Source organism: Cinclus cinclus, chromosome Z (assembly GCF_963662255.1).
Source record: "Cinclus cinclus chromosome Z, bCinCin1.1, whole genome shotgun sequence".
NCBI classification, from domain to species: domain Eukaryota; kingdom Metazoa; phylum Chordata; class Aves; order Passeriformes; family Cinclidae; genus Cinclus; species Cinclus cinclus.
In genome coordinates this window covers 48,020,361-48,092,449 of record NC_085084.1, presented here as the reverse complement: position 1 = coordinate 48,092,449, position 72,089 = coordinate 48,020,361, and the positions used below count along the sequence as shown (strand labels likewise).

At 38.3% G+C, this 72,089-nt stretch overlaps 1 protein-coding gene across 1 annotated transcript; it reads right to left on the bottom strand.

Moving 5' to 3' along the window:
* Nucleotides 1-29,954: 29,954 nt before the first annotated feature.
* SLC28A3 (solute carrier family 28 member 3) lies at nt 29,955-67,748 on the bottom strand. The gene is made up of 18 exons (XM_062513311.1): nt 67,692-67,748; nt 60,133-60,237; nt 56,138-56,220; nt 53,513-53,604; nt 51,936-52,125; nt 49,931-50,075; nt 48,525-48,638; nt 47,068-47,145; nt 42,450-42,530; nt 41,390-41,470; nt 40,294-40,419; nt 39,853-39,983; nt 38,918-39,086; nt 37,116-37,313; nt 34,420-34,501; nt 33,493-33,591; nt 31,680-31,803; nt 29,955-30,057 (listed from the first exon to the last, which is right to left on the bottom strand). Exons 1-18 carry the CDS (start codon nt 67,746-67,748, stop codon nt 29,955-29,957), a joined length of 2,058 nt encoding a protein of 685 aa, XP_062369295.1.
* Nucleotides 67,749-72,089: the final 4,341 nt, after the last annotated feature.

Below are 72,089 nucleotides of genomic sequence, written 5' to 3'. Positions count from 1 at the left end.
CCTCCAACTAAAGGTCTTACTTTAGGAGAGAAGTTGTATTTGTCACCTTCCAAATCAATCTTTTATATTAAAAATATCTGGGAATAGTAAATGTCAAAATTATATATAATTAGTTACAGCTGAAACACAGTGCAGCAACTTTGGATGTCTGAAAGTTCTGAATTTCTTTCTTTTTTTTTAGGCCATGAGCTGTAATCCTGCCAGGTCCAACAGTCCCTATACAAAGGGTGATTTTCAGGGACACCATAGGCATGTCCTGTGAGTGAAGGTAGGGATGGAGAAGGCTGGCTGGTCTCTATGGACAAAGAGGGCTGTGGGTCCTTGTGAAGAGTAGGGAGGAGAGGAAGAATGTAAGTTACACCAATATAATCTGGTGAAGTTCTGCATGGCCTCAGTTTTCAGCCGTTCCACAGAAGCCACTTTAAACTGGCATTAGGCCACTCTCTGCTGGGCACAGCAAATTTAGTAGGTCACTCATGCCACAGAGGTGCATAGGATAATTCACTAGAATAATACTAGATTTCCTGCCAGGGTTTTGGGCAAGAAATATGTGGTTTGTGGCAGAACTGACACCTCAGAATTTTTCTTACACCTCTGCAGTGATCGAGAGACACGGACCATGCTATGCAAGGAAAAGTCCCTTTATTGCACTAATCACCAGTTCTAAGTTCTGTACAAAATTTTCCACTAGGACCCCTTTGCTTCTGTTCTCATAGCAAAATATTTTTGGTTATCAAGTCCCTATCACATTCATTTGCACCAGCAATGTCCTCATTACATCTTCTCTTGTTAGAACGATCAGAGTGACCAGACATGATATCTTCACTTCTGTTCTTGCCTTGAGTTTGTCTCTCCCACAGGTTCCACTGTATCAGAGCCAAGAGGTCGGCAATGCTACCCAGCTCAACTTCTGTGGCTGGCTGATCTTCCACACATCTCTTAATTCTTAGTGGTCCCTTCTGTGAAAGAATCTGTTTCCTTCTTGTACAAGGAAAATTGTAAGATTTGTAACAGTTAAAAGAAATATGATGACAGCTCCTTCTGTGAGCGTGCCCCTCACTCTGGGGCAAAGTGTAGGTTCTCACCCTTGAAAAGTCTCCCTGTCTCCACTTAGTTGCTGTGATTACACTGGTCTTCATCCTCCATCCTACCCTCAGTTTCTATTCTTCCATGACGGGTTGCAGCTCGGAGATGAGCTCTTGTTCTTTGGGATCCACCACTGCATCCTGCTTCAACGTCACCAAGAGTTCCTGATGATGACGCTGCTAGCCACAGACTTGTGTGGCTAATGCCCTTTTTGTCTCACCCCAGAAGGAATGGCCCAGCAGGGTTAGAGGTCAGTCACTGAGGCCTGCTAATGCTCCAGCTTTCTCTCCATGTGATGCCGTCTGTGGTGGCTGTTAAGCAACTTTGGATCATTTTCATAATAAAATCACATGGCATCTTCTCACAGCTATTATCTTAAAAGGCTCAGTCCCAAGCATCTTTAAAGCCACTATCATTTGTTCCCATGCTAATCTGAAAGAGCTACAAGGAGATACCAGAGTCTTCTTGATTACCAGCAAAAGCCTTCCCAGGCTTTTTGGAGAAGAAAGGGTCTGAGCTGCCAAAGGTTGCTGAGCTACACAGTATAACAGTCTTTGTAAAAACTAGCTTTGAGGTCACAGACAGAAGGAGAAAACACGGAGAAATGTATACCCTAGAAACTCTTTCAAGAGCCAGCTGGCAGCATTTGTTGAGTTGTGCTTCAATGCACTTGGTTGCCATTGTATTTTTGACATTTCTTTTTGCACTGAAATAAGGTAGGCTGCAAACAAAACTGCTTTGTTAGAAATAATTTCCTCATTTTTCCTGTGTTACAGTCCTGGTACAGACTGTACAGAGGAAGTATATTGTTAGCGTAACATAAGACGAGTTAAAAATATTGAGAGTTAGTTATCTTTTAAAATCTTTGAAAATGCGCGCTTTGCTAGAATTTTCAGAACTTTCCTAAATATTGTGACCTATACAACCAACAAGAATCCCACTTAAAGAATAGCCAACAGTGATTCAGTGAAAAACTTCAGCAAGATGCAGACATGTTATTCCAAAAATTATTAATTAATTATTAATTAGCTGCTGGAGCACTAAAAGGCTCTTTCAAAAGCTGTTATAAGTCCTGCCCAAACTCAATATTATTTGAGAAATCATGAAGTTTTGCTTTAGTTTTACCAGAAGAATAATTTAGTAAGCATTATTTCAGTGATCCATGAAGAACAGTGTTGTGCTAAAAAATTTAAACATTTTAAAAGAAAATATTTTTTTTCTTATTTTTGCACAGACTACATAAATTGCAGGATTGGACTTGAACATATTAGAAGCTAAACAGCTATGAAGTAGTTTGTCATTGCAGTTTACTTATCTATGTCGACAAGAAATATGAAACAAATCTATATTTCATAATATGGAAACAGGAACACTGTGCCTCCTGGCAACAGTCCATGCAAATTATAAGAACATGCTGCCAATGTACAGTGATTACCTCTGCAGGCAATTTTTGTCTTCCTTTATAAATAAGAGAAATTAAGAGTTTATGAATGATTGCACCTTCAGATCACATGCACTTTCTGTGGTTAGAATGTGCAATAAAAAATTAAGATTAATTCACACTTGGGTGATCATACTGTATATAGGTAACTACTAAGATATGTACTTTCAAATCAGGTTGACTGTCTTCAACACTTTCTACTTTTAATGGTAGCCTGACTATTAGGCCAATCAATACTAATCAATAATCAATACCTTTAGAGAGTGACAACTCTCTTGGATTTTGGCTTTTGCTAGTGTATGCCACACTCAGCCTGTCTTGAAACACCAAATATGTACATAAATACAAAAAAACCTGATGCTGATACACCGTGCCCCTGGGCACTACTCCTTCAGGTCAAAAGGAGTTTCCAAAGCATGGTTTGCTCCTCTTGAAGCCCTGACATCATTACACTCTAATATCAGGCAGTCAAACACACAGCAGAACTTCTACCCACACTCTAGCTTTTGTATTTTAATCTTTTCAGTGGTCATGACAGAACCCTCAGTTCAAATAAATTAATTTCCTTTCCATGAGCAGACCCAGCACCTCCAGCGTGGAAAGCATCTCATCAGGTTACAGAACTTGCCCCACTAGTAGCTTGGTTTAATTTCATTAAGCCTGGATCTCATATTTCTGGTCTTGATTTCCTCGGACTCTCATTCAGTTGGGTGGACACATAATAAGGTTAAACATCATGCAGCTACTAGGTTTGCATTAAGTTCAAGTTGCAAAACACAGTGTTTTAGTAAGTATAGTGCTGAGAAAAATAATATGAGGATTTTGATTGTAGTATAGATGCAAACTAACCCATTACTGAAGATAAAGAGTATTGGCCAAAGGAAGGCAAGATGAACAATTGTATAAGAGCACTTTATAGTCCCCGAGTTACATTAAAGTGCACTTCAGAAAATAACAGAGAATGTGTAATTACCGAGATACGAGGGTTTTTTCTTCTCTCTGCCTCATTTATCTAGAAAACAAATTCGTATACATTTTGTTTGAGAGGTTTACTTTATTTCACACAGTTCAGCTATTTATATATATATATATATAAAAACTTTAAAACAAGAGATAGACACATTAGTTCTCTCTGGTGAAGTTTAACAAATTCTGAGGTATGGGTCAGCTTGGAAGCTGAAACAGCTAATGGTCAGAAGAAATGCACAATCCCAAACAGCTACAGTGTGGCAACCTCACTTTAGCATTTGGCACTGGTCTTCAGTTTATTTGTCTTTTGGAGAACAAACATTTGACCGTGTACTACTGACACAATCCTTACAAACAAAAGGTCTTTTGAGCAAATTACACAAGCTTTGCCTTCAGGAAACTTGGGAGCTGCAGACCTGAAACAAACTCTCTTTTGTATCAATTTCTTTTATTTCATGGCAAGTATTTTTTAATACAGCAAAATTCATAAATGTACCTTTGCCTTGCCCATTTGCATTATATTTCCATCAATACCTGCCACCTGTACAGATTGCATAATTAATAGTTTAGAACCCTAGACCAGTCAATATTAATTAGTCACTTAAATTATTCTTTTGAAACAGCTTTTGTGATACAGAGGACAAGTTTTTCTGTCATCTGCTCAATATTTATTTTAAGCATTTCAAACCACCTCAGGAATATTCAGTGCATGAAAACCTCTTTGTGTTTGAATGGATTGAATTTTCAAGTCCAAATTAAAGCTACAAATTGCATTTACATAGTTCACTCTCCACAAAAGGAAATTTGTTTTGCATGTGTAGCGTTTAATAGATGCAAATGAAGATGAAAATACAACACACATTGCTTATTTGGACTAAGCAGAGTTTTTAGACCATTTCAAATCCAGGTTGATAATCTTTCTTTTGGTAGCTGTGTTTCACAATTATGTAGCATTTGTATGTGTTCTCAAATAAAAAGGGTTGTGTTAAGTAAACTCAGACCTCACTTTGGCTCGTAGGAATATAATAATGCTTCAAAAGCTACTGTTAGTATTTTGTTTTTTAGTATAAATAGGAAAAGGCAACTGGGGATAAGAAATGTCATTGAACAGAAGGTTAGACACTACTGTTTTTCCTTGTGAGTTTGAAACATCTGCAAGAAAACAAAGCCAAGATCAAATACTAATTAACATTAAGCTTTGATTTAGAAAAAACAAAAAGCTTCCTAGAGTTAAATAAAGAACTTAACCATTTTTGCCATGTTTGAAATTGGTAGAATTTATGTGGAGAAATCCACCTGTCATTTTGAAGTCTCAAATCCCACTATAATTTTGAAACTATGACAGAACTTGTACATTTCGAATGGCTAATGTTAGCAACTTGTTTTGCTATAGAATAAAAATAGAAAAGTCTTAATATACTCTACAGTTTAGCTTTAGAAAACCTGCCTTGCATCATACTAACAAAAATAGTGTTCATAAGTATAAAGTATGGGCACTTGCTAAGGTGTTTGATGGCCCAATCTTAAGAAATTTATATTCATTTAGATATCCTTAAGAAATCAGACTCCCATTTTTTTCTCTTGTCAGCCAGTGCTAACTTCTTAGGTCAATGCAAACACTGAAATTATTTTCTTTCTTCTGCCTTTAGCATGTTTTTTCATGATTAAGGAGAGAATCTAAATCCAAAAGTGCCTATGAGTAGATACCTGGCAGTCGCATAAAATAATTGACATCTAGGCATTATTTAAGTGAATTTGAAAGCAATATTTGAGCCTGCTTATATTTTTTTTAAGTTTGTTGCCTCTGTCTCTTTCAGCACAACATATGTACACAAATTTAATAATTAGAAAAGAAAATTATGTCATCCCCTTACTGATTTGTGTCTTATTAACTCACACAGACACATAAATAAAACTTAGGATGTATGTGGTCAAAAGTTCTTGAACTATAGTTATAATTAGTATTATTATTTGTTACCTGAGGAGATATTTCTAGAGCCTGAATACTCCTGCATTGCCTTGCTTCAGTTATGGGTCAGCTTGCATTTACAACTCATTATATGTAATTTCAGCTTTCATTCCAAAAACTCCCTAAATGATCATGTCCTGTTAAAATTTATGCAAATTCCTACCAAATATATAAAAGAAAACAAAATTAGACTAACAGTACAGTGAAGATACAGGCTAGTACTTTGGCACAAAATTTTGTGTCCTTGAATGCCCTTACACAACACTTTAATGGTCCATGTTACTGGGACCCTTCTTGCAATGATGCTTACCCATTGGTCCTCATGGGGAACAGCTCTCTTGTTTAAACACATGTTGGCACCCATGACAGTGTAGGACCTCTAGTCAGCAACCATGTTCTCTTCTGGGTTTTTGTCTTGTTTGGAAAACAGCCGTGGGGATTACACTTGTAAAGTGTGCAGCCATGGCAGCTGGGGTCATCTCAGAAAATACACTGTGTTGAACAGGAAGTAAATGTGCTTACTGCCTATTAGAAACTGTTCAGCAATGTCTGCCTTACGTCAGAGCCTACCTCCTCCATGGAATGACAATGGTGCTTTCTGAATCTGGGGGCACTATTATCATCAGAAAGCACATTGCAGTTTAATTTTTTTTGAGCTGATAGGGACCAGCTGAGGGTTCATTCACTGCACTCCAATCCCTCTCCCTCTGTGGAACTGTTAGTAACTCTGAGTATGATATGGAATTTACTGTTCATGGGCTTGGTCTTCTGGCTACTGCAGAACTTGTGCCATACTTCTGGAGGGATCAAAGCAGTTTTGCACTGCAATCCCCTTAGTCAGAGAAAACATGATGGTGTCTTCCTTTTCAGCTATGGAAAATCAGTCAAGGAAATTTGCAGTGGGGATAATAAAAAAACCCAAGATTACTTAGTCTGGTTGGGATACAGTTAATTCTCTCGTAGCAGCTTACACAGTGCTGTGTTCTTGATTTGTGGCCAATGCAACACTGATAACACAGCTGTCCTGCTGAACAGTGTTTTCCCAGCACCCAGGGTTTCTCTGTGTCTCCCGCTGCCATCCCAGTGACAGGGGCTGGGGGTGGGCAGGATGTTGAGAAAGAACAAGGCAGATGAGCCAAGTTACCAAGGAGATATTCCACATCGTATCATGCCACAGGCAGCAATGAAACAAAGAGGAGGGAGGTTAGAGATGGTGGCCATGTTTTACTTCAGTGTGCCTCTGAGAGGCGGTGAGTGGTTTTGCACCTCTTGTTTTGTTTCAATGTAATTCTTTCTTCTTCCACTCCTCCTTCACTTACTAAAAAAAATTGAGCTGGATCTGAAAGGCTTTTTGCCAATATACTTCCTTTGTTTGCCCCACTTCCATGGGGGGGGGGGGGGCGGGGATGACAAAGTGAGAAAACAGCTGTGTGGTACTTTGCTGCCTACCAGGGTTAATTCACAATTGATGTTTTAAGGGCTGAAGTTTCTGTTATTACTGAGTATAGATCACTGCTAACAGCAGGAGCTAGGAGAAATGAAAATGTTAAACCAATTACTCACATTGAGTAATGTTATTGAATTCTGTTTTTTTCTGCTAATTATATATAAATTATATCAATATTAATTTTTTCTTCATAAATACTTGCAATGTGAAGTGTATGAAAGTTATTTCAAATAGTTTAATGATTTTGATTACAAAAATTTTAAAATAATGACTGCAGAAAAGTCAAGGTATTTCCCCCACCCCACTTCTGAAAATATTTTCCCTGGGTAATGGAAAAGACTGAGGTCTCACTGATGTTGCACAGAACAGTGTAGAGTCCTAGCTTGACAGATTGTTATGTGGAGTGTCCTCACTGCACAGTCAAGCAAGAGCTTTTTCTAATTCAACTGACCAGGCAGGTCACCCTTGTGTGAGAAGCAAGCCAGTGCCTGTGCCAGTATTGGTGGCCACTGGCATTTGTAAATCAGATTTTCTGACGCTTTGATAAACTCAGATGTTCTGTGATTCCTCCATGCTTACTCATAAAAGGACATGCTTCTTCTTTGGATGTGATACGGGAGGCACCAGAAGCCTACCCACAACTGACTGACATCAGCTACAGCCTCACTAGAGCATGGAAGGCTTACAAAGCTGAGCCCAAAACCTGGTCCAGGGTTTAATATCTAGCCTAGAAAGCAAGCTAGCTTTTAGCACATCTAGAGCATCACCATGAAGGTGGAGAAGGTTTTAGCCGGTGAAGAGGAACCAGTTTTAGCTGGTGAAGAGGAAGATTTATGTCACCCATGCAGTACATGGTCAATTCAAACCTATAGTAAATATATATGCACTATACTAACTGGTGGGAAGTTTTACTACTGTTCAGACAGAGAGAAGTGGACTTGGAAGTAAATCTTGGTCAGAAAATGTGAAGTGCTGTGAGCACATTGTGCTGAAGTCTGGCTCTGAGGAATGTGCAACACGGGTCTAACACACAGCACAGGATATTCCAGCATGTCATAGGTCCTCATCAGAAAGACGTGTCAGGTCTCTCTACGGCTGCCTGAAAGGAAGGTGCAGCCAGGTGGGAGTCAGTCTATTCTCTCAGGGAACCACTGACAGGACAAGAGGACACAGTCTTTAGCTGCATCAGGAGAACTTTAGGTTGGACATTATGAAAAGGTTCTTCACGGAAAGGGTGACTGGGCATTGGAATGAGCTGCCCAGGGAGGAGGTGGAATCACCATCCCTGGAGATGTTTAAGGAAAAGACCGATGTGACACTCAGTGCCATGGTCTAAGTGATAAGGTGATGTTGAATCATAGGTTGGATGCAGTGATCCCAGATATCTTTTCCAACCTAGTTAATTCTGTGATTCTGTCTTCCTCTTTCACTCCTGTGTTGAAGGACCATTTAACTGAGACTGGAGCTGTTCAAACCCTTTTTTTAACAAGTTGTAACTAATAAGCACATCTTTTACATTTTTAGATCTTAAAAATAGCCCATCAGATAAAAGATGGTTACCAACAAAATCATGCTTTCATTAACTTGTGCTGTCTCTCAAACTGCACAGAAAGCACAGGCTGTGCTCTGAATTCTATTTAGTTCTCTGATCCGCTATGTCCTGCTGATGCACTTGCTCTCTTTCTCTGTGCTATAATATCAGATGCCTCCCACTCTCAGCAAAGCTGCTGGCAGTCAGCCATTTGGAATAGACAGCTACAGCATGCAGAGAGAGTCTTGCTCTGTTTAGTAAATGGATTTTACTGGACAAAGAGTCATCAGAAGCTGGAATCTTCCTGGGAAGTGGTGTATTTTAAAGTGGTAATTTCCTCCTTTTTTTTTCTTTAATTTTATTTTTGCAAGGTGCTATTTGTTTAGTATTATATATTACTCAGTCCCTCCTCAGTATGCAACTTCACTAAATAGAACCTCACCTGCACCATGTTTGTTACAAAATACTTATATTTCGGAGAGAATAATGCCCCTGTTTGACAAATAAATAAATACAACAAGGATAAGCTTTCAGTCTTACTTACAGTTCTCATAACAGGAAATGAACAATGTCTGTGTTAGTACTGGATGCAGCTTAGAGTAGTATTTGAAAGAGAAGAAAATCAGTAAATTTATAAACACTGGACCCTCAGGAAATAGTTGGAGATTTGCTCTTTGTTCTGTGATTTACATCCTGCAGCAAAGTTGCAGGAGCACAAGTACCAAAATCAAGTTAATTCACCAGGCAAAACTCCATTCAGAATAAGGGCTGACAGAAATTATTGGCATAGAAACCTCAGCAACAGATATTAAAGGGTAGTTTGTATTAGGGTAAAGCAAATATATTTGTGTGCAAAAGTGTGAATTTCCTGAATGTAATCATGAAGTTCAGTTTAGCAAACATCCTAATTTCTTTCATTTGCCATATCTAGGGCTGACATTGCTCATCAATGGCTTTCTATTCCAGATATGCTAAATCATTCAAAGTAAAGAAATATGACCATGAACTAAATTATTTAAGCTGGATCTTCCAAGTGTCTCAGACTTCAAGAAAGGACTTTCGGTTTTGGAGTCTCTGAGACTGGAGTCTCAGTTTCTCATATTTTCAGCAGCTGTTTACAAATCAAGGATTTTAACTAAAAAAAATAAAATTTTTTCCTCCCTCCACCTTTCATTTTTGTTTTTGGTGTTTTTTCAGCCGTTTTTTTCTTTCTTCTTTTTTTAATTTTTTTTTTAATTTTAATTTTTATTTTTGTTTTTATTTTGTCAGTGGATCAGCTTTCATTTGAAAGCTTCCAATGAAACTTCTGGAGCTTAAATAAGTAAGTAGAAATGCCAAGTAACTTAAAACTGCATAGTGAAAGGATGCGAGCATCAGAAAACAGCATACATATTGCATTGGTGTACTATAGACATAATGAGAAACGTCTAATTAAAAGATTTTGGCTGAAATAATATTGTTCAAACAAATAACAAGCTTTTTTTCCCCCTAAAACTGCTTTTCCTTACTCTGCTACTGTTGTATAATAACCCTGATCCAAAAACCTCTGCTCCCCATCTGACCCAGGTAAATCCCTTCTCCACTTAAATCCCATAAATTAACCTCTTGAGTCTACTTCTTGGGTGCTGTGCATGGACTGTGGACAGCCACATATGCATTTTCTGTTCCAGTCCTAGTACTGCAGCCTAGGCACTATGTGTGGCTTGTGCTGCTTTCAATTTGAAAGTATGTTCATGTAGCCCTGCATGTGGGATAAAATAACACACCACAATACTACTAACATTTTCAGGGCATTCTCAGGCCTCTGGTCTGAGACACCCTCTGGTCACAGAGATTTTTTAAGTGCTTTAAGTTCCTGAACTGCAGATTATTATAGAAATGCCAACAATTATTGGTCCATCTCAAATGTTCCATTTTACATCTTTTACAGAAAAAATTGTCTCCAGTCCCAAAGTATAATATGCTATACAACAGCATTTAAGAGAGCAGCACTAGAAAATAGAAAGCAGGCAATGAAAAATATCTGGAATATATGCTTAGAAAATTAAGCAACAACATTAAAGCAAGGTCCATTTAAATTAAAATTAAAAGAAATAACTTGAAGTAAATAAGAAGATAAAGCTTTTAGGCAGGTCTCTGATGATATATACTTGAAAAATTACTACTCAGATGCCATCAAAATAAATTGAATACATTCATTAATGGCCTCCAAGTGCCCCATATGTCAACATACACAAAGGCCTGACATAGAAAAAGCAGTAGTTGAGGAGATCATTAATTTGCTGAATTATGGGAAAACAGCTGGATTGGATGTTTTCCCATATAAATTCTATAAAATCTTTAAAGAAACTCTGAGTTCCATTTACTGTGCAACATTCACCATGGTCTTGAACACAGTGACAAGCCAAGACATTTGGCATGATCCTGCTTGAGACTGTACATATTCAACATCAATCTGTAATGGCATTTCCAGGGGACTTAAATCTGTATTTCCCCATTACTGAAAACCACAAGTAGATAAACATTTTAAACATACATTATTTGTTTAATAATAAACATATTTATGGCTTTCCTGTATTAATTAGAGTGAGCAACAAGATTCATTACTCATGAAGTCTATAAAGTGTTTGGTTACAAAATCTTGAAACACTGGTAAAAGGCTTCTATATCCATATTAGCAAATTGCACTAGATTTTTCAAACAAAATATTGCTCCTTAAGTACATAGTCTGGAAGTATTCAAAGCACCCTTTTCCTCCCATAAAATACTAAGTTCTCAAACCAAAAAGTGTTTCTGAGGAAACAATAATTTCAACAAATTCTTGAGATTGAAAAATGTTTGGAGACATTTCAGAACTATGAAAAAAAATCTGTTCAAAATGCAAAATTGAGTGTTTTTCTCGAGTATGTAAAATACTAGCTGTAGTGGCAGTTTTAATAGACTGTTGGAAGTATGGCAAATAAATGCTTTAATGGACTTTAAGCAATGTCTCCAAGTTGAGGGGCAGGGCTTCCAGACTGAGCCCTTTCACTATATTTCCTACTTAACAGTTTAGAAGGATACCCCTGTTACTTTTGAGCCAAGCAGCTCCTTCTGGCCTTCTTGCTTGGCAGATCTATGGGTTGCTCATAGCAGGGGACTGAACATTTTCATGCACTTTGTGTAGGCTGGAACTGGCCCAAGATTTTCTTAATCTGGATCATCTACTATCCTTTTGTCATTCTTTTTCCTCACAAGGAAATATACTACAGAAAGGTTTAATGCACAGGGGGAAAATCGGTATGTGTAATCTCAGTTTGCATTTGTTCTCCTGGGGTTTTGAATTATTTAATGTCCTAATAGTTTCTTCTCTGGTTTTTATTTCCACTTTATCATCCTGGTCTGACAAATTTAATGCTCCTACTCAATTCTGCAACTTTTCTTTCACTCCATCCACTTTGTTTCTTCCACTCATCTTTTTCTTTCTAAACCCTGCCTAAATGACAGCAGATTGTTCAGTTTCTTTGGCAATCAGAATTAAAAATTAGAGCAAAAGCAAATTAACACAAATGAATCAACTGGTGGGAATTAATCTACAGCTCATATTCTCATATTAGAGGGAAAAGGGGTGATGTGGTTTTAAGACCAACTGAAAATTAAGCACCACACAGACACTTGCTCAACCTCCACTGTCTCCTCCTCACCCTTCCCCTGTGAAATGGAGAGGTGAATCAAGGTCGGATTTGTAGATTGAGATAGGAAGAATTTAATAATTGAAAAGGAATTTAATAAATTTAAAATAAAATACAGCAATAATGCAAATAATAATAGTAGTAGCAAAAAGGAAAAAATACAGGTGATGCCTACTGAAGGATGCCAGACCCTGTTCCCACACCTAGATCGGCTACCCTTCCAGGTAACTCCCCCCAGTTTATACACTGGACATGTTGTTCTATAGTGTGGAATATGCCTTTGGCCAGCTTAAGTCACCTGTGCCAGCTGTGCTCCCTCCCAGTTTCTTTTATGTTCCTCCTGACTGTCAGAGCATGAGATACTGAACATGTCCTTGACTCAGGATGAGCACAACTTAGTAGAAAACCAAAATATCAGTGTGTTATCTACACCATTCTCATTCTGAATCCAAAACAGCATTGTAACAGCTGCTGAGAATAAATTACCTCTATCCCAGCTCAAACCAAAAGAGAAAAGTATTTATTTTTAAAAGATGACAAAACCCATCAATCTGTGAGCTGCACTGCCACTGAGGGTAGTAACAAGCATTCAGCCCCTCAGGGTTCCAGTGTGGCAAGCCACTTGAGAGTCACTTATGATTGCCATGTCATCAACTCCTCAATATAAAAATTTCACATTACTACAGCTCCCAGCAATGATTTTTCTCTTTCAATAAAATATAACTAACCCTCTGAAAAAGGGAAGCTTTAAAAGCTTCATTATTCAGATATTGATGCCATTCTTCCAGTTTCTTCAGGGATAAAGAGGCAAAACTGAAAGGTTTTATTCATTAATTCAGATGTAAATCAAATAAGAGAATATGTTAGTTGCTTAGTCCTATATATTTACTGTGGATATTTTCAATCCCACTTCAGAGTGACCTTGGAAAGGTCAAACGTCTAAACCTACACAGTATCTGTTACATGCAATCTTCTTCCCATCAGTTTTCACTGACAGTGGCATCTCAAAAACTCACATACATTATGTTTTTCCCATTCATGTGCTTGCAGTTACAAAATGGGCAGTAACTTAATCAGTTTTACATATGCAGATCTATTACTTCATCATTTTACAATAACCCATCACACCTTAGCTACTGTCAAACTCAAAAGTTCTCTGAAATTATTGTGACTTCCTCTGACTCTGCTTGCATTTGAAACAGGTCCTACATTGCTGTGACTCTCTCACAGAGCAGTAGACAGGAAAACTTCCTAATGCTTTGCATGGCCTTCTCCCCCTTATATGGCCAGATATTAGTTACATGGACATTTAACTACATACATTTACAGCTGTTCCCTATTCAAAAATAGACTGGAAAAACAGGAAAAGGATGAAATTCAGCAGTGAGTGAGGGAAGCCAAGAACCCAGAAACAACAGTGACTGGGTGGTTCTAATGTGCTTAATTGTCAGATAGGCTGAACTGTTCAACAGATTTGTAAGCAGGGACTAAAAAATAGAATGCAATGTATCTGATGGGCTCAGAAAAGCATTTTAAAATGTGGGGAACTACAGAAACAGCACACAGCTGAATCAGTAGGACATGAGTGGAACCAAGTTATCTTAAAACCAGGGAAGAGAAGCAAGGAAGCAATTGCTCAAAAAAAGAGAAATTTTAGAAGGTGTCAGAAGTTTATAAAGTAGAAGAATTTCTCATTATTCTCAGAGAATGAAGAGGTTAGAGATAAGTTTTCAATCAGCCACAGATGATGAGGTGACAAAAGAGCAAAAGTGCTGCTGTGAAAGTCTACATGAAATTTGGAGTGTTGGAATATTCCATTTTTTCACTGAAGCTTAAAGTTTTCCAGAGATGGGTGTTTTAAGTAATAGGCTTCTTTGGGCTCAAGAATATTGCTGCAGAAAGCTCACTTGATGAAAAGTGAGTGCACTTACTAATTTATCATCTTCTCTCAAATGTTGTACTTGTCACTTCTCTGATGCTTTGCAAACCCAAGCTTGGAAAACTTACAATTAAGTAACAGGAAGCTCAAAGTGAGAGGAGTCGTTCCCACAAAGTGGTTGGCCCGTGGATACAAACCAGTTTCATGCATTTCTTTCTAGAGTGTTTCTCATCACAGTAAGTATATTCTAGCTGTGTGAAGAGATGTTGTGGTAGACAAAACAAACAAGTAAACACCCATCCAGGAAGTAAAAAAGTTGACAAAGTTAAAATTAATTCCAACTCTGAAAAACATTTCCAGTCACCTTGCTGTCCTTAATTATTTAATTTTTTTTTTTTTTTTTTTTTTTGGAAACCAAATAACAAGAACTGGGGAAAATATCAGACAACAAAATTAAATATATACATCTATGAGAGATTCACAATGAGAGATGGGGGAGTCAGATTTTCAACACTGATGGGATTTTTCTGGACATTTGTTAAAATGTCTGAAAGTTAATTTTAAATTTAAGCCTTTGCCACTTTCTGTGTCAGGGAAAAATATAGCTTTAAAGAAATTCACTGATTAGTGGCAATGAACCTATCATATGTCACTTGTGTAACACATAATAAGTTTGGCATGTTGGGAAGTCCAAACACATAATGGTAAAAAAAATGAGTGACGATCTCAGCCATCAAATGGAAAACCAAAGTGTGTTCTGAAGAATCTATCTCAGAAAATAATAATTGCATGGAAAATGTACAGAGGTTTTAATTTCTCACTATTTCAAATTTTGTATTTCAAGTCCACTTTCCAGGCTTTCTTAACTGTTGTCATATTTTACCTTTGGGCTGGTGAGAAATTTCCAATATTTCTGCATATTCCCAGAGGTCACAGTACTGAAAATCCTGTTGGGGTATGACAGTCCTCAGCTCATGAACAGTGTTTAGGTTCTTGTTTTGCAAAGACAGCTTTGAAATTGGGTCATTTGACATGTGATCAAATCCCTCACTCCCATCCCTCCCCACACTGTGTCTCACAGCTCCTTGCCCTACACCCCTTCCTCCTTGTGTCACCCCTTTGCCCTCCTTCTTGTCCCCTAGAGGGAAAGCAGACAACTGGGAGGCAGCAACACACTCTGAAAAGGGAGACAAGGAAACACAGAGAGGCACAAGGAGAGAACAGAAAAGAGACAGAAAAGTATCAGAGGGAGAATGGAGAGAGGAACAGGGAAGTCCCCATTCCATGGATGCTGGGGGAAGGAGAGAGCCCACTGACCATTGGCAAGCTCCTTCACAAAAGAGTCAGAGAAGACATGGAGGACAGAAAAGAGGTTTGAAAATCTTAAACAGATGCCACAGACTTAAAGGAATATCTTCCAAAACCACAAATGCTAAAGTAGGAGAAGAGATCCATCGTGCTTGGAGATGCACATTCTTCCCTGCCTCTCCACCTTCTTGGTCCTCAGGGGAAGACTAAGGCTCAGAAGCTTTCACAACATATGCTGCAACATATGTCAGTGTGTCACCAATGCCATATGGATCATTACAATCTCACAGTGCAAACAGCATGGAAGGGATTTTTCAGATCTTAGTGGTAAATGATGGCTAGAAAAAGCTTAACACCATACATATGATGGACTAGTGGTTAGGATCCTTCAATATGGAGATTTCAAACTTCTTTTCAATTGTAGCATTTATCTCTTGAGAACATATCATTACAATAAATTCCATAGCATAAAGCTTTACATTACCTCCAGAAATCATGTGAATTGATGCTTTGTCCTTAACTAAAGTTGAAATCTAGAGGAATACGCAGTACTCTCTGCCTGGAGTAGTAGGCATACTTCAGGATACTTTAGGATACTTTATTACTGATGGATGAGAGGTACAAAACTGTCACGCCGACCTCTCAATCCTGGGGAATATTTCTCATTCAATCCTGCATGCCCCATGCCATCATTGTTGGTTGTTTGCTGATCTCTAAAAGTATTTTCTTTCCTGACATATGTTTGTGGAAGAATCACAGGATTCCAGTGCTCTGGCAGACTGAAACAACCTTAAAGCCATTTTTAAGTAGAAAACTGCTGATGAGGAAGGTACATTTGAAAAAAAACCTTGGCTTATGGCAGAGACCACCACAGCTCACAAGATTAAACTCATGGAAAGTCTTTTTCTGAAAAACTTACCCAGGGAACAATGTTGGTACATAGCCAGTTTGGAAGGGGTGCAAATCTCATCTCAGCATCAGATGTACAAGAATCTGGATTCTGACCACTCTGGCCATTCTAGCCATGTGTGCCAGGATGCAAAGTGCTTGATGATGAGCACGTAAAAGTTGCCTGTAAATGAGACATACTTGAAAAGCTGTCCCCAAACCCAGATCTTCTAACATGTTCACAGCAGCATGACAGCTCTGAGGTTGGTCACTTCTGTTGTTGCATCCAAACTTCTTGGGAGTGCAACCACAGGACAGCCCTGGTACCAGCATGTTTGAAATGTCTAGGCAGGAGTGCTGAAGTGGGTGATCTTCAGAGGTCTATTGCAATCCTAACAATTCAGTGATTCTCTGAGCTCTGTAGAAATGTGTACAGGAATAGAAACAAAGTCTGTCTCTGTAGATGTAATTTTCCTCCTTCAGACTTTACCAGGAAGGTTTTAGCTATTCAAGAACACATTGCAACTTAAGTAGGTGAAAAAAATAAATACTTTATCCTTAAAGATTCTGAGAATTTATATGAGGAAAAAAAATAGGATAGATCATGATCACAACTAAATAGAAGGGTCAGATTGTTTCATGTAGTCCCTTTTCTAAAATAATGTTGTTAAAATGGCTTGTTTTCTATTCTGATGAGACAGAGGGCTAGTACAAATAGTAATATTTACATTAGTAATTTTATGTTATTTATAACTCTTTATTAATAAACAGCACTTGGAATTTGTTTACTGTTTTCTTTTTCATGTCCAGACTACTGGGGCATTCAGACCAGCTTCATAACCTGTATGTTTTCCATAGCTGCACATAGACAGTCTATGGAGGTACTTTCATATACAAAATATGTGGATTTCAGTGGTGGGTCCATTTTCGAGCTTGCTGTGTCTGACATGGGGACAGCCCTTGACTCTTCTCACAGAGGTCAAAGATGCAGCTCCCCACCTTGCCACATAAAAACACTATACCACTTCCTGTGTGCTTGTGTGCTGAAGTGCTCCAGCAAGGGCAGCTCCATTAATTCTGACATTGTTTTCAGAAGAGCTCTAATGGCAACACCTATGTTGGTTTACAGTAGGAGTCTAGCACAGAGCCTTCTATAGCTCATGGGCCAGTCCTAGACCCACCATAGCACAGAGCTGAACAAGATAGTGCAAAATCAATATATTCTTTCACTTTTGATCATTATCAAGCTGACTAGTTATAAACAAACAAAACTAGTTATAAGCAAGCAAAACCTCCAAATGAAATTTCCTCCCATCCTCTCTCTTTACAAACACTTACGAAGAGTTTGTTTACAGTTTTTTCAACCCTGCAGGTGTTGCCACCAGCACCACAAGAGGCATATATATTCAGTCCTGGTCAATCTAGACTTGTGGTGACGAGACCAGGGCTAAGACTGGTTAAAACAAAATACTCACCTGAATAATCTGACTGATTCTAGAGCAAGAGATGAGTCTCTTCAGAAGACATATGTATATGTCCACCAACAGGCAGTGTTTTTCTGTGGTGTGAAAAAAGCCCTGTGGGCCCACCCCGATAATAAAAGAGACCTTTGTCTCTTATCCATTGCCAGCAATGGAAGTCACCAGTAGAGACCTAGTAGTGGGCCACTAAATGTTGTCAAAAGCAGATTATCTGATGGCAGCATATGATTTTGCCAGCAGTTAAGGACTACACTGCACAAATAATATACAAGTATAAGACATTCATACCCTTGCTTAGGAAAAGAGGCCTGGCCATATTTGTATTGTGCTTTGTATTGTATCACTAGTGGCTACTTAATTTGTACTGCCTTTATGGTAGTGCTACTGTGATTACCACTCCATGCTCCAGTGTCTGCTGTTGCCTTGATCGCTACACATGCTCTTCTGTTTCCTCCATAAAAATTGGATCAAAAGCTCTCTGTAGTTTGGTCTATTTGTTTCCATAATGCAGACTAAAAAGTAGGTTAATGCCTGGTCATTGTCCCTGATAAAGTAATATACTTAGAATTATACCTATTGTTTTAGAATATGTGTTTTGCCAGAAACAGTGCCAACAGACAGAACAGGTACTGTCAACATAGTCTAATTTTGTCACAATCAGAAAAAAGACACTTAGTAGCAGGTGTTTCGGTGTTTTGATTTCCCCCCCTTTTTTTCTGTGGTATTGTTGTACTTTAAGTCCAGATGGAAATTAAGCATGACAGAGCTGCTAGCTTGCTCAACCACTAATCTCTCCCTCTGTCATCCTGGTGGAATGGGGAGGACAATCAAAGTACAGCTGTAGGTTGAGATGAGAACAGCTTAATTACTGCAAATAAAGTAAAATGCAATCATAATGGTAAATAATAATCAGAATAAAAAAGAGGGAAAAAAAGTGATGGACAATACAATCACTCACCACCTATTGATGAATGCCAGACCCTGTTCCCATACCCAGATCAGCTGCCCTTCTTGGTAACTTGCCCAGATTTTATAGTGACCATGATGTTCTGTGGTGTGGAATGTCCCTTTGGTGAATTCAGGCCACTTGTCCCAGCTGTGCTCCCTCCCAGTTTCTTTTGTGTATGTCCTAACTGTCAGAGCATGAGACAAGAAAAAAAGACATCTGACTCAGGATGAGCATGTCTTAGGAGAAACCCAAAGCATCAGTGTGTTGTCTACACCATTCTCATTCTGAATCCAAAACACAGCATTGTAACAGCTGCTGAAAAGAAATAAGTTCTACCCTAGTTGAAACCGCATCAGGCATTCAATCTTGTCTCTCTGAAATATCTATATTTGCAAAGATAATTTGTAAGTGGAAGATTTTTTGTATTTTGAAAAGTGGTTTCTTGCATCTCTCCAAAATAAACCAGGAGGAGAATTACCATTCTCTTCTGCTCTGGACAACATTATCAAGTTTGGCTCAATAGAAGCTTCCTTTGGTAGATTCATGCTTGCCAGATAATGTGTTTGTTGTTTGTTTTTTTTTCCTAACTCCTAGTGGAACTAAGTCAAATAGTTTTCAGGTATTAGGTTAACACTCTCTTTGATGACTAATTAATAAACTACCTGACTGGATTTGTGTAGAATATAACAAGCATATCTGAGAAAGAATAAAGCATGAATCTAATGCAGTTCACCAACTGCGGCCACCTCATGCAGTTTTAGTTGGGAGTCAAAGACATTGAAAAATACTTTTTTGCCTAAGCATATGCAAGTGAGCCTAGTGCAGAAGCCATTTTTGCCTGATGTCTGTGCTGTAGCATTTTAGGAGATGTTTGCACAGACCAAAGACCTTGTCTCAGAGAAAAAAATCTAGATGCAGCTGAAAGAACCTATTACTATTTTAGGAATTATTTAAAGACCAAGGAGGGGGTGAAGGTAACTTCTAATGCAGAAACAAATTTGGTACATTTTAAACATCCTATTGAATCCTTAAAGATCTGCAGAGGACAAGGCCTGTTTAGATTAGAATAGCAATGGTTAGATAAAAACCTATATTTTTATAGTTTTTACAATATACTCAGATGTGGAAAAGAAAGTTCTTCCCCTTTGCAAAAATATTTTGAAGGAACTTTAGGGAGCAAACTTTATGGAATATAAAGCTACTTCTATTTAAAGTCCAGCTTCTCCCTGTTTTAAAAAATAGAGAAAATACTATGGTGGATAAGACCAACATTTTAGTTTTTTCCTGTTGACAATTATTTGGCAAAGTCTTCTTTGGAAACAGTCAGGTTGAGGTGTCCAGGGCAGAAATACACTTTTTGAAATTAGCTGAAATTATCTTTGGAGCATATGTTCTCTTCCGTGTCCAAGTGAAAACGCTTTTATGAACAATTTTCCAGAAGAGGGAGCATTTTCAAAGCTGGGTACGGCTAGTAAGAGCAAACACACCACCCGTCCTGTACTGCTCCCAAGGGCTTCAGTTCATACTGTTGACAAACATACACAGCAGGCTTTATAGAATTACATAAGGAAATACAAAGAAAAGTTAATGCAAGAAAGCCAAATCTATCTACGCTCTCAACAGTGTATTGCTGTTGAAGTGCATTGACAAGTTTTTTGACAATATTTTGTGGATGGTTCCTGAAGGATAGGTGCTCTTATCTTTTGTATGCCTTTCCTGAAGTTCCCATTAACACAATCATAGATCTGACATATGAAGAACAGCCCAAAGTCAGTAGCTGCTGTCTCATGTTTTTAGATGAAACTTTTCTCAGTTGGAGTGAAAGCAATGGTGAGATCTTGTTATTTAGGTGTTGAGAATACTATACCCATCCAACCTCTTTTAAGTTAAGGAGATTTTAACTTCTGTTGAAGCTCTTGCAACTCACTCTGAGCAGATTACTGCTCTGCAAAGTGGATTACTTTGCTGTATTTAGAAGTAAGCATTTAGTGCTTGAATAGTGGCTGTAGTACCTATGGAAGGCAAGGAAGGCTCATTGTTCTTCCCTCTTCCTTGTAAGTAAAGAGTTTGCCAGACAGTTAAGACAATCAAAACTCCAGAAACAAACCATTTACTTGACTAAATGAGTACATCTCATAAGGATGTATTGTCATTGTTTTCTCCACAATGACTTTCCCTCTCCTTTCCAAGGGTACTGTTTTCTAGGACTTCTAATCAAGGTTGTATCTTTATTAGCATGTTTGTTTTAATCCTCTCTCACACAGTGAGATGATTCCTCCTGTTCCCCCTTACCTCTACAAGGCAACTAAGGAAAACTATACTGTTGCCTGGAATAAAACACGTATCTTTCCCAAAGAGCATTAAAGTTATAATATATAAGAAAATTTTAATTGAAAAGCTTTCACGGTGCACAGTATGGTGATATGCACACATGATAAAGTTCTTCTGCAATTTTTATAAGGTTAGTTGACTAGTATACCTATAAAGTATTGTCCAATTAGAAGAACAGTTGGTTAATTTCCCCTTGTCTTCTGCCCCACTGGAGTTATTCTGGGGGCTTTATTGTTATGTTTTTAAGTCTAATGGAAAACAAAATGTCTTTTTTAACTTAAAAAGCAAGACTAAGCAGAATTCCAATAAGCTAGCATAATATCTAGGAAAGTGCAGCTACTATGCTAAAGTGACAAAGAGTTAGAAAGTATACTGCTATATATTATAATCTATAAAACTAGATACACACAAAACACAAAAATCTTTAGGCATCAATATCAGCTTGTGAAAAGCCTTATTGTGTCCAGAAATCCTGAAGACAGGGGACAAGCTGAGAGCTGGATTGGTGGTAGGGATTGCAATAAAGTACCATTACCATTACCATCACCATCACCATCACCATCACCATCACCATCACTATTGTTACTGTTACTGTTGCTGTTGCTGTTACTGTTACTGTTACTGTTACTATTATTGCTGCTGCTATTCTGGGCCATGCATAGTTTTTAGAAACTTTTGGCCCCATATAACCTGCAGGTAAATAGAATGAGATTTTTGTAGCAGGATACATAAGTACCCTCTTCACACCTCCATCTATTGAATTTTTTCAACATCTAAATTTTACGTGTTCAATAATTCATTCTACTACTTTCTATAAGATTACTACAGACAGACACTAACACCCTTCACCACAACCTAAAATGGTTATAAGAAATGTAGGGGAACCAGCAGATATGATTTTAGGAAAATATGATCTTCAGGAATGCCTATGTGGCACTCTTGGAAGTGGAGCTGTAAGGTGCCCAGAATGGCCCCTTAAAAGCAAACTGCTTTAGCGAAAGCACATCACATTATTATAAGAAAAAAAATTGCGTGATTACAGGGTAAAAAAAAGTATTTAACACGAAATTTTGATCAACAAAACCCCTAAGTGGACCACGTAAGTAAAAAGGGTAGATACTTGTACCCTTTTTTTTTTTTTTTTTTTTTTTTTTTTTTTTTTTTTTTTTTTTTTTGGTAAGAGGCTTTGCTGAATTTCTTCTGCCATCTAGTGTTCCAACAAAGGAAAAATTCCAGTGCCCCGTGCTGGTGAGTGAAATCAAAAAATGTGTTAAAAATTAGCAGGTATAGAAAGCAAGATTAGAATAGTACTTCTGGAAAGTCATGGAATGATCAGAGGAAAACAGGATGAAAAGAGGGAAACAAGATGCTTGGGAATTCAACAGTTACCTGGGAAATGAAGCCTGACATAAAACTCTGTCTGGGCTCTGCTGTGGTTTTATCATGGCAGTTAAGAAGCATAAGGGGCAAAGTGATAGTTGTGGTGAGATCGCTTTTTTTTCCCTACATCTGGTTTCAGGTGAAGTCAGGTCACATAATCACTTATGAGTGGAAAATGCACACAGTACAGTGCCTTAACTGACTTCAACTGAGCTGTCTGCAAGAATAACACATAGCTGCAAGGATCAGTTCCTTTTTTTGAAATGCCTGAGCATGACTATTCAAAAAACTTTGGAGGATAGATGTCTTCTGTGTGGTATTCCTGAACTGAAAATAGAAAGGTGTTTTTTTTTTTTTTTTTAAGTGGCTCCTTGGGGAAGTACCTGTGACAAAGAAAGCATTCCAAATAAAGTCAATATACTTCAGAGACTTTTCCTATGTAATAATTATTGTAATATGGCCACATAGCCAGCTAGTCAAATGGGAGTTTTGTGAGACAGTTTCAGCCAGCAGTTAATGAAACTTGGATTATTTAAGACTATAAACAACTGTGGGAGATAGGTGGGATTGTGCGATGAAACAGTAATTGTTTAGTATGGATGCCAAATCTGTGTCCCTGCTGTTGCTTTAGCTAAGAGGCTGCAGCAGTGTGTGAGTTTTTCTTCAAGGAGAGGAAATAACACTGGTATGAACCTATCCATGATCTTGTTTCTGAACCAGAAACCAGAGCTGTTAGCTCAGGAAAAGTACCATGCTGGTGAAGTTATATCTGTTCCAATCCATGTATAAGAGACAGAAACTAGGCATGTAATGTATAGTTTCTCCTTGCTTTCCAGAAAAGATGGATTTCACAGGTTCCAACACCTGCAAAAGTCCGGCTCTCTCATTTCTGCTAACAACTCTTGTTGTGACACAACTTCCAACAACTCATTCACGTTACTGCTTCATTTTACAGATCAGGAACAGAGATGAGAAACTTTCCCAAACCAACATGGAGTACAAAACTCACAACTGGACACAAATCCACATTTATTATATTAGTTATGGGGTTATTCTCCCTAACATGGGGTCTTCAAACATAGTAATGCAATTGGTGCTGAGGCAGGAACACTTTCCTAGCAGGTGGAAAACAAACAAGAAAACTCAAATTTGATATTTCTTACCTATGTTTAATTCTGGTAATAAGCAAGATTTTGCATGTAAAAATTCAAAAAAATTCTCATTTCATCTAGACAAATGTGATCCTTAGATGTTATCTATGTTTGTCATCAGATAACAAGCAGAATGTCATGTAGGGTGCTCCCATCTTCTTCATATTTCTAGCCACCTGACATCAAAGGCATCAATCAATATAGCAAAAATAAAATATTCACTGTGGCAACCATGGCAACATATGCATTCTGATCAAAGCCTTATGATGTAATGTACTGGTTGCTAAAGTGAATCCTTATGCTGCAGAATACCATAGCAACAGGAAAATGTTTTGATTTTTTCCCCCCTCTCTATAAACCCATCAAGAGCTAAGGAGTGAACTGTCTTTCACCAGTCAGTTTTCTAGTTTTGTATTCTCATGTTTTAGATTCATAGCATCTACAAAGCAAAACAGAAGCATGTGTACAATTGTACACATACAATACCAATATTTTATTAAATTAAGTACTTTCATTGGTTTCTGTGTACTGATAGAATTTAAAATCAGCTTGAAGTCAAAATCAAACCTGAGGATACAACTCCTGTCTGATTTACAGTGTTGTAAGTGTATAACTCCAGCTTCAGTGAAGATCCACCAAGTTTAAACTGATGCAAATATGAATTTGATTCAGCCTCTCAAAGATGAAAGTTTTGTGACCTGACGATTGTTTTTATGTTGATACCAGAAAACAACCTAGGATTACAGCAGACCTATTTATTTGTGGGTCAGCTCACAGAATTGAGATGGTCCCACATGGATGAACTGTGGTCACAATTGTCACACTTAAGGCTTCACACCAGCTGCTTCCAGGGCAAATCTAGGTGCACTGGTGAATTCCAAGCAGGACTGTGCTCCCTGTGCCATGTACCTCACAAGAACAGAGACCTTCCCTTGCCCTGCACCAATGCACTTGACACACATTTATCTTCTACCAAAACTGGTGGGGCTGAGGTTCAGAGACACCTTCACACCTATATGACACTGCTAAGCATTTAATGCAAGCTGTTTTCAGTTGAAATTGGAAGTCTGGCAGTGATCCACAGACTCAGAACTTTTTGGAGCAATGGATTTATGGCACCGCACATTGAGAAGTAGACTGACCACTGCATAGCAAAAACAGTTTTAGTCGGTAAAAGAATTGGGATTAATATTCCATATCCTTGACACCTTGCCTCTCTCTATTCATGCCTTTTGTAAGAAATATGTGGTACCTGATTTGGAGCACTGATTTGGCTCCAAAACTTGCTGTTTATGACATGTCTCTGACCATTTTGGCTGGGATAGGGTTATTTCTCTTCCTAGTAAGTTGTAAAGTGCTGTGTTTTTGATTTAGGATAAACATTATGTTGATAACACACTGATGTTTTAGTTGATGTTAAGTAGTGCTTACCCTAAGTCAAGGACTTTAGCTTCTCATACCACCCCAACAGTGAATAGGCTGGGGGGAGCACAAGAATTTGGGGGAAAACAAGCCTGGGTTCCAGACAGGAAAGGGTTCATTTTTGTTGTAGCCAGGAGAGGCTGTGGCCAGGATTTGGAGGTTACTCTATACCAACTTCTTGTTCTATACCACCACATTATTCTATACCACCTCACATCACTGCTGAGGGACAGAGGAAGGGACTCTGTTGAGGTGGAGGGGTTCCTTCGGGTTGAGTAGGCACAGAAGTGAGTGAGGAACGGTAGGGTAATGTTGCTTTACATACAGAGGGAAAAGCTGAGAGATTCTGGTTCTGACACTGAGAGCAGGTGGGGTGGTGTGTCTTCAGTCAGGCTGAGCTCTGTGGGGACAGTATTTTTGCATGCAAATCAATCTCCCTCTCTTTTGTACATTTTTGCTCTTCATTCTTGCATTGCTGCTGTTATTGTTTTCTTATCTCATTGCTGTTTCCATTAAGTTGTTCTTATCTCAACCTGTGATCTTCACCTTTAGAGGCTCCAGTTCTCTCCAGCCACTTACAGGGGGAAGGGGGAGCAGGAGGGGAAGCGAGCAATTTGCAGTGTGGTTTGGAGGGTCTCAATGAGAGCACTGCATTGGGGAGTACCATTTCTAACCCACAACACACACAGAGCCAGAACAGCTAATTCAAACTGTTCAAAAGGATATTCCATGCCATATGGTGTCACACTCTGTTTATAAAATGGAGGGAAGGCTGTCTGGGAACAGCACCCTAAATGGGCAGTAGTCCATGGATAGAAAACAACTGCCCTATGTACCACTTCTTCTGTATATTTTATTGCTATTATTATTATTATTACTACTACTGCTACTACTATTATTGCCTCAAACTATCTTTACCTCAACCCAAATACTTTACTTTTTTTTTTTGCTTTGAATTTTCTTCCCTGTCCCAGATAGCATCAGGGAATGAGCACGTGACTGGCTGGTGTTTAGCAGCCTTCTAGCTTAATCACAACATACAGTCTACTCACTTGTTCATAAAGGTGTATATGTTGTAATGGCTGCTGTGGTATGTAGAATTAGAAAAAGTTTGTTTCTAAAATGTCCTTGTTTTCTCCAGCTGCTGCTCATTGCAGCCAATTAAAATAGAAATATTCTTGTTACCTGCCAGACATCCCTAATTAACATATTTCAGTACTTTTCTAAATTGGGCCGAGAGAGAACTTTGCCTTACTTAAAGGGCAATTTTCATTGATTGTACATGTTCTGAGCACGATAAAGGCTATACAGTAGATTTCCTGGAACTGCTGCACACAAAACTGCGTAAAACTTTTCCTGGAATTATTACCAGTGACTTTTAGTGACTAACACCCTGAGAAAGGTACAGCACAAAGCTATTAGATACGTGCTGACATCCAGTGGGTAGCTTGTGAGGGTGAGAAATTGAGTCATGCCACTAATGCTTCATTCACTTGTCACCTTCATTAGTTCTAATCTATTGTGCACTGTCATTCTGGTAACTTTAAAGAAAGTTAAACTCTTTTTTGCAAGACCTTTGAGACAGAGCTACCTCCACACAGACTTCAACTGTTATTCATGAATTGACAAAATGTTCACTTACATCTTTGAGTCTATAGGTGTAGAATGTGTACTGGGTTTATGTGGCCAGGTTTTGGTAGCAGAGAGGGTGAGGGAAGTAAGCTACAGGATGTCTTCTTTGAGAAGCTACTGGAAGCTTCCTCCGTGTCCAGTGGAGCCAATGCCAGTTGGTGCAAAAGTGGACTTGCCACTGATCAAAGCTGAGCCCATCAATGACAGTGGTAGTGCCTCCATGATAACTACTTAAAAAATGGAAAAAAACCTGCTGCAGAAGAAGCAGTGAGAAATTGTAAGACAAAGTCCATGTGGGGAGGTCCATGGGCATGCAGAGATCTACCTGTGGCATGCAGAAAAGACTCACCCAAGGCCAGGTGGAGGCTCAAAGGAAGCTGGTACCATGTGGGAAGCCCACATTGGAACAGGCTCCTGGCAAGACCCATGGCCCGATGGAAAGAACAGTGCTAGAGCAGGGTCTTGGTGGGCCTGTGGAGAGAGGAGTCCACACTAGAGCAGGTTTGATGGCAGGACCCATGACCCCATTGGGGATTAACACTGAAACAGCCTGCTCCTGAAGGACTGCACCTCATGGAAGGGACACATGCTGGAGCAGTTAATGAAAACCTGCAGCCCGTGGAAGGACTTGAAGGACCCATGTTGGATAAGTTTGTGGAGGACTGTCTGCTACACTAGGGATCCCACTGTGGACCAGGGGAGGACTGTGAAGATTCTCTTCCCAAGCCAGAAAGAGGGGTAGAGAAAACCTGTGATGAACTGACCACAACCCCAACTCCTCATCACCCTGGGCTGCTGGATGGTGGGGATGGAGGTCTAGAAAATCACAGGTAAAACTAATCACAGGGAACAAAGGGAATATTTTTAGATTTGGGGTTTTTTTCTCTGTATCCTACTCCGAATTGATCAGCAATAAATTAAATTAATTTTCCCCAAATTTAGTCAGTTTTGCCTATGATGGTGCTTGGTGAGTGATCTCTCCCTATCCTTATCTCAAGCCATAAACCTTGCATTGGCTCTTCTCTTGCCTGTACATCAGAGGAGAAGCACCTGGCATCCATCCCACCACAAGGACAACCCATCACACGATTAAATCAAATGTTTCTTTTGAGGTCTGTGATGCAGATTTGCTGCACTGGAATTGTCAGAAATGCATTCCTAGGCACTGATAATTCAGGGTCCAAGCTATCAGGGTAACTCCAAGCTGGTGAAATGCACTGTTCCATTTTTGTGTTGAGAGAAACACAAAGAGCTCTACACTGGACTCCTACCACCACCACAGGAACAGAAAGAAAATATAGTGGTGCATGATGGTACCTGGTAGCAATCCCCTCCTGCTTTCACTGCTCTTTTTGCTACACTAAAAATGCAACGTCCCACATATACTGTCTTTTGATTAAGCAATCATCAAACCAGGTGGGCAATCTCTTTGAGCAGGTGTAGAGAAATATTATATATACTCATATTTTATATATAAAATTTCCTTCCACCTAATCCAGCTATAGAGAAGTCTTAAAAAGGAAAAGAAACACACTGCATCTCTTTTGCAGGAGGAAGGCTGCTACCTTTAGCTATATGAAAGGCTTTTTGAGCACTTTATGCATGACTGTATTTACCGTCAAGTAGCCCTTTTATCCAGCATACAATTGTGAAATGGAAAGAGCAACCATTTCAAAAGACTGATATTAAATTGAGCATGGTAGGAAGTAGCAAAGAGGGAGAAATGCCAGTGATTTGTAAACAGAGCACAAGGGCTGTGCTCTTCTTGACAGCGAGAACTAATGTTTCTGATTAATTTTCCTTGAGATAACATATTACAGACTCTAAACTTACTTGAAATCTAAACCCTGCTAAAACCAGAATGCTGTATAAAAATTATGGATCAAATCCATTCATTTTCTTTAGGATGGGTTCGCAATAAATATATGAGCATATATCTGTCCTAATCAGGACTATCAACATCCTTTAAAACCACTGAAAATTGAGGATGGCATGCACTCTCCTAAATCTAGTTGGGTGAGGCCAAAGAAAAACACCTAACAATATAAGACCAGAGATAAAAAATCACAAGTATTAGCAATACTGACATTTATAACTTTCTGGGGATTAAGTTAATAAACTGAGCTTCACAGGAAGCTAGCACTTTCACAGTAAGTTCAAAGAAACACCCCCTGGAAATAGTTGTACTAGCAGCTGTCTAAGTTAATGAACTTGGATTTCCTGGAAAAGATTCTGCAGTAATTAATGGAAGATTGAAAAGTTAGTAATTGCTTTACCTGAATAGACCATCTGCACGATTTTATTTGCAGAATGTGTCAGAATTTTCCAGTGTTCCTGTACATTAGTTCTGACCTTTTTCCCCAAGCCTTTAGCATTAATGATGTCATAGAATAGTAATTGCTCTCCCTCTCTCTCCCCACCATCTCTGCACAGAACTTACCTAAGTCCATGAAAGTTCCAAAGCTTAAAACCATAACACACTTTCTTCTTCAATGGGATCCTGCAAAAGGCTCCTACATTATGCTTGCTTGTCAGGTAATAGTCATGGTATGGAAATGATTCTTCCTGCATTTGATAATGGTCAAATGTGTGTAGAAGTTTGTGGCTGGTGACTCCGGGATCAATTTTCACATTGGTTAAAACCATAGATACAGAAGAATTACTACAGGAAGCTTTACTTAGAGCCTGGACATTCTCATTCAGACAAGTTAATGCTAAACAGGGATCAATTTTCTGCATTCTCCTGTGGGTAGAAGAAGGAGGACTGTGGCATAGAGTGGCTAGCCCCCCGTTTGGGTGCTTGTGTGGCCAAGCTGATGAGGTAGAACAGGTTTTCAGCTCAGTTCATGTACAGCTATAGCTACATAGGTATAGGTAGGAATATATATATGTACGTATCTATATATGTGCATATACATAGTTATCTTGGCAGAAAATGCAGATTTCTGAAAAGACTAATTTCTCTTCATGCAGTAAAGACTTCTTTGCCATCAAAAAGGGCAGAAATACTATTAGAAGTTGATGGCAACTCTGAACATGATTTCTACTTCATAGTTTTCTGTAAGTGGCAGCCAAATCTTCTGAATCTGATTTTCTTCAAGACAATAGCTGCTTAATCTGACAAATTAGTCAGTTTCAGGGTAGAAATAAAAGCAAGAGAATCAGGCTTATAAATGTTACTCTATTCTGATTTGTAGTGGGAGAAGAACTCTGTAGCAAGAGCTGTCTTCCATTTATCCCAGTTCAATTTAAAAATAATTCCAAGCAAGTCAGAGAATGAAAAATAAAGACTGCATGAGGGAAATTCACACTCACTGTAGTGAAAGAAATTTTTTATTTCCTTTCTTCCAAAGAACAGTTCTTATTTATGATCTAACCTGTCCAAAAATTAAAACTTAACCAAAAATTTAAAATTAAAACTAAGTGCAATGAAAAGCAGGTTGTCCCAGTATTTGGCAACACACTTTCAAGGAATTCAGACTGTAGTTTCCTCTGGGGAAGATCACCTCCAAATGATTTGCACTGGGGAAGGAAATAAAGCAGAAGTCAGATAAAACTTCTTTTCACAGAATCACAGAATTTTGTCATGGGAATTTCTCTCTGCAGTATATGTATATATACACACACATGCACATGGGAACACATACTTTCTTCAAAGCAACTTTAGATGTGTTAAAATTTTCATAAGAAACAAAACAGAGAGAAGACTTTCCAAACACCAGCCAAGTGCCACATCCAGATTTCTCTCTTTTTATCAGGATAATTTCTGATTTTCTGTATAAAGCCCTCATGCCTTTGATATAACTCCCTAGATAACTAAAATGATTGAGGGCATCACTTCTCTATTCAATATTTTTATATTTTCAAAGCATTTGATTAACATTTGTTCTGCTGAAAATAGAGTAGGCTCCTGTCTTTGTCACAACTGGGCAGAGTTGAAATTAATGTGATGAGCAAAAGTTGGAATAATGAAGAAATAAGAATGATTGTTTGTACCCAGAGATGATTTTTTTTTTGTTTAAGTTCTGTGTACAATAGCAAAGGAAAATAATTAATTAAGAGCAGTTATTTCTAAAGTAATAAGTTGTGAAAATAGGGAAAAAAAGGAAAAAAACCCAAACCAACAGGAACAAAACCAAATCAAAACAACCAACCTAACAAATGAAAAACTAAAAAACAAACAAACCCCCCAAACAAACAAACAAACACACAAGAACACATGCACACAACAAAACCAAACAGCAACACATTAGGATAAATTTGAAAGGTTCTTGCCATAACCTAAATACATAGACCTTTGGCTCTTTGTGAGACAGTGTTAAGTACATCTGAATATATTCCTTATTTAATATCAGTATTTCTTTCTTCTCTGCCTTGGATATTTGATAGAGAGCTGTGAAATACAATTTATCTTTAAATATTTTTCTACTTTAAATGCATGTAAAGTTTTCAATGTAAATAGGCCTGACTACTATTATCTTCAGTCACATTACAGACAGAAGAGGGAAGGCAGGGAAAGGCTCCTGACTTTTTTCAGTTATTGCTATCCTCAAATACTACGTTAACATTATATTAGTTCAAATATTTATTTTGTTAGTATTTCAGATAAACCAAGAATCATTGAGTCTAACTCCTGGCCCTGCACAGCACCATCCCCAAGTGTCACACTGTGCCGAGAGTGCTGAGAGCATAGCCCAAACACTACTTGAACTCTGTCAGGCTGGTGCTGAGACCACTGCCCTGGGGATCCTGTTCCAGTGCCCAAACACCCTCTAGGGGAAGAACCTCTTTCTAATACCCAACCTAAACCTCCCTTAGGTATTTACAACTTCAGGCCATTCCCTCAGATCCTGTCACTGGTCAGCACAGAGGAGAGATCAGTGCTTGACCCTCCTCTCACGAGGAGGGTTCAACAAAGGTATTTTGAATTGTCTGTTGGTTCTGTAGGTGTTTGTCATACAACAGAAAAATTCCCCAGGAAGAGGAAAATAATTTAACAGCACTAAACTAGCTATTCCTCTAAAAGATGCTAGTTCACCGAAAGCAAATGCCGAAGAAAAAAGCCAAATTAAAAAAAAAAAATTAGGTTTTTAGAGAAGATATGAGCTCCCTAAATTTTACTCAGAGAATAGTGATCACAATACCTGGTGAAGAGATGCTGGCAGCATTCAACTAACTCTGTGCTGTTGGGAGGGAAATCTGTGAAGTTGGAAGTATTTCCTAATAAAATGAAGCAAGGAAATTCCAGGCTAGGGACAGTCAGCATTCCTGTGAAGCAAGTTACAATTTTCTTAATGAGTAATAAAGAGGAAGATAAGACTTGAGAATGTGAATCATGGGGTCATGATCAAATGAACCATCCCAGCTGATGCAAAATCACCATTTAAGGTGATTGTGTAAAGGTACAAGGTCAAAACCCTTGAACTGTGGGACTTCTAATCTGAATCATTTTAAAGAACTGAATTAAGGAGCAACCACAACAATTTATTTACTTTTTATATGTAGAAATTAAACTACAGCACCTTTTTACCCTTGGATAATTTTGGTTTTCTTTCCCACTGCTGGATCAATGTGTTTTCATTAATCAAAATGAAGCTATGATGCATTTATAGAAGTGCAAGTAAATACAGAACCTCTTATTTTGCTTTACATTGAGTTTGCTTTGATAAATATTCTCTAAAATTTCCTACAAATACTAATATCATCATTCACTTATTCACTGGAGTAATGGAGACACAAAAGTATGAAAGTGACAGCTCCCTCTATATGTAATGTCATGTAATTTGGACACATTTTTTATATGCTCTTATCCTATCTGGGGTAATAGAAATTGCTTGACTTTTCTACTTTCTTCTGAGCGTAAGGAAAATGTTTGCCATGGCAGGAGTGGGTGGAATGCAATTTTCTTTCCAAAGCATATTCTATTATCTTGGAAAGATTTTCTCAGTGGCTGTTCACAATATTATTCTTAAGATCAGTATTGTGAAATGACACATTTTAGTAGGGCTTCCTGGTTCCTCAGTTATGCAGAGTAGTGTCATGTATTAAAATATTATGGATGGCTGTGAGACTGTTATTTTAAGTGTGCTGTTCTGTAGCCTTCAGAAGATAACATGGGCTTATCTTTGAAATGTGCATGTTTCTGTTGCTACCATGAACACAAAGGCATAGAGAAGTTGTGGTAGAAACAGACACTGTTGAAATATGAGTGCTTTAACCCTCATCATACAATTTTGTATATCACATGCTCATTAAAGTGAACTGGAAAAGGCATTGTGAAATACTGAGGATAAATTTTACCTACTGAAACATATAAATTATTTAATCCTTCAAATAATTAATTTGTTCTTTTTCATTTACTCCCTCGTGACTTTTGGGCTGTGATTCTTCAGCTCAGATTGAAGCTGAAATTTTGAAAATATGGATCAGCTGTGGAGTACCATTTTAGGACCATTTCAAGAGCCCAAGTGCTCTGTGGAAATACTGTGCACTCAAAATATTGGCTTAACATTATAACAAAGAATAGTTCAGGTCCTCCCTTACTCTTTCTTTTTTATTCCCTTCCATTCTACTTCTCTGTTTCTTTTCCAAAATTAGTTCTCTATTCCTATACCTAGTGGTGTGGAGGAGGGATTGCAATTCATCTATAACATGCTTTGTTTATGAGTCATGTGTTCTGCATAGACAAACTAACTGTATAAAAACCAAAAAACTCCTCCATTAAAACACCATACCATCCTCCCAAAAATACAGACATATTGGAAGAACTAAAATCTTTACATCTTTTCATACTCTAGTTTTCAAGAACCTTTTGTCTCATATCCACTTTTAATCCTGCCAAACACAAAAATGCATGTTTATGAGTGAGAAGGGCAGGATACAGTATGGTGTTGGTGCAGTGCCACATGGTGGTCACTGACTGGGGACACCAGAGGAGACCAAACCTGAGCACTGTACCTGCGACACAGGCTGTCATGAAACAGGCCACAGTTCCTGCAATCATTGCTCTGAAAGCAACATCAGCTATTTCCTTCTTTTTTGAGGGAGCAATGCTTGCTAGGAAACAAAACAAAGTGTATGTCAAACAGAAATACATATAAGGAAGGTGAATCTGCCAGTATTTTCCCCCCACAGGAGTTATCTCCCACCCTGCAGTTTAAACTAAGGGAAATATGGATGAAAAATGTCACATTGTTAGGTTGTTTGAAGGCCAAGTGCCAGTGTTGACTCCCTCTGTTAAGAGGGTGGCTTATACAAAAAATGATAACTTTTGTTTGCTTTGGCAGTTTGCATGTTTGTGCTGAATGATTGTGCCCTTCAGAAGAGTCTGGCCCCATGTGGCTGGGTCTTGCTCCTCTATGTTGCCCCACTGCTGACACTGCAGAGCCCACTGTGGCTTCAGGGTAAAGAGGACTGCCAGCAATTCTGGTTGCCTGGTAAGGAACTCAGATGGTTTTTCAATTTTTCTTTTTCCATTGAGATCTGAAAACCGGGTTTTTTTTTATTATTCTTTCCCTATAAGCCAACTGCATGCATGTGATATTTTTACAGGAAACAGCCAAACGCATCTTTCAAACCAGCATGCTATGGAGTTGATCTGCTCCTCTTGAAGCTCATGGGTAGTAGTAGCTCATGCTCATTTCTAGTTTGAGGGCTAAATAGGAAAGGCTATCAGAAGAGCTTGGTTCCTTTCCCTTCCCTTCAGCACCTCTCCCAGTACCTCCATCCTCTGGGTGCCCTTCCATTCACAGTTGAGTGCTAGGCCTTGGCAGACCAGCTGCTCAGCCCCCTATTGTTGCTAAGCTTCACCCCCCAGCCTGTTCCTTTGGGTGCTTTCTTTGGGATTTGCTCAACGAACAAGTTGTCTGTGAGGGTGGTTCTTACTCAGGCCTCCTATTACCAGTCCCAGGGAGCCGAAGTTGGCAAACCCACAGAGAGCATAGGTGGCAATGACTTCAGAGCGAACCTGAAAAGCAAAGAGTGCCCTCTGAGTGGTTTGAAACAGTCCATTGTGATTTAAAGGTCTGAAAAAATGGCATTATGGCTCTGAGTACAAGAATAACTGTTTTGCTTGGTTGCTGCCCAAGGTGTGGCTTTCATAAAGGTAACTTGTTCCCTTGTTGAAAGTCACAGGCTTTTACACCCACTGCCCATGTGAGGACTCACAAACCATGTGATGATATTATCTTTTATGTATATTGTTGTGCCTTTTTTGAAATGAGTACTACTAATTAAAGACAAAAAACACCCTATCTTACTAGTGGCAATTTAGCTGCTGTTTTCTGAAGGTATGAGTCAGAGAGCTATAACTCAACTTGTTTTTCACAGCTGGATGCCTCTATAGAATTCTTTTGAAACCTCAAGGTTTCGGTATGCATCCCTGACTTCTTTGTCCCTGAAGAAGCAGAGCCTCTACAAACAAAGCTGCTTTGTGCATGCTCCACCCTGTGCAAAGAAGGCAAATTGGTCTCCTGGGAATGGGGTACATTGATGTGTTGACAGGCAGGAAGGGACATTATGATTTTTGAATCCCCATTAACAGCTTATTTCCATGATGACTTCTGCCACCTTTCTCCCCTTGGGTAACATCAATTAAGCCTGGACCTCAGAGCAGAGACAAGGTTGGCCTTTGCCTCCATGGAGGGACACCTCACAGGACACAAAATGACTTTACATGAAGTCAGGCTATGAACATTGCAAGCCTTCAGACAAATGTAGTTCAAACATTTTGAGAAAGGAGGCAACATATCTCAGCAAATGGATTTTTGTCCCACTGGCAGTTCTGAATTCCTATTTACTGTGGTTTAGGTTCAAGCTGAAAATGAGTGAGTGTTCTAGCAGGTTTCCTGTTTATTAGAAGTTTCTCTGTTTAATTCCTCTTTTATGAACATCAATTTGGAGATACTTTCAATCAATCTGTACAAATGCAGGAAAATGTTTTTCAAGTACCCACTCTATCAGCTTTTCCTAGAAAAAGCTCTGTGTACTCTCATTTCCCTGCTTTCATTTGCACTTTACTAGCTCTGAAAACAGGAAGCCATGTAATTAATGACTCAGGTGAAGACACTTGTTTGCTCAGTCTGAGTGAATATCTGTGTGTGGATGAATTAGAGAGCTCTGAAGCTGAAGAGAAATTAAAAATGGAAGCCAAGCACACCCTTAGCTGAACCATTCTGCTGTAATTATAATGGGTACCAGCCAATTTTTACCAGCAATATGAATCAAGATTGTTTATGTTTCTCAGAGCTTTTAGCCATGGAAACTAACACAGCTCTTTATAGGTACTAGAAGTGAACATGAAAGTTCTTTATAACATTTTATGGGGAAGAAAAAAAAAAGTGAAATAAAGTTCCTGGGACCTGAGTTTTAAGGCTGCATTCCATAGTTAAAAACTCTTATTCACTCATGAAGGAATTCAGTGTCATATTCACGTAGTAGAAGGAAGGACAGCATTAGCAAGGCACATCAAAGATCATTCTAGCCCAGGGTTCTATTGCCAGGAATTTCGGGAACACTGGTAATGGATGTTTAGGCAAGGGTATGAATATTTGATCAGACCATCTGGCTTTCTACCTCCACATGTGAAATATGTTCTGTTAATCAGGAAAGCAAGTGGTCAGGAATTTGGTTTTGGTTTTTAATATAAGAGGTATCCACAGCATCCCATCTGATTCCAAGAAGCAAGTAAGAGCTGTACAAAATACTTTCTAATTCAGGGTTTCTCCACAGCAAAAATCTGTCTTGATTTGAGAAAGAAGGATCAATAGAGATGCAGTTGGATACCATGGTTTTTGTTGCCTGTACTCAGGATGAATTCAGCATGTGCTGTGTGTGTGAATGCCAGAGTGGAGCAGTCACATCTGCAAAGGTCAATTTTGATCACTTTTGCATGACCTTTGGCCCCGTGAACACACACAAGATGCTCTTAGCATTGTCTTCCTCAGGGCACTGTAGTAGAATCTGTTGCTTACCCAAAAACTTATGTCTGTTGGGTAAACTATGAATGAGAGGCTGGAAAGCTTGACTGAGACAGACTGTTTAGGCTCACTGTGGCAAGGGAGGTGTATGCCATTTACTACATGTCTTTTACTGCTGCCCTCTGCAGAGGGAACAGTAGCCTACAGCAAAGGTATGCAGTAATGGCACCTGCTAGAGCTTGCTGCATGCCTCTCTTCCAAGTTTAATGCTTGGACAAACCTCTGAGGGCAGGAGGATCTTCAAGTTCTTCTTCAGGGTCTTCTTGGGGGAGTAGGTCATAGAGAAGTGCTGAGAATCAGGTAAGAAGAAGCTTGCCTTGAAGACAGCCTCTGTCTTACGTGTGGTGTCCTGTGGAACACTGCATGTTTCCCAAACCCACCCCCTTCTGTATCTATGCTTGTTCAAGACAGCTAGGGCAATGACAGTCATAGCAACTTCACAGAGCAATTTCCTAACTGCACTTTCACAACTGAACTCTGTTATTCAAAAACACAACTTAGGAGTATTATGCAATCATTTTATGCCCATGTTAAGAAATAAGTTGAGTTTCAACGTTGGAGTACTTTACCAAATAAATCTGTGGAACAGAAAATAGTACTTACTGTCATATACTGTTTCACACCATTAATGTACATGCTTCCACCCTTTTCTCGGTTTTGAATCAGCTTTGAAAGGCGCTCGTAAGCCAAAAATTCATTGAAGAAAGTTTTGTAACCTAGTAGTCCACCAACAATAAAACTGTCTTCCCAGTCTACTCCCATCATGAAAGAGAATGGCATGAAGACATAAGCACAGATGTTCTGCAAAATGTGTAAGATCAAAAGACATGGTCAAAGAACATTAACAGGCAGTAAGTTTTCTAAATTTAAAACCATCCTATGATGGTTTTATTTTAGCAGAGGAAAATTCGCCTTGACTTTTTGCTGCCACAGACTGGGAGTTTTTAATTGTCAGGCATGCTTGAGTAACTTTAAAACATTAATCCAGACTCTACATATAAGAAAATATTATTATATGCCACTATTTTTATATCTAAGGTAAAGCAAACGTTTTTGTGCCTTGTTTTCCATCAATAATGGCTTCAAATTAGGTACAGTGTTTGATGAAAAGAAGGAAGATTGAACTAAAAGAGCTGATAACAAAACTGAGGATTCTAATTATTCTGCTGATTAAATCAAATGTGTTAATGAACATGCTTAATTATCAGGTTATTTGACTCCAACTGGTTTAAACAAAAGAGCTGTCTCTGCATAAAATCTGAGCATCCAACACAATTAAAGACGTACCTATTTTTTCCTGGCATTATAAGATTTATGCAAATTGAAAAAGAAATCCCATATCACAGTACAGCTTATTTCTATATGCAAGAAAAGAGCTCCAACTGTGAAAGGGTTCGGTCAGATTGTCCTTAGGGAATGTAACTGAGGTCTTTAGGCAGTTACTAATTCTGGATGGTTTCTCTGCCCACAAAAGGTTACACACTAGTGTCTCTCCTAAGGGAACATTGGCTGCATGCACCATGTCTGTGTGTCTCAATTCCTTGTGGACTAGCTACCTGTCCAGATCTTACACCACCCAGCAGTTATGAAAATATGAGCCCCTGTATCAGCATGCCTGAGGCATGCATACTTGTGCTTTTCCTCAGCTGTGGGTGTCTGGGGTGCAGTGAGATATCTGTGAAAGCTCGGCAGGGTAATAACAGTATTGCTAATGCCATATCTGTTATGAGTGGCTATTGACCTCTGCAGCACCTTTAACACAAGTTATATCCATGTTTCTCACAGGGCTTTTATTAGGGTCTTGCAAAATTAAAAGGCCCAAACCACTGAAACTGGGTGCTTGCATTGGGTCAAAAATGACAGATTGACCTAGGTTCAAAGAGAAGTTCTGTTTGAAACCCAATTGCTCTGTTGAGTGATTTGGGTATAGTTTTATATTTTAATTGTATTGAGAACTAAGTCTGGTTTCAGACAAGTCCAGCCTTTCCCCAGTGTCCCCATCTAAGTGAACCTAGTGAGCATTAAGGGTTTGAGGGGACCTTCTGAAGCTAAAGCCACTTTTAGGTTTAGCAGCAGGAGATGTTAATGGCTTGGCAAGTGTGTGACTAACAGAGAAGGCAGGTGCTAACCGGCTCTATACAAACATACCCTGAGGGCTAGCAAGGACACCGAAGAGGGAAACTATATGTGAACTAATAGATACAGAAGTACTTATGTGGCAATTTTTTTTTTTACTTTAACTGTTAAGAAATTTCTCAGAATATACAAATTAAAAGTGGGTTTAGATTATGTTAAAACACAAAATGAGAACAAAAAAACCCCCCAACTACAAACAAACCACACAAGCACTTAAATTCCAGAAAGATTATGCATGTATGTCAGCTGGAAGAACCTAGAGACCATACCTCAAAGGTCAGCTGTGGATAGTCAAACAAGCTGCCCACCCAAGAAAGGGCTGAGTCAAGGAAGCTCAGCATGGCAAGGAAGGAGATCACATTCACAGCGATGTTTGCTACCAGCCCGATGGAGGTAGCGGCACCCTGACTGGCTGCTTGAAGCAGATTCTTTGATTCACTTTGCCAATGAAGAGAAAACCAGAGTGTGAACATCTTTAAATTCAAGAACAAATAACAGAACTAAAAGGTACATGCACTTCATTAGAATTCTAGTACTGAAGCTAATCTGTACACTCATAGAGAAAATAATGAAGAGGAATGATAAAGTGAAGTAGGCTTTTCCCATCAGTCCTCATGGTAGACACTTGGAGTGTACGCTTGTAGTGCCCTGAGGATGAATTCTGGTACATTCAGGGTTGGGGAAGATATGGATCAGATTTCAAAACTGTAGCACTGCTAGGAATAGGCAGTGATCAGAGCTTTTCTTCCATGCAGCCCTTGCACAAAAGCCTGGGCCATTCAGGAACAGATCCCTTGAAGCCTTTTTGCTTTGTCTGTCATTCTCAAGAGAAGTGTTCCACAGACGGGCAAAGTTGCTGCTGTGGTTGAAATGATTGCTTTGCCTTTGCTTTTTATATGTTTGCATTTGCAGATTCATAACAGAAAAAACACAGCAACACAACATGGGAAAGGCTCCTGGTAGGTCACCTCTGGTAGGCATTTCAACTTTCTTTGCTGAGTTTACAGTTTGGCCCAGGTCCTTGGTATATGTTAGACTGTAATGGGGCACACTCATCTGAATTCACAAATTAGTCACTTGCAGTATTTAGTATGTAATTATTGCTTGCACACCTACAACATAATCTCCCTAAAATTTATGAGTGAGGAGTTATTTTTTCAGATTTAATTTTTGCAGTAGTAACTAGTACCTAGAATCATCTTACCTTTTTGCCATTTGTATGCCACTCCCCAGAGTTACCAGAGTCTTTTCAGTTTCAGGCCAGAATAATTTGGAGGCAGCTAATGATGCTGGTGCTGACATGACGGAAGCAGTCAGTAGATGGGAGGAGGAAACCTGGAATGCCAGGTGACAGAAAATACTCCATTATAACCCTATTATGCACAAACATGCAGGAATGCAATTAAATTTTTTAGCTGTTTGGATGATTTTTCTACAGGAGGTCACTGAAAGTTCATATTGCTCATAAAGAAGAGAATGAGCTGTCAGAAGACCAGGGATTTTTGTGGCTAATTCCTTCAGAGACAAAAAAAACCCAAACAGTGGGAATGATTCAGGGATGTTTTCGAAGAATTACAGGTGGGCTAAATACCTAGAAGATTATCAAATAAACCATATATTTTCTAGTTCTCTTCCCCTGTCTTACCCCAAAAGAAATATATGCTCCTAAGACACTTCCAGCAATAGTTGAGAATCCTGCTGTCATGACTGCATGGAGTTCAGATTTGGTAATATATGGTAAGTACGGCCGTACCAGGAGAGGAGACTCTGTCTGGAAGTGAAAAACAAGCACCAAATTCAGAAATCCTTAATAAACCCCAAAAGATTTATTTTATTAAGAAAAAAAAAAAAAAAGAGTGTCTGCATCACACTCTCTTAGGTATCTTTGATGGATTAATCCTAGTGCTAACAAGTGATCAAATTTCAACAGATTGGGGTTTTTAATCCAAATAAAGAGAATATCTGAAGACAATTCTGGCTGGCTTGCTGTCTCCCTGAAATCCACAATGAAACTGCCAAGAAATTCTATTCCAGTTCTGAGTGACTTAGGGACGGCCAGAGGTCAGAGCCACGGAGAAGTGAAACACACCCCTCTGTCATGTGTGTGAAGCACACCCTGGAGGCAGAGTCATGCAAATGTGATACTCTAAATCTTGAAACCGTGTGATACGGTGATGCACCACTGCTAAATGTCATGCAAATAGTGCATTTGGGCTTGAATGTTCATTGTTAATCTTTCTATATTGCTTTTAAGCTTGGGACAGACAAGCTGTTGTGGGTTTAATGCATTTCCCATTAAAGTGGTCTGTTAGATGTTGTCCACACCTTTTGTGAATAAGGCCTTATACTGCTAGCCCCGGACCTCAGTTTTCTTCACTGTTTCTCTCTCCTGCCCTTGCCTGTTTTGCCTGTCATCTTTTCATATCACTTGCCTTTTCAACTGAAAAAGAACCCTGAAATTGTTATTTCTTCATAGTCTTGGAGTAATCTGTCAGGAAGATCTATTATCTACATATTTGCTTGACCTTCAGTTGGGAAAACATACCTCATCCCAAATCCTTTCCACTGTGCCTCACTGCTAACATATTAACATACTGCAATTTTGAAATCAATCATCAGTACTGGAATCCTAATTTTATAAGAGATTATTCTTTTATTACACAAATGCCCATGAGCAACATTATTTCCCTATATTCTGTAATATTGTTACATGTCAGCATGTTTTCTGTGCTCCATCTCACCTGTCCCACAAATATGTTACCGGCAGCTACCAGAGACTCAACAGGAGTTGTCCCCATGAAGAAGTGCATTATCCAACCAACCTAAAATGATTTTAAAAAAAGGAACAAAAATTTGTTCTGCCTGTTCCATGCTCTTCTTGAGTTAATAATATCAATCTAAGAGTTCAGAGACATTACAATACTTCCTGAGTTAATAATTTCAGCTTAAAGGCATAGCAGATTTATGTAATTGTTACATGCTAAAATAAGACAGAGGAGGAGTAATTTAACAGAACTGAAAGTACTCCAGGCTCCTTCTGGGCATAAAAATGCTAAACTAAATTAAACAAAACAGATATTTTCATGTGTTCTTATTACTTATCTTCTTGCCCAAAAAGACTTGGATCATAAAAAGGGGAAAAGTGTGAAACTTAGATTAAAGCTAAAAATGCCTCATTGCAATTTTAGCACACAATATCAGCTAGGTGACGTTCACGGCACCTGTACAACAATTGTGTGAATGTGAAGGGCAAAGTGCTTTTAATTTAAGACTATCTTCAAATTAGGTTTAAGTACCACCATAGAGCAAGATTTTTTCCCCTCATATGATAGGTTTATTGGACAGAGAGGACAGAAAGTGGACTTGATCTTCTCTTAGTAGATAGTAGCACTATACATAGATGATGACAGAAATGAGCACTCAGAAGATGAGGTGAGGAACCTGCTTTGATCTTATCTGGGTATCTGTGATAGGAAGGTATATGCAATAGCTACTGAAACGCTTAACAGAAATCCAATGTCTGTCATTTAAGCTCCATCCTGCAGGACTGGGAGAAGCACAGGCAGAAATGAAGATTTAAGCAAGTATAGCATCTGCAGAATGCTAAAGCCAGCCAGGCAAATCTAACAGTTAATATGAAATAAGCAATTAAACCAGACTGAGAGAGGGAAAGCGTGTCATTTGATGCCAGTTAAGATTTTGCAACGGTAACATTTGGAACCCAGGTTAGGGCTTCTCTGCACTTGTTCAAAACATTTCTCACACTAGCCAAATGAGCACCTAATTCGCAAAAATGCATACCTTTCCAATAAGCCACTGCATGAATCCAACATGGTATAGCATAGACATAACCGTACTGAAGAAAACCACAATTGGCAGTACCTGAATGGAAGACACAAGATCATTAAAATTTCTAGAGGGTTTCCTGTCCTTTAGGCTATTTATTCTTTAAAAAAGAGAGTCATGTTTATGGAGCTGTACTTACAGGTATTGAAAAGTTATCATTAAGTTTACACTTGTGCTATAAAATTGTTGACCTTCATGTTTGTGCTGTAATTAAATAATTTTCATTTGTCTACATAGTTTTGTAACACAACTGCAATTGTTTTGAATTGGAAACTATTTAGCTTAGCATAATATACATTAGTTTATAGCCATATTTTAGTCAATTCAGATATTTACATCCTTTCAAAAGGATCTATTTAAAGGTATATACTTACTAAATACAATAAGTGAATATAGGTCACTTACTGTGGAGACTGAAAAATACTTTCATTCAACATAATTTTAAAGAATTGCATGAATGCCTGACCCACTCTCTGATGGGCTACTGAAACTACTCTCTGATTGGGTTTTCATCCTGAATAAAACTAATATAACTTGATTTTCAAGTATGTGAAACACACAGGACACCCCCAAATCTATGTTGGTATACAACAGAAAGAAGCCCCGCCTCCCCCCCAAAGGTCCAAAATTAGTCAAACAGATCAGTTGCAGCTAAAACAGTACCACAGTGAAAAGGGGAGGCTTCCTTGACCCTTAATGTGGAGAGACTTATTTTGTCCCTAGTGTTAAATTTGTCTCTCAGTGTTCCCAGGAAAGCCAAGACTCTTGTACCTGACCAGTCTGTCAGTACACCTTTAGGGGGAGAGTCCTTAAGTGAGAAGTCCTGCTGGATTGGAGGGTGGTTTGACCATGTTAGTGAAACAAAGCACCAGCATAAGGGAGATCTCTCAGCAGGTCTTGCCGTTTATACTGGAGTTACCCACTGCCAACTGCTAGCATACGTAGAGGATTCACACAAATAACTTAAGGAACACACTTATTAACATAAAATTGTGACAGCTTAAGGTTCAGATTGTTTTTGATTGTATCTGACTGCAAAAAACATACTTGTAGGAATTCACAGACAAGCTCTAGTACCCAGTATAAGTATTCAGGGTGCATAGAGGCTGGTTCTTACCCAAAAGGCATCCCTATGGGAAAGAAGAGAAGTTGAGCCCGTTGACTGATCCCAGACTGTTAAAATGGAGTCTTCCCTAACATTCCTACCATTCTCAACTTACTTATATACTATTTCTTTGTGTTTACTTGAGTTTAAGTGACTCTAGTCATACATACCTTTGTTACTAATTAGTGCAAACTTCTCTCCCCTTGCTTTTAGGATACAGTCAGAAAGAATGTAGAGTGCATGCCAGTGAGGACTGGTTGTACATTGGGAGCAGGTAACTTTGACATGGAAGTGTACATCAATATTATTATTAGGCTTTAATAGAGCAAGCTTGTCTAAGGAGAGGGATTTTGCCACAGTTGCTGGGTCACCAGTGGGACATCTTCCCCTCTTTCCCTGGGTTGGCAGTTGGTATGTGGTTTATCAGCTACCAAGTACCACCAAGTTCCCTTCCCTGCAAGAATTTCCAGAGAGCCTGGCTGTGGTGCCTCCACTCCACTACACCCTCCATTTCATTCCCCTTAACAAGTGGGAATGGGGAATCATCGTGGAAGAGGTTTCAAGTCATGCACCCACCATATTCTATCCAGAAAGCAGCAACAACGATTTACTCTAACTCCTATTAAAATGTGACTATAATCCCTCAGTTTCCTCTAAGTGTATCCCCAGCTACCAGACCACAGGGTCCACAGTCATTTTCCCACAACCACTAAAACTAGGAAGCTTTCATGTGTATTCACTAATGACATAATGCATTATAAATAAAATCAAGGATCGGAATGAAAAACAACAAACCACTTTGTTAGTTCAGATCTTTTCAGTACAGACTATGCCTTTCTAGAGAAGAGTTAGAACTATCAACAATTTTGATAAACATTTACAAACTCAATTTTGATGATCAGAACCTTTCATTGAAAGGACTGATTGCAATTAACCCATATTGTTGTGCTGTTCAGCAAGTTAATATAATGCTGCTTTCTCAAGTTTGGTTCCTTGATTCTTTTTGCAATTCTATAGGGATAGTTTGTCATGCAGTAACAGCAGACAGTTTAGTTCAGTAAAATTAATAACTTTCTCCCCTGTCTTTTCTTTTGTTATTACCATACAGAGCAGGAAGTTAAAATTGTTGGCTGCTCTCAATTTCTCTCCTATTTATGGCCTGATGTTTAACTTTTTCCCTAATTTCCTTTAAAGAAGTTGCTATTGAAGTCTAAGAAACATCCTGCTTTTTCATACACTCCTAAAGCTTGACCTTCAAAGCAAAGCCTTCCTCAGGGAACCATAATTCTCCGGGTATAAAAAAAAGCTACAGATTTAACAGAAGGGTAACTTCTTCCTTGCTCGGAGCAAACTTTGTCTTTCGTAGTCAACAGGATAGAAGACTCAATATTGAAAAGTCTTTTTCACCTACATAAGTACTTGGAAGTGCTTATTTATGTGGGCAAATGGGTTTTTTCAGAACTCTGAAACTCTGCATCTGCCTGCATAAATACACATTTAAAATAACTTGGTTTATACATGAAAATGTGTGCATTTTAGAATTAGTGCTTCCAGAACCATGTGTTCAAAGGCACTGAGAGACTGGTAGAATTGGTCAGACCATATACAAGTATGCATATACACACACATATGGGATGTGTCTGTTCAGGTAACATGTCCCCTTCACCTGGCAGAAAACTGATGTGTCCCTGCATACTGCTAGGGATGTAGTATGGATACAACTGGACTCTGATAGAATTATGCAAATATATCCTGTCCCTTGTCTAATCTCTCAGGAGCTAAGCATAGTCTTTTGGAGGATGCCTTCAAATATCTTGGGGCAAAATTTGGAGAGCTCATCACAACATACGAACCCCGTAAAATATCTGAAAGACACAAAAAAGCACTTTGGACAAGCTTAATGTCTAAATAAATGACAAGTGTTTCAAGAGAAAGCAGGCTGGCTGTCACTCACTGTTGTTGGAAGAGGGAATTGTCTGTCTAGAGGAGGAGCAGATGGAGCATGTTTTGATATTGCTGTACACTTGTCTGTCATTCTGTTTACCATATATATATATGTGATATATATATTCCTATATATACCTGCAGCTTTGAAAACTAACTTGTTTTCTTGTTTTTCAGTATGAGAACAATCTACTTACTCTTGTTATCATCTTCTAGAAATGCCATGGTTTTTCTGTCTTGAACGATAGGATAAGCCTGACGCATGTTTGCCTACACACAAGTTTTTAGCTGTCTAGTCCATAGATATGGCTTTAGTAAGAAAATTATTTTGCATCATCAGTGAGGAGTCAGAACCACCTTGAAAGAATTGTATTCATAAAACATTGCCAAAAACAACAGGAAAAATTGCACAGGGTGGGCGAAGGGGAGGGTTAAATAATTTAGTCCCTAAAACATGTAGTTAGGAATCAAAATTGTTATTTGAGTGCTCAGTAGATTAAAGATAGGAGGAGCCTGGAAAGTGAAACAAAAGCTGCAAAATGACTGCTCTTAAAATGTAATTAACATTTATTGATGAAATGCCTAAATTTTTTTTCCCCTTCTAAGACGTTCTGATTGCTCTTAGTAGCAGCCTATGTACAGATAGTATCTTCTCTCTCAAATAATGAAAGAGCTAAGTTTGGAAATATCACCTCAAGAAATAAAGGATGAAAGAAGACATGTAAGCCCATTGTCAGATATCTGAAATAACAAAATAATGGTCTCTGAGTAAGTCCTGATACATTTCTTGTATTTGTTTGGCATTTATTTATTTGTTATTTGTGTTGGTTTGGGGCTTATTTTGTTTTGTATGTTCTTGATTCTAGCCTAAGCAGGCATTGTGGCATGAGATACAACTCAAACCATAACCAGGAAGGATGTTGGTGACGACTAGAGAGCACAGAGCAGATGAACTGTATTCCAGCTGTTTCTCAAAAAGGCCTCTTAAGAAAGAGATGGGAAATCTCCCTGTGATATTACTAATACAATAGTAATGCCATATCATGTAATTCTTCTTGCTTATGTAGTTGCTAACTCTTCTCCCAGGCATGAATAAATACACATCTAGGCTCTCCACTTCTTCAGGGGGAAAGTCTGTGAAGCAGGGGAATGTACAGCACTTAAGGGTACAACAGTATAGCATGGCAGAGCACTTTTACTCATGGAGAGGTGGGGAAGATAGGCAGGAAGTAGCATTTCTCTCAGTGGCCAGGTACAAACCTTTTAACCAACACCTTGTAGAAAGATATTCCAAACTTCTACATGCAATAGATGTTTTTATAAGTAGACGAAATAAGTGCAATCTAACTCAGTATATGGCAATGAATATAAGTGTTACCAAATTTTCTATTCAGAATATCACATAATAAGTAGTTTACCTGTTGATTTCGCTGGTGACTAAACAAGGCACACAATTTATTTCCCAGCTATACTGTTCCTCTTACTGTGTTTATCTGCCACATACAGCATGTACAACCATCTTACCTTAAAAGCAAAGAAATGATCTGTGTATTTGTCACCAAACACAAACTTTGCACCTGTATCAGAATACTCCAGAAAAGTCTAGGAACAAAAAGCAAAGTAAATTAGCCATAAGCTTGGGTACCTGCCAAAACCAAACAAAATATTGTGAGCTGTCTTGCAGAAATATTGTGAAGTTCAAGAAGCTTGGGCTCTGGTTTTTAAGAGTCCAAGCCTTGCTGACTATTTGGCTGAACAGAGGGTCTTTGTTGTGCTCTGCTGAGAATCTGACACAGAGGAATTCCAGTACAGAGAAAAACATGTTTACTTTTTAATTCCAATACTGCGGTGCATTTCCATGCTCCATCTGATGCAAGTAAGTACAATAAATTATGCAGCTTTAAATGGAGATTTGATGGCTGAAGTAATGAATTTTGGAAGGTGTAGCTAAGAGCTAGCCTGAGGGAATCTTCTACTTTTAAATTTTGAACTAGTGGATTTTTATACTTCTGATGCAAATATATGCATTACTGTTACAGTTTAAAATGGAGTTAAAATACAGTTTATAATAGCTACAGTAACTAGTTTTGACAGGAGAGACTGTAAGACATGAAAATATGAAGCTAAGAAAGGGGGGCACCAGACCTGCTTCAGTCAGAGACTGAGGACCTGGTGAGAAAACCCAGATGACTCCCAGTGCTTGCAGATTAGACAGACATCAGATCTGTGCGTTTGCTCCTGTACAGAGACAGTACATTCTGCACTGTTTAGTTTTACCTGTGCTTAATTATCTGTGAAGAACAGCTGTGAGAACAGTATCCCTGAGGTGAAAAGACTCAATGTCCTTCAGAGGGTACTCTCTGATCTATATTTTGGATACTGTTTATTCATTATTTTACTGTAATGAAAAAAGTAACAGACTTTTTAAAAAACTCTGTGTCTGCAAGGATACCTGTGGATAGATCCCATCCACTTTCTAGAGACCCCTTACAGCATGCAGATCTGGCCTCCTGTATGTAGCTAAATTGATTTTCTTATATGTCATGATGACTGTGAAATGTCCCTGATGTCAGCCGTGTTGCTGCCCTAAAGATAATTAGTCCTGTGTCCTAAATCCCAAGGCTTTTCAGCACATCGTGTTTATTGTAAGGATGATTTGGAGTTGAGCCACTTCTAAGAGGTCCTATGAGTGCCCTGGCACAACAGTAATTTGTTTTTCGAGAATGCCAGTTTATAACTTCAGCCCAATGATGGTAAAGCCATTCATAAATGGGATTATTCTGGCCATTGTATTAACTGAACAAAAAATAAATGAGAAGGTTGAACTCAGGAAGTCAATTACCTTTATGGGAATCCAGTTTTCCTCAAGAGAAGAAAAAATCAAGGGGCAAATGGATCCTTGAACAGCCTGCTTATATTATATGAAACTTTCAAGACAGAAAATTATATTAAACAAGTAAGGATTTTGCTCAATAACTTACCTGGATCTTAATGCCTAGCCAGTTAAATACATCAAAACCCACTTTGGTCCTCAGAATAAGAATCCCAAGAATAAATTGCATTCCTATTCCTGAAAATACTGGTCTCCAAGCAACCTAGATAGAAAAATAAAGAAACTGCTTGTTATTTAAATAAAAAATAGTTTACTTTGGATTTAAATATTGCAAAGGGATTGTCTGACTATACTGCAGGACGGGAGCAGCCACCAAAACAGGTGGTAGGGGACTTGGATCTTCACATATTTGGACACAGAATAAGGAGATTTTGCTACAGGGTTTGTCCTTAGGTAATTTTGACTCTGTTTCTGTGCCCTAGATTTAAAGACTTCTGATACTTGAGAGCTACTCAGTTTTATATTGTGATTCATGATGTAAAGGCAATCATAGGAGAAACTGTGGCTGCCTATGATGAGCTTCTCTTCACTATACTGATGATTCCTGTTTTGCTGCTTCACAAAACATCTGTGTTTTGTGAAAATTGAATGAAATCCCTTACAAAACAAAGAGCTGAGATGGCATTCTCTAATTTTATCAGATAATATTTGAATAACACAAACCAATTAGGTGAAACAAGGGCTCATGGGAGAGCACAAAGCATTTGGAGTATGAGTTTTCACCTCAGTTGGAGACAGCAGCAGTTGCAAAGGATAGGGCAAGTTCATTAGTCCTTGCTGAGAGGATTTCACCAGCTAAGAATGTCTCAGCACAGAGAAGACATGAAAAGTGCTGGGAAAACTTGGTGACCTGGACAATGGATGGAATGATTAATGAAAGCGTGCAGAAGTATATGAGGCACACAAGCAGGAGTAATTGTGGTGGCTGAACTAAGCCCTTTGTAATACCACAGCAAAACACAGCGGACATTTCTAATGGAAAAATTAAAATAAATGGAGCTTGTGAGCCTGTGGGAGTGAGTGAGCAAAAAGTGAAAACCTCAGCTCAGCCTCGGCCGCTGAATTTGCAGTGGGAAACAAACTTGTGAGGGATTAAGAGCGACACAAGTCTATCATATCTCTGGTTCCAGGAAATTTGTATTGACGTGATGACCATGCTCTCAAATAAGTGACTGTGATGTGCTGAGGACTGTGGTGAGGGTCCTGTATGTGAAAGCATGGAGGTCTATGTCAGCTTGAACAGCATCAGGGCTGGAACAGAAGATGGGCAGCAGCTTTCCAAATAGTGAGAGACAGGTGTACAGCCCCATGGTCCCCAACAGCAAAATTACTTTCCTCAGAAATTAAATACAGTGCTTGGTCTCAGGCAAGCCTATATACTTACTTTTCCACATTTTGTTGCTCTTACTACACTTGGTGCCAGGGGAGGGAAATAGCTTTTTTAATTCAGAATAAAAAAAATCCCCAAAGATCCATCATGAAATAAATACTCACTCTGGTTGGATATTTGGAAAAGATAAGCATCAGGAGAACATACATCACAAGCCCACCAAAGGAGATTAGCTGACGGGATCCTTGCTTTACTGTGTCAAAGATGAGCCAGCAAATGACCATTATAATAAGAGTTGCACACAACACCCTAGGAAATAAAAAGCATCGCAATATCCTGAAAAAGACATTTGAGATATTCCTTTCCCTTCCCAAACCCAAAACATTTACATCTCCATTTGTGAATAAACTCCTTGAACAATGTATTGTGCTGAAACCTGTAGCTCTACACACAAGCAGAAACCTCCCTTTGCTGATGCACCTCTGGCAACATCCCTTAGTGGCATCTGAAAGAAATGTCCTCTAAGCCAGAATATGGGAGGAAATAAAAAAAGTATGAGTGACTCTTATCTCAGTGCTATTTCTATTAAATGAGGTGTGATATCTTCCGTTCTCACTTCATCTGTCTTTTCCTTCCCTTCCCTCTTTTATTGAATCCTTCTTTACTTCTGAGCAAGAGAGGCTGTGACATGCACTTTATGACATGTACTGTGCTGTTTAGCTGGTGGGCCAATGAAGTACCCTCTACTGAGGAGCAGGCTGTAAACAGCTAATTTCTTTGTAAACATTTGTAGTCTCTTCAGCTATCTCAGAAATAACAACATGAGGTGTGTATATCTGTTTTTCAGTGTTTCTATGGTCACCACTATCAGAACCATGTTAAGCTGATCTATTGAAAGTAATTATTGCAACAGCCTGGAAGGCAGCAAAATATATCACCCCATATACAGAGAGGAAACAAACACAGTCCCAAGTCTTTAATGTTAGCTTTGTCTAAGAGTAAGCTTTCATTGATTTCAGTGGTACTTAAATTCCATCTTTAGATAGGGATTAAAAATATTGCAGGTAAACTCCACAAAATGGCTTGTCCATTGCAATGGTTTCTACACCTGAAAGACTTTCTGTCTCTTTGAAGAAAACAGTTGAGCACCTAATCTGTGATATGTACAATTTAAAGACTGCAGCCCTGGTATTACAGCACTTACTGCCCCCAACTTGCTCTATCTGCTCATCAGGGCTCTCCTCTCCTTTTGCCTGCTCCCAAAGATCATCTAATGGAACTGCCTATCTGTGATTGCTCTCTATGTGGCTCCTGAGCAAAAGGACCACAATCTTCATAGCACCTTTCTTCGCAATTTCTAAATCTTAAGAATAATCTGGGACATTTTCCTGAACTGAGAATGACTCATTCTTAAACTCTTTGTCAGCTAGTAGGTGACCTAGCTGAAACAGAAAGTAGCTGGCCAATTTAATTTTCCTTTTTAACGAGATTTGTTTTTTTCTTTGGTCTACAAGGCTCCTTTGTCTCCTCATTTTGCTGGGAATAACTTCAATATCCCTGATCACTGCTCAGGAATACTGGAAATAAGTATCTGACAGGTCTAATTATCTACCATTTAGCTACCAGGTAAATGTCTACCATCCCAAATTAAGGTCATACAACTTTATTTAGACATTAAATCTTGCTGGCATGTTTTGATTCCTGAAGGTCAAGTAAAAATTGCTGGGGGATATGTGGAAAGGAAGTGTCTAGATAATACACTTCAGTCTTTAAAAGTTTGCAAATGTTAGAGTTAAGGTTTTTATGAACCTAAGAGCTCTGTGAACAGTGAAGGGCCTTCTGGTTTGCAAAATGAATGCAAAAGATTGCAACACACATGAACTTTTGTGAACATATTCTCTTTTAGCCACAAACTTTTCCCATCTCAATTTCTGGTATTTTTTGATGCTTTCTGCCACAATTTTTGAACCCTAACTTCTTCATTGAAATCCTGACTGTGTTTCTAATATCTGATCAATACTGAATTATTCTGTGATTTTATTGAGATACATATGATTGACCCATCTCCCTCTTCTTGTGGGGAAGTAATGTGAAATAAAATCATAGGCGTAACTTGCCTACTGCAATGTACTACTCCTTCTACACAAATAGAAAGTAATTAATATTTACCATTTCAGCCAAAACCACTGTTTTTTCAGATATTGATCTCCAGGGGAAAACAATGCAGCAATTCTGTCTTCATATTTAGCTATTAAAAAATCCCAGCAGACGAAGAAGATGGATAGGACAGTGAAGACAAAGAGTGGCAAAGCTCTCTGAAAATTCAAACTGCAGGCTGCAATAACTACTGCCAAGTATGCTGTCACAGAAACAAAAATATGCATGTCAGTTAGGTTGGTCTTTTTAAAAACAAAATAAAATTTTAAATTTATAAGAGGTGATCAAAGTCAGGCCTGTGTTTATCTTTTCAGCACTTTTCTGACTCTCAGCTTAAATACTGAGAAATTTTGCTCGTGTTGTTACTTATATGCTCATTGATATGAAAGGTGGCTTTCATTCTGTTGAAGCAGATTATATGCTTTTGCCAAGGTAAGTTCATATGAAACATGTTAATCAGAAAAATCAAACACATCTACAAAAACTTCTTTTTCCTGTGTGTAAAAAGTATGATTAAAAGCATGAGTCTTATTCCTTTTTTAAAGAGAATGAGTTTATCCAAAACCAGAAATTATTCAAGAGTAGAAATAAACACTTATATGTCAACTGACTAATTTGATGACCTCAAGTAATTGTGAAGCTTAAAAGTAATTTATTTCATAAAGTAGCTATGAAATTATTTATTTGACAGGTTCAGTGCTGGTAAATGTTGGCCAGAAAATAGTTCTTGTAAAGAATGATTTAATTTTGTCTATGGAAAATAAAGAGGAAGGACTACTGATTATTGTAATGTAAGTTGGTTTTTATGGAATTAATGTATAAAATCCTGACATATTCTTAGAACTCACTCCCTTGAACCAGAATACATCTGTATTATGACAAAGCAACACAAGATTACGTTATGAGGGCAGGATATTCAGCATGTAAGCCACACTTTTATAACCATCACCTGCTGTGCTGATGTCTGTCTCAAAGACATATTTCAAGTTTCTGTGCTCCCAGTGTACAAGTAGGAAGATCTCAACGACAAACTTGATGAAGTAGAAGGAAACAAACCAGCCTACTGGCTAATTAGTTAAGGGAGAAAGAAGAATATCTGAAGGATTTTGCAGTGCATACTGTCATAAGTACATTTACTCCAGAAAAAAAAGTGAATATTGAGTGATATGGGTCAGAAGAAAAAGCTTTCATTTCCAGCCTGCTGTCTTCAGTTCAGCTCTATTTGGTGTCTGACAGTTTTTAAAATGATTTCATGGTCTTGGACAAGTCACTGAAACTGCAATTTTGGAGTCAGCTGGTAATGGAGTAGACACAAAGTCTGAACTATGCTGTTATCACAAGTGTAAAGGCTAGTCATACTTTAAACATGCTGGAGAGGCAGTTTAGCAAGATTCGTACTTTTGTTATGTTTGGGAATGAGTGGAGGTTTTGTAATCTGGAATTTTCTCCAGGACTAAATTCTTAACTCTGAAATGCATCACTAAAGACATCAAGGGTTTTTATATCTGACAAAGACACAGCACAGTTTTTAATCTCATATAGGTAAATAAATAAGTCTTCAGCAATCCTGGGTGTAATATATACTGTACCTGTTATTAAAATTCCATAGACCACAAAATGAATTCTGGTTTTATGTTTCTTGCAAAATTCACAGACTTCATCATATTTTTTTTCTAAATGCCTAGGGAAAAAAAAAAAGAAAAACATCCAAAGAATAGAAACATAAGCTCTTGAAGAAAATTTTGTTAAATTGGTCAAAATTCCTCCACTAAAGTTCACTGAATTTGGAAAGTATTAAATTTGGATCTCAAAGTGCCAAATAAAAATGCCTTTTGAGTGGGACTTCTTTGGGTTGATGTTGGACAGGTTGAGAAGAAAATATGGCAGATATCTAATGGGACAATCTGTCATGTACATAATGGGCCAAGGTCAGCAGGCCAGTTCTGCTACCCTCTGAAGTACAGCTCTTCTGTTCAGAGACCTGTCAACAGGGTTAGTGCAAACTGAGCAGGCAGTTAAAAGATTCACTGTCCATTACTAGACCTACAAAGTCTATTAATACAGCCGGCCCAGCATTACTATGTGGAACAGTAGTGTTGCTGTAATTGTGAAGGCCTAAGGCTGCATTTGTGTGTGTGTAAAATAACCTGTACCCACCTAAAACCTTATTACAGTGTGCATAGATGTTTCTGGACTTTTAAAAATTTAGCTGTTATTATACTAACTTTTAATCTTATAATCTCATGGAAGTTAAAATTATTTGTTATATTTGAATGTCATGCTCTAGCATCAGTTCCTCCAATTATAACAAATTTCACTTTCTTTGCTTTCCTCACTAAAAGCAACAGTGTGATTTCATGAGGGAGGTTGAAATTTAGGGAAATAGCAGTTGAGGAAGATAATTTGACACACATTTCTGATGTTAAATATGCTGGTGACGTGGATGTGTACCAATTACAGAAGCAGTGGCTAAAAAAGCACCTTTGCATTGTGCAAGCTGGAAAAAAAATTACAGCTATGTCTCTGTCATCTCAGAGGCACTTTAGAGAGACATCTCTGAAGCAGTTTCTCACATTCCCAGTCCATAAAACAATGTTATATTTAGAAATGCAAATTATCCAGACTGTACTTGTTTGGAAACTAAATGCAGCTGGAGTTAGATGCACACTGAAATCCAGCACAAATACCCTTCTTTTCTGCACTCAAAAAATTTAAATTAATCTAAAATAAATTTCTCAGAAGCAAGAAGTATTAATTTAAATTATATCAGTAAACAGAAGAACAGAGCAGGAGCACACGCCTTCGCAAGTACAAAGAGTAATATGTTCTCAGAGAAATCTTGATTGCTTTTGATACTTCAATTTCAGTTCTGGGAATTCCTGTTGCTTCACAAATCATCACACTTTTTTTTGTAACTTGTGAGAACATTAGGTTATCTACCCAATCTCAGCAGAAAGATCAGATACAACAGGAAAAGGAAAAAGGAGAAATGAGAGACAAAGAGATGAAAAAGGTAATTACTTTATCAAATTTATGGTTCATCCAGCGCCCAAGAAAAGGAAAAAATACTATCTACTACCTGTTACTGCTACTTATGAGTCCTTTAGGACTTAAAATTGTTACTTTCAGATTACAATTTCTTGTAATTTCTTCTTTTATCTAACATTTCTCTCTCTCTCCTTTTTATCTTATTAATTTATGCTAGTATGACACTGGTATACCAGAATATCTTAGTTATTTAAGCACATGTCATAAATATGCAGCTCTGTTCTGAAAGGTGGCAGAAAAAATACGTTTCTTATGAAATACGGTTAATTTACTAATGAAACATAATTTTCTAAAAGCTGATCCTATAGGCTTGAAATGTAACTGAGTTCTGTTGAAAAAACAGATCTCACTTAAGCACATTAATGTGAAATATTTCTATATGTCAAAATTATTATTGCTGTTTTGTGACTTGGAAATCAATTTTCTCTTGTGCATGTACTCCAGAAGGGAATGTTAAAACGTTGCACTTGTGGTGAATCTGTGTTATCAAAGGACTGATCTTCCAAAAGGGCTGTGCCTTAGACCACAGACTATTCAATCCCGTCTGTTGAAAGAAATCAATGACACATATGAACATTTAGCGTGATTTTAAGTATTGTGTCTTAACTTTTTCAATGCCTTAAAGAGGGTTTATAGTTTTCACAAAACAAGCTAAACCTCAACTAAAATGTGGATATGTGTTTTCACTCTGTGATCACTTGGAAGTAGCGCAAACACAATGTTAAAGTTCTGCTCCATTAAAATTACTTTTTTCCACAGCTTGTTCTGTTCTTACTTTGTGCTGGAGCAAATGGCTATGCAAACTGAGAGACACCAATGACTTTCAACTTTCTGAAAGAGACCACTCTTTAGGACCTCTATTTTAAAAACACTGCTCTAGAAATATTGGAAAAAAGTTATTGTACAAGAAAAAAAACATCGCTTTAATTTGCAAGGCTTTAAAAGCCTTGTTCCACAATCACAGATGTAATTTGCAAGGTATAAAAATTTTAAACGTTTTGTGTTTCTCTATTACAAAAATTGCTGTGCAATACAAAGATCTGTGTAGCATAGGGGTACAGCAGTGAAATTTAGGGCTGTCACTCCAGCAGCAGAAACACTGGCAACTTCTTTGCCTAGGCCAGGATGAAGGGAGTGGAAGACTTACGCAGGAGAAAACACATTACCCTTTCAAGCGTGGTTGCTCATCATCTACAGAGGCACGTTTGTTTTCATGCAGATCACTCTCAATATTGATGTATTCATCTCCCTGGAAAGCAGATCAGTGCCGAGGTTGTCAGAGAGATTTATGCTCCTTAAGTGCAAAAAAGCATCCCCACTGGCAGATGGTTGAAGCAGTCTCTAGACTTTCCTGTCTGCATTGCTTGCATGGCTCCAGCTCTCCCATCTGCCACCAACTCTGTGATCAGTGTTTAGACCAGCTGAGGAGTTTCCCAAGCCATTCACACCATTTTCAAAAGGGAAATAAAGGGGTTGGGAAATACTGGTTACTCAGAGCTGAAGAGGGCAGGGCATCCTAGACAGTAGTACAGCACTTGGTTGAAAAGGGCAAGCTGTGAGTTAGCCAGCTTGCCCAGCACTTCCTGTAGACACCCCCTGATTATGTTGCTTCTCTCTTTAGAGAACTTTATTATGGTGGAACTTTTGTATATGGAGACTTAGTTAAACTGGGCAAGGCTCGGTGTTTTAAACATTTAACTGAGCCAATAATTTTATTCTTGAGACAAATTGTTATCTGGGTCGATATAAGCATGGCACTGTTAAAGCTTTTGTACAACTAGAGGCTGCCCTGCACCCTGTCTGAGGGCTGCCTTGAGGTGGCCAGGAGGGGCACAGCCTCCAAAGCTGCTCAGCACATCTTTTGGGGCTGTCCTGCCCACATTGCACCTCTTCCCCCATCCCACTCTGCTGGGGCACAAGGAAGGAGCTTGTCCCATGGCTACTTACCTCCATGCTGATAGTGGGGCCTGCAGAGTGGCCAGGACCCGGGGCCAGCAACCACTGTGCTCTAAGGCAGCAGTGTAGCTGCATGTGGCACTCACGCCTCTCCCTTCCCTTGGAGCACCATGCCAGGGCACTGTGACCAGCTGGCTGGCCTGGAGTGTCTGGCCATGACTAGGGCCAAGACACACAGTCTCTGCCTGGCCTGGTGGACATGTCCTACTCTCTTCAAAAGAGTGGCCCACGTTGCTCAGCTACTTTTGGAGCAGTGACAATCTGCAGGTGAGTTTACCTTTTGTTATTCTGTCACTTTTGTTTATGCTGAGTCAATTCCCCAGTCTGCTGTGGAAAGCCAGGCCCACCACTGACCTTGCCCTGGAAAGCTCTCAGTTGTCAAGGGGAGACTTGGACCACAGAGTTATAGAATGGCCTGGGTTAGAAGGGTTAGAGATCATTAAAGACCACTGAGTTCCAACCCCCTGCCACAGGCAGGGACACCTCCCACTACATAAGCCTCATCCAGCTTGGCTTTGAACACCTGCAGGGATGGGGCATCCACAGCTTGTCTAGGCAAATTATTCCAGGGTCTCATCACCCTCACAGCAGAAAACTTCCTAATATCTGATCCAAACCTACCCCTTTTCCATTTAAAGCCAGTCTCCCTGGTCCTATGACTACATGCCCTTATAAAAAGTAGCTCTTCCTTATTGTTTTGTAAGCCCCCTTTGAGTGATAAAAGACCACAGTGGGATCCCTGGAGCTTCTCTTCTCCCAGCTGAACAGCCACATCTCTCTCAGCCTGTCAAGTGTCTCCTGACTTTAATGATTTCAAAGGCAAAACTAACAAATGGCAAGACCAGAGGAGTACATACATGGAAGCTGCTGCTCACTCTCCTAGGGAAAGCTCAGTGCAAAACCAGCAGCAGTCTGACGGTCCTCTTGGCTGCAGTTTTTAGAGCAGGGCGCTGTGTAGAGCTGCACTGCAACATATGACTGCATCTTCACTAAACTCAATTTATTTGCCTCATCAGTCTCGACTGTGAAATAAAGCAAACCTGAAAAATGCCTACAAAGTTGCTATTACTTTTGGTAACTGGCAGTACTCTTCTCAGTGACTGTACAAGGTAGGCTTCTTATCTGAGGGACACTGAGTTGTAATAATATGTAAATATCATTTATTCCTGAGCCTAAATTTGGAATATATTGCATACCAGCACTTCTCACAGATTTTTTTAACCTACATTACCAATCAGGAGAGTCCCAGCCCTCCAGGTAGAAGTGCCATGCTTTCACGCTTGCAGGTAACTACATACCCTTTGGCACTGTGTCAACTCTCCTGGTCACAGCTTGAAGCTCATGTCCTACAGATATTACTTTCATCCCCACCATCATTCACACTGCCACTACTTCATGTACTGTCTAGCCAGTCCAGACTTTCCTATCTCTTTTCCCATGCCACAACATGTCTTTGCCCTGTGCCTAGATCACCCATAGGCTGGACTCTGTCTCTCTGAACTTGTGAAATATATTGCCTTGAGAATATAACCTATTTCTCCTTTTGAGTATTTCAATTACAAAAGCATCAATCTACATCTTTTCACATTGCCTACAATGTATTTAAATATGCTCAGAATATTACTGTCACACTTTCATCGTTACGAATGCTTTCCTACATTAGAATGACATCAGAAGGTAAAAACATCCGAAATCAAAGACAATTTTGTGTCAAAGTGGGTAGATACAAAAGGACATTTGAGAATGGATGCATAACCCTTTTATTTTTTTTATGTCCAAACATGGTACCAGGTCTGGCCTGTGGGGAGTGTTGATCCTTGCTGAGAGTTACCAAAGGGCTATGCGGACCATGTGGACTTCTGTCAGCAAAGGGTGACACTGCTAATGTGTCTTCACATTGTAAAGATCCTCAAAATAAATTCTTATGCCTCAGTCACCACATGCCTGAGAAACTGCTGGTGTGAATATAAAAATCTCTGATACTCCCGCACCAAGTAGTGGCAGAATGTTCTCAGATGAACCTTCAGATGGAAACTGATTTCTCTGACAAAAATCAAGCTTTCATAGATGCCACTACTTTTCTCCAATTTTCTACAGTTTCAATCAGTTCTGAAAGTACTTTTTTTGTTTTTTAACTATTTCCTTTTTGCTAGCTTTTTTGAAGATTAAGGTATAGGCACCATTCACCACCTTTCTCTCCTAGGATCTCAGATTCCAATCTAGGTCCCAGGAGTGCTTATCAGAACAGCCTAAGTGATCCTTTCAATCACTGTATATCTGGAACTAATTCAACTTTGAGAGCAGAGACATTACTTTGCAGCATGCCTTTGCTGCCTCTGATCATATCCAAGAAAACAATAGAAGAGAAAAATGAGTACCCACTCTGCATCAAGTATTTCTTAAATGCTGCTTTGAGTACCATTATCACACTTGGCAAGTGGATATGATTACAAGAGAATAGAATTTTTAGAGCAGCAAGTTATTTCTGGAGTGAGGATGTGCAAATATTAATATTACCTGACAATGGTAAAATACCTGTGGATTTTTTAAACCTTGACTCTCATGCTTTTATAGTGGAATACTCACTATGTGGGCTTAAATATACAGACAAAAGAAGTCAAAATGAATGTATTTATTACTACAATAATCTGTATTGTGCTCTCTTCTTCTTTTACACAGGACCTGTTGCCTTAAGTTTGTGTTTGTTTGAAATTTTACCTACTTAGGATGTTTATTTAATAATTAAATATTATTTAATTATTATAATCATTATATTAATTATTATTAGATATTCAGTAATATGAATTATTTGTCTGATTGAAAGATTGTATCTCCAAAACCAATGATTACAGATTCTTTTTCCACCTTATGAGAAAATGCTTCTATGTCACCTTCTCATTCTCAGCCTTCCCTCTGATTACTATTTTTGATGCCTCTTTTATAACTTATCTTGTATGAAGCTATTATGACATTAGAATACATTTTTTACTGAACCTTACACATGCATTTTTTTTCTTTAATGTATTTCTGAGAACAGAACTAACTTCTCTGTCCATTTATACATTAATACATTTATAAATCTTTATATTCAGATTTTGTTAGAACATTTGTCTTGGATATACTATTACATTGCTGACATTAACTTTGAGGTTTACTACTTTTCATAAGGTTATTTGGAAGGAAAAAAAAATATATAAAAACATACCTGATTAGTATGCACCATTTTCTTATTTTGTGAATTCTTGATTCTCTTTGAATTGTCTCCAGGGCCTTTGAGATTTGTATCATCCACACCATCATCACTGTCATTCTAGGATCAGAAATTATATTTGTTCAAATCAGAAGCTGAAAGCCTTTCTCGTGTACAGTAAGAACTGATTTATAATCTGATGTACGGGCTGCCATGGAAGCAGGTGAATGGGTGGCAAGAAATGGCCTCAAATTGCACCATGAGAGGTTTAGATTAGATATTGGGAAAAATGTCTTTGCTGAAAGGGTGGTCAGGCATTGCCACAGACTGCCCAGGGAAGTAAGTGATAGAATCACCATGCCTGAAATATTCAAAAAAATCTGCAGATGTGGCACTCTGGGGACACAGTTGATTGGTGAACATGGTTGTGCTAGATTAATGGGTGGACTCAATGATCTCATGGGTCTTTTACTACCTAAATGATTCTACAATTCTCCATGTTACTTTACTGGTACAGGGAGCTCAAAACTTGGTGTGCAAAGCTTGGCTGCTCAAGCCCCTGTGCTACTGCACAAAACTGCCTTGGTCACAGATGGTGCTCAGCTAACATGAATCTGCTGTTTTCTTGACTAAACTCACATCTCCCATGGTGAATTGTGCTACTCATTGTCTCAGGACTGGTTCAACAAGTTTATGAAAACCAGGCCTACTCCTCACCAAGGGCAAAATGGACTATAAAGGGCCTTCCCCAGTTGTTAATACCTTTGCTCCAGTATTTATGTTCCTTACACACATGGACTAATGTGAACACGTACTTGTATTGCTCTTAGAATAAAACTCAAGGTATCTTTAAAGAGAGAAGTTTGCTTTACAACATTGATCCTCTGAGGTACATAGTTTATCAGAAATGAAGACAGCCATAACCAGCTCAACTATTTCTAATTTTTCTTTTATTAAATCCCAGATCTCCATTTTCTTGTTTCTTAAATGTTTTGAAGGGTAAGTTATCTCTTTTTAATGGTCCTAGAACATCTGGTTTTTGTTTTTGTAAGAAAGCTGCTTAAACAAAATTTCAGGTAACTTACATCTGCAGTTGCTGTGAATGCTTTGTATTTCAGTGGTTTCTTATGGCAGTAAGGTCATTTCACTGAGTTTTACTGCCTGAAGTATCTCATTATTTACATGGTAATAAACCCAGTAAAGTAGTATTTACAATGAAAGCAATCACTTCCACATGAACAATACAAAATAAGCTGAATCATAGTAAATGATGATACAGACAGGAATAAGCAGTACTACTAGAAATAAATTGAATTTTGCCTCTTAGCAGAAACATGACCTTACAAGGTGCGTAATTTGGTGCGTCTGGGAGAAGAGGGGAGTCACAAGAAGCTGTTTATTGAAGTGCTGTGGCCTTGACAGATCAGTTTCCTCGCTTCTAAGTGAAGTGTATCTATTCCATACCTTAAGAGAGCTATTTATCTTTCAGAAACACATGTCACTTGTTTGCCTCCTTACCATGCCATCATTGGAGTTTGCTGTAGCTGCCCCTGCAGCCAGCAACAAATGCAACTAACTGAACACCCCATACAATTAAAAAACCCCAAACAAACAACAACAAAAACACAAGAAGCAGAGATTTAATGTAGCATTGAGATATATTAAAAATACTACACATAGTGAAGTCCAAGTGATATAGTTCTGTAATTCACATACACACACACACCCACACACTCCTGAGAATGGTCTTGAATGGTCTTTGAAAATTTCTTTACTTCTTGCTGAGGAAGAAAAAGCAGAGATTTCCTAGAACTTTTGTCAGAAATTGTGTGAAAAATTATGGACACACAAGCTGCTGTCTATGAAATACACAAGTAAGGAATAATCTGTGTTAGAAGCAACCTCTAGAAGTCACTTTGGCAAATCCACTGCTCAAGTGCAATAATTACATGAGAGTTTCATTTATAGAGTAATTAAAATATATGAATGTATGAGTAATGTAACAAAACCAGTAAGAGCATCACACATGAAACTCAGTAGCCCACGCCGCAGATTGAAAGATTTGTGTCCTTCTCTGTGAACATAAAAAGTCTTTATTTCAAGTGATCACATTGTATTTTTGGATTATTACTAATTCAGTACAAACTGAATTATTGAATTACTGAATTATGGCTAATTACTGTTGATAACAAGTTTATCTTAAAAGACTTCTGTTGACTAGAGCAGTCTTTGAATGAGCACCATGTAATGTTTAGTAATTTTCTTCTTTCACAGCTGATTTTTAAAGAACTGTTTCTTCATTCTCCCCTTTATAGAATTTTTTTGTTTGGTGAAAAGAACACACTATTTAACCCTACTACTTGAAAAATAAAAGTGATTTTCAATTTCTAATAAGAACAGAAATATTCAAGTGACAAATAAAACTGCTTATTCTCTTTTCCTGCTTATTTAGCGTCTGAGGTGCTGAAGGAACTCCGTAGTAAAATGTATCTGCTTATCACCTACTGTTGCTGATCTCCATGTAGGCAACTCAGCACAGGAAGAAAAACATCTACCTCATTTACTCAGTATTCTTTTCCAGCTCCCTGTAAATATCTGGAGAACAAAATAGTGAAAGAGAAAATGGGAGTTCAAGCCTTTGGAACTACAGTTAGTACAGTCCTGTTATGAGCATAGACCAGTCCAACAATATCTAAAGTCCCTTCTGAACCTACTCGACCTCCAGATGACAAGAGAGAGCAGGAAGTTCACAGAGAAACTTGGATGGGAAAATTCTCTTTGCTTTAGTGCACAGTAAAAGAATCACAGAATTGGTCCATCTGTTTTGAATGTTTGCAATATGAAAAGTGTTTTGAAGTTGTTGCTTCTGCTTTCACAAACTGCTTTACTTTAACTGATGGAATTCTCCTCCTGTAAAATATTTGATTAAATGACAAGTGCAAAGCTATCTCAATTGTGCAAGTGAAATGCTCTTTCAGTATTTGTTTAGCTCGCTCTTGACAGCTGTTGCACTACTACATTCATTGATCTTCCCTGCTGTCCCCTCCTTGATTTTGAAGGAGGATGGATTTTGCAAAGAACTGATAACATCTATCAACAACTGATAACATCTATCAACAAAAGTTGATACCCTGTAGATGTAGATGGTGTTACACTCATGGTAGCTAGGGAGTAAAACAGGCTGGTCACCACTGCATCCAGGCAGCTGCTTAAACTGTTTATGGTTTAAGGCTGGGTCCTTACATTATGTACAAGATTACAGTGAAGATACTCAAGGAACTTAGTGAAAAACAAATACTTGAAAAGGAAATAGTTCAAGTTATAATGTTGGATTTTGTTGCATCTCATTAAATTTTTAAATGTATTTGCCCAGCAGAAGTGAAGCTGTCTAGTTTAAAGTTCAAAATTTGCTTTTCTTTAAATATTCAGTGCACTTTAACACCATTCATCTAGGTTTTCCATCATGTATTGTCTTTTGCTAGCCAGTGTCATTATTATGAAGGAGTTTAAATGCATTCTAAATATTGAGGAAAAATTTCTTTAAATTACTAATCTCAGCACTCATAAATACCTGTCAAATTATAGAACTCAGTCTACAATGCAGGAAGGATGAATGTTCATTATCCATGTACTAAACTACAGTAAATGAAAAAAAAAAAAAAAACACAACACAAACCAAAAAAACAACAACAACAAATAAAACCAAAAAAAAAAAAAAAAAAACAAAAAAAACCCCAAAAAACCCAAACAAACAAACAAACAAACAAACAAACAACAACAACAAAAAAAAACCACAAAAAACCCCAAGTATGGCTTTGGAAAACAAGCTTAGAAAGTGTGGAAAAGGACTGCATAATTTCCTGTCTGGATCTGGTTAAGTAATGCAGTGCAACACCACCTTCATTTCCAAGGGTAAATATAGCATGAAATATAAATTCTTAATTAGCATCTGTAGTCTAAATTAACCAACCAGACAAGAGTATCTAGGAAGCTATGGAAAATGGCAATAAATGGAAATGGCATTTTTTAGGATATGCTTTAAGCTTGTTTGATTGAAACAAATACTGTATGCATTATGGCAATACCAGTGTCCTATGTGCCAGGAGTTAAGGGGAGAATTTTAAAGGGGATTCTTCCCCAGGTCAGCTTGTTAAGAGTATGGTGTTCTCTGCTACAGATACAGGTACAGGTTGTTTAATGCATCATAACACTAGGAACAGGAGGCAAGAGAACAATAAATATTTATTAGCTGTTATCTTCCTTTTGTATTGTATTTATTTTATATTTGCCTCCATGTTGCTTGTAATTGTAGGGCAGTTTATTCATCCACCTACCACTCCTTTTTAAGATGCAGCTTTTATCATTCCTTATGGAGTAAGTGTGACTTGATGTTTAATATTATCAGAGACTGAATCATCAGAACTGATTAGATAAAAAATCTGCCTCTTTAATAAGGGCTAAAGACAAGCTAAATAAATCCAATCTCAGTTTTGGGAGTATAGTTAGTGATATAGGGTTTATGAGCAGGAAACTGTGGGCAAGTGTAGTGTCCTCCAGCCAGCCAGCATCATGTATCAGAAATTAACTAAACCACCTTTAAGGCAAGAGACACAGTAGCATTTCCACACATTATGTATGACATTATTATAGCTATAGATACTCAATCTGTTATGCTGGCACATAGACACTTAACAAGAACAATTTTCTGAATTAAGGATAATGATTTAAATTTCTTAAATTACATGACATTTTTAAGACTGAAAAAAATTAACAACCTGAATGTCTCATTATAAACTGCAGCAATTTGTTGATTCTAGCTATGAGGCAGCATCTAAAGCAGGTAACTTCAGCATGTAGGTGTTAACAACTGCATTGGGTTTTAATAAGGTAAATTCTTTATTACTGAAGTGTAGGAACACGGTAGGGAAGACTAGCAGTATGGGGAAAGAAAGCTATGCATCTTAAAACCAATAGAAAAAGCTCACTTACTGTAACACACCCAAATGGCTTTTGGTGATTGAGACGCTCCTAATATCAAAGAGAGTGATAAAGAGAGAAACAGCAGAGGTGTACATTTGGGAGTTTATAATCTGTTTTCTTTTGAGACCATTTTGAGGTGTTAATAAGGGGGAAAGTTGCTTCTGGGTCTCCCAGGTACTGGTATTTTCACAAGGCAATAATACAGGATCTACAATTTCAATGCTGTGCTCAAGTAAAAAATGCATAGTGTACAAAAGAAGTAACGAATATTTTGCAGAACCAGGCATTTTTTAAAATGCAATTAATGGTATTAATATAACTTTGTGTTACATGGATGCATGTCCTGTCTGAAAGCTAACATGGGTTAACTGAGGGTGTACTACAGTACCATTGAAAATGGTGATGCAGTAAAATGCTTCTGTGATGCAATGAAAATCCTGTCACAGTACAAATGGATGTGTGTGTTTACATGTCAATAGCAACTGAGAAACTGAGAAGCTGTAGTTAACTCTCTTTAACCATTTGTGAGACAAATAAAAAACCAGATTATATTACAACTTCTTCACCCTGTTTGATCCCTTTGCAACAGAAAGCACAGTGCTTCTCATTCTTGACTTAATAAAGATCTGATATGATCCTTCATACATCACTTGTTAGCCTTGAGCTGCTTTGTATTACATTGAGAGCTGTTTTACTAAGTTAGGTACTTTATAAAACAAATCACTTAACCCAGATTTACTTTGTCCCTCTCTTACTTTATCCCTATGTGCATTAATGATTAAGTAGTTCAGATGCATCTGAAGGTACCTATGGATGCTTAAAATGGTACCTACACAGATACAGAAAATGGTTCAAATTATACCTTTTCGAGAACACTTTTTATATTTTGTGGTTTAGGTAAGATAGTCATTGCTTAATACATTAAGACACATTTATTTTGGAGGAATTAAAGTGTTCACTCTTCGTGCAAGAAAAGCTTTAAACACCAGAAATAGCGGAAAATAATTATGAGATTGTTTAGTTTTGGCTTTACTGTGATTTGCTTATATAAAGAATTTTACCTATTTCCTTCTGTGTCTTATTTTCTCCAGGGAGTGACTTACATACTGAAAGAGAGATAGTGAAAAAGTAAATAAAAATGGCCCGGGTAAGCCAGCTTCATAAGGCAGAGCGTTAACCCGGGTGACTGTAGTATGCTCCACAGATCTCTGAGGAAAAAGGTGGATTTTCAGCTCATGCAATTCACCAGAGTTCAACACCGAGCTTTTGCAGCTAGGTGTTTTCCACTCCTTTTTGAGTTTCTAAGCACAGATTTATGAAGCTGATTGCACTAATTCAGGCACATATTTTGTGTGGAAACACAGACGAGATGAAACATCTTATCTCACTTACTTGAACTGAGGGAGACTCTAGTTCAAGTTGCTTATCTATCCGAAACACAGATGAGTCGAGGGTGCTCTATTTATCCCGGAGAAAGCTCTAACCACTGGGCTGTCATGTTTAAAGAGTTATCTCACTTGTCTACATTCCGTAAATATTCCGACGGGCTTGTCTGTCCTTATAGCACAATGAATAAATATACCGAGCGGTTGAACGTCGCTGATGTTATGTAATAGTTCACATGCTTAGAGTCTACAAAGACCCTTCTATGTTATTTGGATAGTGTCGGCAGATACCCACATTCGCTACCCACTTCCTGCTAGGTGACATCAGGGGCAGGGTAAGGATTGGAGACTGCAAAGGAGAGCAAGGGGCTGCTTTGCTAACACAGCCTTCTTCGGACCATTTCACAGCCTCTGACGCTCCCCGACCTATTCTAATTTCAGCAACAAGCGCAGTGAGTCAGCCCGGCTGCGGGTTCACAAGTTTCTCTTTGTGTTTGTTTCAATTCCAATGAAAGCATGAGGATGCTATGGGCATTGAGAAATAGGAATTAACTATTTCTCCCCCCCCCCCCCCCCCCCCCCCGTGTATGTGTTCGTTTGGGGGGCTTTGCGCTTCCACTTATGAAATCCGCGTTTTTTAAACGGCTATTAATATTACTTTATGCCTAGAAAATGCAAAACCTTCTGGGCTGGCTCTTTATCTTCTCTTTGCGCTCTTCTCGAGAGCAGAAGACAATTCCACTTACTTTATGCGTGGAAGAATTATATGCCCCACTATTATTACATTATTATTTTTCTCATATTATTGAAATACATTGCTCTGATGAGTTATATGTCCGCTGCATAATGCAGACCTATATTTCTGACAGAACTATAAATTACCTATCCTCAGTTAAAACCAGCAACTCATATAGCAGATGGGAGCCCGCTGTGAGATCCATCAACCCATTAAATATAACCAAGCCAGGACACTTTTCAAAGCTAGCTGTATACCATTGAGTAGAGCGTACTCCTGAATAAGTCAATTGTGCTCAGCTCTTTTTTACAAGAGCCGTGTATTTTGGCAGGGTATCAGCACGTAGAATGTTGTAAAATACCTGCAGGCAGACCGCAGAAAATGCTTTTTCTTTGTTAGGGGTCTGAATTCAGCATTGTTCAATGCTTTAAAGTCCTTCCTTTTCCCCAGAAAGCAAAGGAAACCACACTTACCTGGAAGGCCAAATTGTGCACTCCCGAGTGATCACGGTTGGTCTCCGTCAGCTCCATCCCCCTGGTACGGAGTTTTGGGTGAATGTTGGAAGCCACTTGCAGCACAGGGAAGAATGAGCCAGGACCTGGTTAATCCATCCACAGGATCGGTATTACTTAAATCAAGTTAGCAGCAGGCCTTCTCAGGTTACTCTTACTCCCACTTAGCTCCACCTTCTCGCTCCGCTAGCACAGCCCATTTGGGCCAGCATGGGAAACAGCCCTCAGAGATGAGAATGGAGGATACCTGCAGGCCAAGAATCATATTTTACCCAGTATGACTCTGGGTGGTCCTGAAGGCAAACGTATCTACTGATAGGACTTCTGTCCTTCCTTCTGTCCTCCTTGCGTGGGAGAAAATCTTCCACGTCCAGATTTTGACAAGCCAACACATTTTTTGTCCTTTTTTTACAGTACTCTTAATTCATTATTTTTGTGATATTATTGTAGCTTAATTTTCATAGTACTTGGGGGCTTCACCTAGCAGGAGGAAAAATGAGAATGTGAACAACACTCAAAACTCTGACGAGCCACTTTGACTTGGTTATCTGGCCACAGATTACTCGCCTTTAACTGGAGTTATTATGGTAATCTTCAGGCTTGCTATTTGCAGTATTGCAAACAGATATTCTCAAAACCATCAGTTGGGTCTCTTGCCCATGTTTTTTGTTGACTATGGACTTTGTTTAATACAGCTTCTTGTGTTTAAGTCCTGAAAATACTGTCACTATTACAGACACTGATGTCAGACAGGATTTGTATGAAGGTATGTTTTGTCATTAGGAGCAGCAAAAATGACAGTGTTCTGTTTCTTGGAAACACAGCAAAGTATATTTATGAATTCAAGTGTATTTATGAATTCATTAGCTGCCTACATTCATAACTTTTTACATGCAGATGGAAAATGTCATGAGTTATGCTTCACCCTGTGAAAAGCAAAAAACTGTGCCCTGTTTTACGTATAAGACCAGGATGGATTGGCATGACTGAATGTTATACAAAATAATGAACAATTACATGAAAAATAAGATGATGCATCTTTCTGAGTAATGTTCCAACTAGTATTATAAATCATACTGTTGCAATATATGCTTTCTGAGTATTAAAACTAATACTCAAAAAGGAGGAGTAGCTGTTTTTGTTTTTTTTTTTGCCAAGGAGTGCAGGTGTTTCAACGATTTTTAGGTTTGCAGTGTTCAGAATATTTTTGGTGACCCAGGTTTTGAAATCAACTTGTTTATTGGTAATTGTATTTACCCTGTGAATAGAGGAAGTGTTCTAGTTACTTCTCTCTGCACAATCTTCAGCAAGAAATAACTGTAAATATCTTTAACAGGTTTTTGTACAAATTGCCTGCTGATTCCTGCATACCTCAGCTGCTTTCCCTTTCTTTTCTTTCTTTCTCTCCCAGTTTTGAACATGCTTTTACAACAAGAAAGTAGAGGAAACAAGCCAATGAATCATTTTAAAATCCAGTGTATGTAATCTCTGTAATCTGTAATCTCTGTAATCTGCATTTATATGATTGGAAGAAAGTTCTACCCTCCTAACAATTACAAGACACAAGTATTTTCTGCTATTGTTCCTCTTCTTTGGGGCAACCCATTAGATAATATTTAAACTGTTTTTCTCATTAAAAAAAATCTCAGAGTAGTACTGACTCAGTAATTTCAGTGTGGTTTTCACCGTTGAATTATATTTTATGTTAGAAAATTCACAGGATATTTAAAACAAAATTAACCACACATCCAAGAAAAATCCTGAACTCACTTTAAAAAGCCTATTAAATATTGCCATTTCTCAGTGGACAGACGACCATATATTTCAAGAAAGTTAGGTAACTCACTGATATTTTTTGACATCATCAGTCAGAGTTATATTTAATGTTTCATTTAGGGCAAACCCTTCCTCTTTCTGGTTAGATTAATACTTACTTGAAGATATGTTATTTTATAGCAAGACATATTACATGTCTGAGGAATATTGCATCTCACTGTTTCAACTGATAACAAGCCTGGACGTCTGCTTTCCTCTTATGTGGTTCCTTTGGCTGTGAGAAAACATTAAAGATTCACATTCTTAAATTTTAGGCTGTTTTTACAGCAAAAGATTGAAGGCTAGGCTGAAACAAACATGTGCTGCCAAAATTCTACTAATAGCAGAGAAAAAACTTACAATAATCTTAGAGTTTTTCCAAAGAATAGGGATAAGAAACTTTATGTTCCATCACACTATTTTTGCATAAACTCTGGAATCTCTTTGTCTTGTTTTGAAGAAGACTAATCAAAAGGCCTAATTGTCTCACTGAATTTCACATATAAATGAGATTTATATTTTTCCCAGTGTGAATAATTCATAGAGGAAGTTTATTTTCATTTGAAGGAATAATTTTCCTGGGTGCTTCACACTTCTATTTTTAATGGTAGAAGTTTATGAATTTATTGAAAGAATGCTGGTTTTTCAGTTGGCAGGTCTGAGAAACTCAGGAAGAAAAGCATTTTATTGTATTAAAACAACAATCTGGAAAAGCAGAAACTACTTTTCATATACAGACCAAGGAAAATTTAATGTCAATGCATTGGATATTTTTACAATATTAGGTAGACTTGACACAGTGAACTACTCTTATTTCATCATGCCTAGGACCAAAGCATAGAAAATGAATAAACTTTTAATGTTTTTAAAAAAGTTTTTAATATAACAAGCTCTTTACTGGAATCTTGTTCTCAAAACATGTGAAAGGTCGTTTCAGTCATTCCCCAGAATTTTTTTAAGGAAGAAGAATGTTATCACACTCTCAGAGAGTTTTTTCTTGTATTCTAATGCAAATTAAGGAAACAAAAAATCTTGTTAGTAGGAGAGGCTTTCAGCTGAACTTTTTGCTCAGAGGTCTGAGTGGCAAAAAACCATAATGCTGCGCGTCAAGTAAATAAAATATTTTGTTAGAAAATGAAACCTTTCTGCTGCTGTATAACTCTGCCATGAAATCTTAGTCACATGGTAAAGCATTCAGAACCTCTTTGCTCCTCAAGTAACAGCACTGCAATGCTCGATTTGCTCTGAAATTGGCACACAGACTGATGAAAGCCAGAAAGGTTTTTTTAGGTAGTATGAAAATATTAACCAGTAGCACATCTTACTGTACACACAGCAGGCAAATATATAGCAACGTGATTCTTAATAATTTGCTATGTGCACAGAGAAGCTGAGCAGTAGTATAAAGAAATAAGTAAGGTATTTAAAGAAGAGAAGAGTCATTCTGGATTTTTTCCATTGTTGAACTGTGAGAAGCAACTTCATAGTTAGAACCTATAAAGTTCAAAAATTCAAAATTTTTACATTCTTAACTGATCCTATTCATTTTGTGCAGTTTTGTTAATATTACTCAGCTGTGATTTCAAGACACTTCAGTCAAAATTTTCAAAAGCATTGAGATAATCAAATCCCAATTTTTCATACATGCCCTGAGTAAACTGCACCTCAGAGGAAAGGTGAATGAAAAACCACATGGTTACCATTGACAAATCGTTGGCAAGTAGAAGATTGCTTTATATTTTGCTATATATGCTAACATTTATGTAGCCAGTTCTTCTTATCCCTCTTCTGACTTCTCTGAGTGCAAAAGGTGTCTTCCATATTTGAAAAGACATGGGATGAAAAGGCATTTTTTGTTAATGTCTATAACCTACAAGATTCAGGTGTTTATAGTATGGCCTATTAGGTTTTTAGAAATATATTCATACCAGTGTCAAAGATAAACTGTTATCCTCCACATCATCTTGAGAATAAAGGGCGAAGGGAAGAAGGTAGAGTCTTGGGGGAAAAAAAAATTGTGTGTGAAATTGTCCCTCAACACACAATTTTCTTGGAAAGTCTGACCCTGGGACTTCTTATCAAAAGGGAATTTCTCCTCCAAATTCTCAGGTGTGGCTCTTACATTTTTAAGGTAAAAGCAGACAGTGAAAAGCTCTTAGTAAGATAAAAATGTTTAAAAAAATCAGAATGGACAGATGTGGTCACAAATCCCTGGATGTCCCTATTTTAAAAATAATTTATGTTTGTACAAAGTGACTGTAAATGAGGTGGCTGCGTGGTCAGATGATGCATCCATTTCTCCTAGGTTCTGCTCTGAGTTCAGTTTTTGGTTCTTGCTAGTCACAGATTTCTTGCCCAGTAAGTTTTCAGCTCTTAATCTGGCTTGCAGCTCTCCCTCTGATATCTTTTGAAATCAATATGAATTTGTTCTTCCTTGTTTCTCTTGTTTTGTTCACTTCCTCATTTTTCTGTAGCAGTAGAAATGAAGCGTTTTCATACTTCCCAGTTGAACAAAAATTGCCCCTTCACAGGGTGGAAACACTA

Coding starts and splice junctions, on each gene's coding strand:
- SLC28A3 (XM_062513311.1), bottom strand. CDS start 67,748: ATGGAGCTGACGGAGACCAACCGTGATCACTCGGGAGTGCACAATTTG. Junction 52,126..53,512: donor CTATGGAATTTTAATAACAG/GTACAGTATATA, acceptor TTTCTGTGACAG/CATACTTGGCAGTAGTTATT. Junction 48,639..49,930: donor TTTCCAAATATCCAACCAGA/GTGAGTATTTAT, acceptor TTTTCTATCTAG/GTTGCTTGGAGACCAGTATT.